This window comes from Cyrtonyx montezumae, unplaced genomic scaffold, assembly GCF_038088225.1.
Source record: "Cyrtonyx montezumae isolate F1298 unplaced genomic scaffold, pur_monq_1.0 scaffold_3, whole genome shotgun sequence".
In the NCBI taxonomy this organism is placed as follows: Eukaryota; Metazoa; Chordata; class Aves; order Galliformes; family Odontophoridae; genus Cyrtonyx; species Cyrtonyx montezumae.
In genome coordinates, this window is record NW_027072034.1 from 119,585,227 (window position 1) to 119,657,315 (window position 72,089).

The 72,089-nt window shown below is 39.5% G+C and overlaps 2 protein-coding genes across 2 annotated transcripts; both read left to right on the plus strand.

The window, feature by feature from the left end:
* Positions 1 to 6,211: 6,211 nt before the first annotated feature.
* On the plus strand, positions 6,212 to 16,219 carry LOC136051458 (uncharacterized protein C12orf50 homolog). Its single transcript, XM_065740897.1, has 9 exons — positions 6,212 to 6,259; positions 7,803 to 7,926; positions 9,636 to 9,809; positions 10,748 to 10,825; positions 10,923 to 11,042; positions 11,324 to 11,419; positions 14,223 to 14,330; positions 15,678 to 15,785; positions 15,987 to 16,219. Exons 1-9 carry the CDS (start codon positions 6,212 to 6,214, stop codon positions 16,217 to 16,219), a joined length of 1,089 nt encoding a protein of 362 aa, XP_065596969.1.
* Positions 16,220 to 26,764: 10,545 nt separating this feature from the next.
* Positions 26,765 to 38,127, plus strand: LOC136051459 (uncharacterized protein C12orf50 homolog). The gene is made up of 9 exons (XM_065740898.1): positions 26,765 to 26,812; positions 28,356 to 28,479; positions 30,189 to 30,353; positions 31,297 to 31,374; positions 31,471 to 31,590; positions 35,564 to 35,659; positions 36,131 to 36,238; positions 37,586 to 37,693; positions 37,895 to 38,127. Exons 1-9 carry the CDS (start codon positions 26,765 to 26,767, stop codon positions 38,125 to 38,127), a joined length of 1,080 nt encoding a protein of 359 aa, XP_065596970.1.
* Positions 38,128 to 72,089: the final 33,962 nt, after the last annotated feature.

Sequence of the window (72,089 nt, forward strand, 5' to 3'; positions counted from 1 at the left end):
TCTTTCCGAGGCTTCTGTTTTTCAGTCCTTTTATCTACTTCAGACAATTTGAAGATCGGGATTCCTGGTCCCCCTGGGTGTGTAACCCAAACAGCCGCATATTCGCTCTCTTCCTGACTAAAGGGAGTCTTAGAGTTAACCCAAAAATTTAACCGTTGTTGTACCCAATCTTCACTAGATCCAAATTTTGGCCAGCAAACAGCAGGGCCAATCTTTTGATCTCCTCACACTTCTACACAATAATGGATCATCTTGGTTTTACTCTTATTTCCTGTCCCGGGATAGTACCTCCACATTTCTAACATGAATGCTAGAGGAGAATCCTTTGGGACTGGAGGACGTTTCATGGCTACAGGGGCCTTGCTTTTTCCCTGTCCCATCTTCCAGAGTGCCTTCACTCAGTGTGTATGCGTTCCACTCACTTCCCCTCGTTCGTGGCTCACACCTTCGCAGGCAATGAGAACCGCACTACTAGAGGGTCCACACTCGCTTGGGTTAGTCCGAGCTACCGGCCCCCTCTCACACACACACCACTCGTCGCACTCCGGGAAACCCGACCCCGACCGAACGGAAAACCCCTGCCAAAACAGCAGTCACTTACGCATCCCGCGTCTTCGTCCGGACTTCTGTGCACAAAATTTAAGGGGTCGACCGGTCCTTTATTGCCTTTTTGCTCTTAAATTTCGGATCGTCGGTAGGAGTGAGGCAGGGAATCAAGAGTGGGGCCACCAGTTCTGGCGGGGCACCTCCTCAACCCTCAGAACACGGCCACTACTCCTATCCGAGTCACGGCACCAATTGTTATAGATAGATTCAACGGACTAGGAATCAAAAATTCAACTATTGAATTTTATTAATCAAATTGAGCAAAGAGCAAAAAGGCAATGCAGCGCTGGGAGACAGGGGACTCTGCGTTCCACCAACTGTCGCAACACTTGAACCGATACTCGATCCTTTTATACAGTCCATCTTTCGTATACGTGTCCTTTTTACTTCCTCATTGTGGTGTACTCTGCGCATGATCCTGGTGGTCGCATGAGTTGAAGTAAGTAGTCTTTCTCCATATCTCCTTCTTGACCCCTTCTGGTGGTTTTTCCTTTCATGGTACGTTGTTCATATGAGCAAATCTCATTAGTTACTTACACAGTCACTAACCCTTAACCACGTTTGAGCGAGTTCCCGGTTTGCACAAGCTTTCAGCAAGGTAGGTTTGCACAAGCTTTTGCATGCTAAGCTTATTCACTCTGGACAAACATTCCTATCTCTTTGACAATGGGCTCTTTAGTTGGTCTCGTCCCCCGGATGTATATAGCCCCAACACCCCTATTCTTTAAATGCATCCATCCTGTTGTGTTTATCTATTCATTTATTTATTTTAAATTTCGATTCAGTGTCCTTTCTTCCCACAATAATAACATTCTATTCCTCGTTCGGATCCCTTTTGCAGAGGCTTTCCAATGCTCTTAGTATTCCTAAGGTTTTCTCTTTTCTTAGGAATTTCCTCCTTTTTTCACCTCTCACAGCCGCGACAAATATTCGGGCCTTTGCTTTTTGTTTCTCCTCATCCCACCTTACATATACTTTCTGTGCTTCTCTCAGTAATTCATCTAGTCCCTGTTTCCTGCCAGTCTTCTAACTTTTCCAATTTCTTTCTAATGTCCGTCCAAGACCTGGCCACAAAATGGGTTATTGCCTGCCCACTGGAGTATCAGGGTCTCCTTAACCCTTTTGCCCACAATCCATACCCTCAATTACACTTTCGTATACCGTTAACAATTGCACTTCTATATGCTACCTTATCCCGTCTCCCTTCTCGCCTAAGAAACAATGTTAGTTGATTGCACTCTACCACTTCCTGAAGGGGGGTTGTGGTGAGGAGGGGGTAGGCTTCTTCTCCCTGATAAGTAATGACAGGACGAGAGGGAATGGCCACAAGTTGCGCCAGGGAAGATTTAGATTAGACCTCAGGAAGCATTTCTTTTCTGAAAGAGTGGTCAGGCACTGGAATGGCCTGCCTACGGAGGTGGTTGAGGCACCATCCCTAGCGCTGTTCAAGAAGCGTTTAGATGAGGTGCTAAAGGACTTAATTTAGTAGTTGGGTAGAGATAGTGATAGGAGGATGGTTGGACTAGATGATCTTATAGGTCCTTTCCAACCTTATGAACTTATGAACTTATGAACTTATGAACTTATGAACTTATGATCTTATAGCTTAAAGTCCCATTTAGGGCTATGGACACCTTTCCTCTATTGGTCTGCCCTCCTCATTTAAAAGACAGAAACTCCCATCCTTTACACCTATGACATACATATAGACAAAAGACAAGTGGTGTACACACAAAGAGAACAATGACAGTTGTTGTCGCTCGCTTCGTCCGTCTCCGGCCGCTTCCCTCTCTGGAGGACGGAACCGCGGATCGGGACTCCGCACTCGCTCCGCAGCGATTCTGCGTCTCACGTATCCAGCACACTCATTCACGACTCACAAACATTGGCCAATGCACCCGATCAGGTCTTCTTTGTTTTCCACCCGACATTTCAACAATTTCAACAGATTCACAATAATGGACCATCAATTTTTGTTTTGTTTTTCCCTTTCTGGGATGGCCCATTTCCCCAGTATTTTACCATTAACCCCAGCGGACTGTCTGGGGGTATTTCAAGCAATTTGCTCCCTTTCTTATCCTTGGGGCCTCTCTGTGGGTCCCTCCTGGGGTCAGCAGATTTCAACTTTCTCTGCCCCATGTCCCCAGTATTTTATCATTAACCCCAGCAGACTGTCTGGGGGCATTTCGAGTAATTTGCTCCCTTCCTTATCCTTGGGGCCTTTCTGTGGGTCCCTCCTGGGGTCAGCAGACTTAGACTTTCTCTGCCCCATATTCTTATTCCGGGGTTTCCTTCTTTAAGCTATTTCCCCTCCTAATTCTAGGTGATCTATTCCCTTCCTCTGGGCCTCTCTGTGGGTCCCTGGGAATTTCTAACCACCCTCTCGAGAGGCTTTCCTCAACTTAATTCTCTCCACCCCGGAACTCGCCCTCCCAACCAAGCGATACTCACAGTCCGATGTTCTCGGTTGGATCTTCGTGCACAAGAATTACCGGATATTTACTGCAGTTTTTCCAAGGGAGCTCTTTTCCTTGCTTATTGCTTTTCCAAGTTCGTGTGATGCGAAAGGTCGGGCAAGGACTTTTCTCCCGAAGAGAGAGAACCTTTCCAACCTTCCCAAGAACCTTTTCTCCCGAGGCTACCAAAAAGGTAGGGCGCCTCCCCGGGAGTCAGGATGTCCCGCTCGAGTCCAGTCGCATCACGTCAGGGTCACCAATTTGTCATAAACTCTCAGAGTCCAATCTGAGTTTTTAGAATATTTTATTATAATCAAAAGGTGAAAAGTAATAAGCAAGCAGCGCTGGGTGTGCCGGGAAGTCTCGCTCCACCAACAAAGACACAACGCAAAGAAAGTAAGAATACCTATTTAAAAGTATAGTTCATACATATTCATCACATTCCAACCTCTGATTTATAGAGAGGATTACACTTAAGGGTTGATTTTGATGTAAATCTTCAAACCTTGAAGGGGAAGAGCCCCTCACTGGTATTTTGTTAGGAGGGGTAGCGATAAGCTTAACACAGCTGTGTTATAAATAGATTCAATGGACTAGGAATCAAAAATTCAACTATTGAATTTTATTAATCAAATTGAGCAAGGAGCAAAGAGGCAATGCAGCGCTGGGCGACAGGGGACTCTGCGTTCCACCAACTGTCGCAACAGTTGAACCGATACTCGATCCTTTTATACAGTCCATCTTTTGTATACGTGTCCTTTTTACTTCCTCATTGTGGTGTACTCTGCGCATGATCCAGTTGTTGCTAGGGGGTCTTCTTCTGCCTCCCGGTGGTCGTATGGGTTGAAGTAAGTAGTCTTCCTCCATATCTTCCTCTTGACCCTTTCTGGTGGTTTTTCCTTTTATGGTATGTTATTCATATGAACAAATCTCATTGGTTAATTGCATAATCACTAGTCCTTGAGTGTGTTTAGGCTAGCTCGCGGTTTTGCGCAAGTTTTGTGTTTTCGCAAGCTAAGCTTTCTTATAGTAGTGTCTATCCTTTGTGGCAAGTGTTTTCGCAAGCTAAGCTTCCTTATATTAGTGTCTATCCTTTGCGGCCTTTTTGATTGCTTAAGCGGAATGTTCATCTACGTTACATGCTAAATCACAAACTACAGTTACTTATTTACAGGTTCCTTCCCTCTTACCGCGAACAAAAAGATTACTTTCTCACAATTCCCTCCTTTTTCTTTTATTACTATTTTTGTTCGTGGTATCCCTGTACCTCTCTTTCATTAAGCTCCAGATAATCCCTTGTCCCTGTTTCATGGAGGGGCTCATATTTGGCCCTCAAGAGCATCAAATGGAAAGCCTCCAATCTCCCTTTCACTATAGAGATTAGTTTATTGAAAATACAAGGCCCAAAGGTTAACACTAGGATCAGTAGTATTAAAGGACCCACTACAGTGGACAAAAGGGTTGTCATCCATGGGGAGCGATTGAACCAAGATTCATACCAACTTTGTTGCTCTTCTCGTTCCCTTCTCCTCTGTTCTAGTTGTTTTCGTAACTCTGTCATGGTGTCAATTACTACCCCAGTATGATCTGCATAAGTGCAACACTCTTCCCTTAGAGCTACACACAGTCCTCCTTGTTGTAAGAACTGAAGATCCAGTCCTCTATGATTTTGGAGTACTACCTCTGATAAGGACCTGACTGATTTCACTAATCCATCTATTGCCTTCTCAATTCGGCTTAGATCATCTACTGTGTGTCTCAAGTCCTTGAATCCCTGTTGTTGGGTTACTAGAGACGCTACCCCAGTTCCCATCCCTGCTTCCCCAACACCTAATAGCACCGCTATTGTCAGTGCGGTGAATGGTTCTCTTTTTATTAGATGGTATTCCGGGGTAATCTGATGCTCATATACATAATCCTTAGGATGATATGATATTCGGGGAAGAATTAAAACTTGTATGCAATATTCTGATGTCTCGTTAAAATTATCAATCGACAGGCATGGAGTAACTCCCAGGTTATTACAAATTCATCTTGTGTTAACTGTAGGAATGAGCCATTTGGCTGGCTTTTTCGGGTCTGAGATGGACACCTTTACTTGGCAGAGGTGTTTTCTTTTTTCGGGTATACTTCCTACACACATTCCTTTGCCTTTCACCTGCGCCATTGATAATCCAGGAGTGTTTTCTTTTCCCTTTCTCCAAACACATTCCCTGGGGTTTGTTCCATTACTTTATCCTGGCTTAGCAGGGGATCCTACGGCTTCATAAAAGGGCGGTCTCGCTATATAGCATAACCAGCATCCCTCAGTTAGATTTAGGTGAGTCTCATTTAGGACTTTAAATGTGGCCTGCATTATTTTCCATAGTGCGTTATATTCTTGAGTGGACTGATCATCTGGCCAATTAGTGGATTCGTTTTCACTCTGGGTCTCTTTTACTCCTGGGGTTATATTATTAGGACTCTTTGTTGTGCTTGTCTGACTTTCAATGTTAGCAACTGGATTGGGTCCTATAGGTACTGGGTCATGTGAGACTGGTTCCTTTTTTATGAGGAAGTATCCTCCCCGGTCTTTTCCAGATTCCCATAACCTGGCGCCCCAAAGTTTTCCCGTTAACCATACTGGATCATTAAGTCGATCCCTGATAACATCGATTTGTATTGCCTGGCAATTACCAATGCTTACTGAAACAATGAAACACAATGAAACACAATGAGTACAAGAACTTTGCTTAAAAATGCAGGCATCAGTTTTGTATCAGAGGTTTGGTTAGAAGACCCTAACTTCTACAGTGAGAAATAGGGACTATGTTCAAGCGTGGAAGGTTAGATGATGTCACCTGATGATGTCACAATGTCTGCAGGAGCAGTGGACCTATAACTGCCAGGTAACATTCTGTTTACCCCAGAAACCAACTTTGGCCCTTAGCAGGCAGGCCACCTCCTCAGCTCAGCTGTACTGAGCTTTAGCTAGGCCATCAGTTGGAGATTTGTTCCAAAACAGATGCAGAGCTGAAGTTCTGAAAACACCTTCTTGTAAAGAAAACTACTGTTTTCGGGACAAATTTAAGATTTGCTTGTACACTGGTGTCTTTTAACGTGTGCTCTGCTGGAATAAAAGGAGTAGAATAAGTACAAAATAAGTGACAATGGATCAAGATGGGAATGACCACAGTTATTCTCCTCCACATGCACAGGTAAATGCTATAGATTCTAGAGTGGTCAGCATCCTTGATGATACGTGCATAGTTAGAGGGAGATTTATTATCGAACGTTAGAAGTTGGTATGCATCTATCATGGCATACATAAATCAATGATTTAATTTTCTGAAGTGAGAGGAGCTAATTGTCCTAATTTCTCCTGGGGCTAAGGCTCAGATACTCAGGGAGCACAGACATTAAAAATCCCTCATAATTCATCTCTCTTATTCTGTCAAAGTTATAGTAAATCTGAATTAATAGACCGTGTTTACAAGTTCTGCTTACACTGACTACCTGAGTTTCTTCAAGACCTGTTCCAGAAAAGGAAGCCATTCAGAACTTCCAAGAAATGTTTCTGTTGTAGTTGGTAAAAATCCAGGGGTGGATTGGTTCTTGGTTATTGCATCTGTTTGAGCATCGGTGGTTTAGGCATTGGTGCTTCAGAGACAGGCTTCGACTCCTAATGCCAGCTGAGTAAGACTCGTCTCTCCAGAACCAATGGGAACATTCCCACTTACTTCAGGGAGAATTCAGACGTTTTTCAAGTGTGACTTTGTTTTCCTTAAAGAAAAATAAGGGAGAGAATTTTGAGTGAAGAAAGGGGCTTTCACTGGAAATGTGCTGGTTGTGCACTTTTGTGGACAGATGTAATCTGGAAAAATCTCGATCAGTATTATCCCAGCACTGGGACTGTATGTAGAAGTGAAGCAGCAATAATTGGATGACCAACTTGTTTTTCCCCATTAAGCTTCTGTGCGTCATGTGAAAAAACAGCTGGCAGGTGGCCTAAGCAGTGTAATGGTAGTAGTTTCTGAACATCAAATCTTGCATAATTTTGGTGATTTGTAAATATTTTTCATCACATTTTTATACTTGGCTGCTGCATGGTCTCTCACATTAATGACAAGGAGTTTTATTGGAGGACATTCACAGTTTAAAGCAGCCACTTGTACGCTGTGTATGGGGATTTAGTCTGTCAACCTCAGAATCATTCTGTGCATTAGTGTTTCAAGTGAAGAGTCTGTCACTGCGAGAAACTTCTGAGCTCTGATATCTTGTGAACGTGATGGAGACAAGGGAAGCGTTCACATAAAGGTAGAAAGGAGTGAGTTCCTTCAAGCACAATTTTAATTCTAACATCAAAAGTGACTTCCTCCTGCCAACGTGGTTTTGAAAGAGGAATGAAACAAATTTCTTTTGTAATCCACGTCTGACAAGTCTGTACAAGTTCCTAAATTTGTATGATTTCAGGGGGTTTTTTAGGCATCTTCAGCAAATTTTGTTTGAGATGGGTCTGGTAAACTTATTCTGTAGAAGAGGAAACCCAGGCACACATAAATTAAATGAATACTGTGTAAAAAAGAAAGATTTTTTTCTTCCCAACATCTGTAAAATGTCTGCAGTGGAGAATGTATCTCCCTTACGTAGGTGTAGTTACCTTTAAACATTCTGACAGAGCACTGTGTGGTCCTGCAAAGTGTTAGTCCTCCGTTCATCACAGTACACTGTAACCATGTCTGAAAATGTTTTGTCTCCCAGCAAAAGTACAGCAACACCTTGTGTTTCTGGGAAACAAAGCCGTTAGGCTGTGTGAGGATCGATTGCAGCTTCCAGCATAGCAAACCTCGTCGTATAAACAGACTGTTTCTGCCGCCTACTGTCAGTAAGTAGAAGTGTTTTCTCAACCATTTGTCCACTAAGTAACTAAACACTGAAACATATCCTTAAACTTCCACTGCTTGCATAGTGCACGTTAACATCAAAAAAGTGCACCGCTGCAAATGAATCAGGAGTGACCAGCTATCACATCAAGTTCAGAGTGAACCAAGGAGTTGTACTGATCAGTGGGTGGGTTGCTATGTTAATTTATACATGTACGTGCAGTGTTACAAGTCTTCATAGTTGCTAGTTATATATAAGATGAATTAGTAGATGCCACTTTAGATTTCTGAGATCCACGGAGCAAAACTTTATATTAGCTTTTCATCTGTGCTATATTATTGGAGTAGGAAGGCATTTATTTATGTAAATATTTTGTCCCGGCTTAGAACATACGAGTCAGATTTAGTCTGAAGATTTTGTTTCATAGGAAATCATTAATCTCTTAGCTTCTGAACTGATAGGGTCTTTTCTGGCCTCACTCGAAAGCATCACTCAGGGACTTTTTTTATTCCCGTTTTCTAAAAAGTATCTGAAATTGTCCATTTTCTCCAAGGAAATGATTAATGTAGTTTATTGCCAGCTACTAACAGACTGGAGAAGTGAGAAACTAAAAGCAAACTAAAACCACCTTCCCCTAATCCACTCCTACCTCCTCCCCTAGGGAGGGAATGGGGGGAATGCATTGAGGGGAATGGGGTGACTGCAGTCAGACCTTAACGATTCATCTCTGCTGTTCCCTTGTGGTCACTCTTTGCCCAGCGTGGTGTCACTCTGGTGAAATGCCATCCTTCCTGAACTGATCCCACGTGGCCTTCCAAGCGCTGCCCCAACACAGCTCGGTACCACAGGGCCCACCCTTCAGGTGGTGCCCCACACTCATACTCTAATGCTCAGCCTCTGACAGCCAGAGCTGCTGTAAACTCAATTACACTTTTGGTTATGGTGTGAACTCGAGAAGATGCCCAACAGACATTCTTTCTAGGAGTAATGCCCGAAACTCAGAACTAGGAAATGGCCCCAAACTGTTTCATTTTACTGGCATACCTGTAACTCCACAGTCTGGGTGCTCACCATAACATTGCACATGCTGTAATTATTTATTTATTTCCAGGCTTAAAACTCGTGTTGAAGTTTGATTTGGCTTAGTGCTTAACAGTGCTAAATTCTTCCAAACTGATGCCCTGTGGAGCAACCCAAGCCTGCCTGCTACTCAGCATGCTTACTCTATTTCCACAAGCAGAGTCCTGGAAGCGATGCACTTCAGCCAAGATGTTATTAATCCCTTATTTCCCTGTGTTGTAAACTACCTACAAAGAGATTGGAAGAAAGAAAGTTACTTAGTTTGTCTGTCTACTAGCAGGAAGAGATATACAGCCTATATATATTATCATATAATAGTATATAATATATTATGTATTGTACAAGTTTTTTGAACAGTATAGAAGCTTCTCTTTTCTGCAGGCTATAGTCAGCAGTGTGTTGTCTTTCCCATCAGAGGGGCTACTACACATGCATTCTATTTCTTCATGTGTTTGGAGTGTGTTCATTTGCCTGCCTCTCTAGAAGATACTTGAAATAAGGCTCAGTTCATCTATTTGCAGACAGTTTATGTATGATAATTACTTTGAAAGTTTACCTGTTGGTCTGAACCTGAACTTCAGATTGCAGTTCCCTCTTGAAAAAAAATCGGTCTCTGGTTCTTTTCTGCAGATACTGTAGTTCAACAGCAAGGCCAAGAAGGGATTCTGATTTCAGCCAATAGTCAAGAACTCTACAAAATTCAGGGGAATATTTTAATACCAATTCACCCTCCAGTGATTGTAGACCTCAGCAATGAAGACGATGAAGACGAGGATGAAGAGGAGGACGAAGACAATAGTAATAGTAAATAAGTTTTCCATTTCCTCTTAGAAGGAACTAGAATAAAGGTTTTTCACCTGATGCAATGTGGTTCACAACTGATGTATTCCCATGACTGTTAACATTTTTAGGAAAGAGCTGTTGTCAAGTTTTTGAAACTGTTTCCCAGCAAAGCTGTTAGACAGCAGACGCATGAGTAAACCATAGTTTCTAACTCCTGCAAAGCATCTAGTTTTGTATTTTGATGCTGGTGTAATTCCCATATTCCATTTTTCATCAAATAGAGTTTAAAATATTCAGATGACTGTCAAATACTATCATATAACAAGCATTTGGCATTTTCTCATGTAGAATGACATTTTTATTATCTTCCTGTTCTCACCAATCTTAATCATCTTAACAATTAATATTTAATACTATGTGTTGACTGAGGACTTGCTAAAGAAAATGCATGCAATATGCTTCACTGGTTTACTAACACATATATATATGAAAAAACATATGTGAAAAAGAAAACAAAAATCAACAACCAGAACACCTGTAGTTAAGCAATGGAACGTGTCTCACTTAGAGATTAGTCTTACTAATCTTAACTGGAACAGATAAGGAGCACTCACAAAAGAGTGTTACTTAAGAGTTGCAGGCACTGCAAGTTAACAACATTGGGAAGAGGCTTTGTGACAAGAAAACATGGATGACATGTTCACTGAGATTTCCTTTTGAGAATATATATAATAATTTACAGATGAATACTGAAAATATTTTTTTAAATCACTCTAAATCAGCAGTTATTTTAAGAGCTGCTGTAGCTGAAATTCCATTGCACTGGGAAAAAACCTAATGTTAACAAATAGTCATGGCAAAAATGAAATTCATCGTGTTATTTGATAGTTAAGAAACATTAATGGTCTTGGTATGGCATGACAAGATATCTAGTAATCTTTATAAAATGTTTCCTACAGCTATTTCTGTTACACGGGAAAAGACTGCTGAAGACATTGAAGAAGAAAGAGCAATAATGGAAGTGTGCTATAAATCTGGTAAGTATGACATGGGTGACCCTTTTATGAACAGCACCATTGCCAGTATAGTAAAGGTGTTTGAGGTTTTTTTTTTCACTTTTTGCTGTATGTTTAGGAGAATATTATAGGATTCAGAACCCTCAGGTTCTCCAGTCAGGAGAAATTGCTCCTCCATCTCCAGGTTTGGGAAGTGAGAAATTAGCAATGGACACCGTTGAGCAAGATTCAGGGACAGGTAGGTATTTTTATTTTTGTAGTCAGTATATACCATGTCTTCTTTAATGTGAGTGTCATGGCACTTCCTTAGAAAATTCAGATGTTATACATGAGTGCTTAAGTTTCACAATGCACAGTTGAAATGACTAATAACAGAGAAAGAAGAATAAAAAGCAAGCAGGTCAAGGAAATTGCTTGGAGCTAATTACTAATTCATAGATGTGGAGGGAAGAGAATGACATTTTCATTCATTGTGGCTATATGCAGGGAGCTAACGTGTTCCTTCTGTTGCCTTTCCAGGTGACAGTAATATGAAAAGAGAGAGAGAGACTTCAGGAATGGAAGTATCAGTGAAGCAATTTAGCAGAACAGATGACAAATCCTGTGAAAATAAAGGTACTTCATATTGGCTTCCTGATACATCTACAAGCTAAACGAGCCCAATTCCCTCATCTCATCTTCATAGGAGAGCTATTCCAGCCTTCCTGTGATCTTAGTGGCCCTCCTCTAGTCTCATTCCAAGAGCTCTGTGTTTGTCATGTACTGGGGTCCCCAAGCCTGGATGCAGTACTGCAGATGGGTCCTCACAAGAGCTGCACACATGGGGACAATCACCTCCCCCTGCCTGCCGAGAAGGAATTCTGTAATTAAATCATACCCCTGCGTATTTAAAGTTTTTAAATGTTTATCTTATTTTTTTTTTTGGGTGGAAGTTGCTTAATGAATTGTCTATTTGGTTTTATTATATTTTTTTCTTTTTTGTTAATTTCACTCAGAATGTAATTATAAAATGGTTCACATTTTATTGTTCAGAATGTTCTTTAAAATTGAGGATTTCCTTCATCTTTTCTTCATTTTCTCTAGGACGTGATTATTTAGCACCACGGAGGAACAAATATTTTAATGAGAAAGAAAGTGAGCCAGTATATTTTGAAAAAACACCAACTGCATCAAAGCATTCAAACGAAAAATGTACTTATTTAAGGTTTGGGGATGACATGCTGGAGAGCTACTCTGTGAATAGGGACTTCTTCTCCCTGATAAATAATGACAGAACGAGAGGGAATGGCCACAAGTTGCGCCGGGGAAGATTTAGATTAGATTTGAGGAAACATTTTTTCTCTGAAAGAGTGGTCAGGCACTGGAATGGCCTGCCTAGGGAGGTGGTTGGGGCACCATCCCTAGCGCTGTTCAAGAAGAGTTTAGATGAGGTGCTAAGGGATTTGATTTAGCAGTTCAGTGGGTAGGGATGGTGTTAGGAGGATGGTTGGACTAGATGATCTTGTAGGTCCTTTCCAACCTAATGTACCTTTGAACATATGAAACTATAAAGGAAATTGGTTTGAGCTAATTACTAATTTACAGATGTGGAAGGAAGAGAATAACATTTTCATTCATTGTGGCTATATTCAGGGAGCTAACGTGTTCCTTCTGTTGCCTTTCCAGGTGAAAATAATATGAAAACGGAGAGAGAGACTTCAGGAATGAAAGTACCATTGAAATGTATTAACAGAGAGGATGATAAATCCTATGAAAATAAAGGTAATTATTATTGGCTTCTCATTGCTGAACACTGTGTTGTAATGAAGTCAATATGCCTGGTACAAACTCCACCCTTTAAATATAAATTAATATCTGAAATACCCAGTTTTTTTGTTACACATTTTGTACACTCCTTTTCATACTACACCATCAATTGTAGGGATTGAAAATATCACTTATTATTCAGCATGTTTGAAGATTTTAGTAAATATAAAAAACCTTTATGGTCATTACATTGGACTTTTTCCTGCTTATTTTGGTCAGAGAAATGGCTTGTGCCGTTAAAAAAAATAAGTAGGGGAATGCCTACAGGAGGCATTACTTTCAGACCAACCTGTGTTTGTTTGCTTATCAGTATTTGCATTTTTTCCTTAAGAAATATAAAATACTGGTAAGAATAATAAGAATTTCAGTATTATTCCTTTTTCTCCCCTTTGTTTGTCAATGCAAAATAATTCATGACCATGTAAGGGATGCTTGGTCTAGCTGTCAGCAAAGTGCTGTGCATCTTCTAGCTTCAGATGGGTATGAAACAGCATACAGGTCTCTTTCATATTATCACAGAACCATAGAGTGGCTTGGGTTGAAAAGGACCTCAAAGATCATCTAGTTGGTCTCTACAGCTCCAAGTATTTTCATTCTGTGAGATTATCTAATGTTATGGGTGACTTATTCTTTGCAAATTTAGGAGTTACTTCTTTGTATGGGAAACAGACTTCTGAACAAGAATTGATGCTTTTCACCATCATTACTGAAGGTTTGTCTACCAAAGACACTTGTGTATCTTCAGCTCAAATGATTTGTTCGACCTGATTAATTAAACTGACTGACATTCAGTTGGCAGTCTCATTTTACAACAAACACAGTTATTCTTAAATCTGGTCAAGAGAGCTTATGCAGTATGCTTCACTGGTTTACACGTATGAATATATTTCAAAACAAAATAATAGAGAAAGAAGAATATAAAGCAAGCAGGTCAAGGAAATTGCTTGGAGCTAATTACTAATTCATAGATGTGGAGGGAAGAGAATGACATTTTCATTCATTGTGGCTATATGCAGGGAGCTAACGTGTTCCTTCTGTTGCCTTTCCAGGTGACAGTAATATGAAAAGAGAGAGAGAGACTTCAGGAATGAAAGTACCATTGAAATGTGTTAACAGAGCGGATGATAAATCCTATGAAAATAAAGGTAATTAATTTTGGCTTCCTGATACATCTACAAGCTAAACGAGCCCAATTCCCTCATCTCATCTTCATAGTAGAGCTGTTCCAGCCTTCCTGTGATCTTAGAGGCCCTCCTCTAGTCTCATTCCAAGAGCTCTGTGTTTGTCATGTACTGGGGTCCCCAGGCCTGGATGCAGTACTGCAGATGGGTCCTCACAAGAGCTGCACACATGGGGACAATCACCTCCCCATGCCTGCCAAGAAGGAATTCTGTAATTAAATCATTCCCCTGCGTATTTAAAGCTTTTAAATATTTATCTTATTATTTTTTTGGGTGGGGGTTGCTTAATGAATTGTCTATTTGGTTTTATTATATTTTTTTCTTTTTTATTAATTTCATTCAGAATGTAAATATAAAATGGTTCACATTTTATTGTTCAGAATGTTCTTTAAAATTGAGGATTTCCTTCATCTTTTCTTCATTTTCTCTAGGACGTGATTATTTTGCACCACGGAGGAACAAATATTTTAATGAGAAACAAAGTGAGCCAGTATATTTTGAAAAGACACCAACTGCATCAAAGCATTCAAATGAAAAAGGTACTTATTTAAGGTTTGGGGATGACATGCTGGAGAGCTACTCTGTGAATAGGGACTTCTTCTCCCTGATAAATAATGACAGGACGAGAGGGAATGGCCACAAGTTGTGCCGGGGAAGATTTACATTAGATTTGAGGAAACATTTTTTCTCTGAAAGAGTGGTCAGGCACTGGAATGGCCTGCCTAGGGAGGTGGTTGAGGCACCATCCCTAGCGCTGTTCAAGAACCGTTGAGATGAGGTGCTAAGGGATTTGATTTAGCAGTTCAGTGGGTAGGGATGGTGTTAGGAGGATGGTTGGACTAGATGATCTTGTAGGTCCTTTCCAACCTATAAAGCTATGAACCTATGAACTTGGGGTTTCCTGATGATGACAGGCTGGCCCTGAGGCAGCAGTGTGCGCTGGTGGCCAAGAAGGCCAATAGGATCCTGGGCTGCATTAAAAAGAGCATGGCCAGCAGGTCAAGGGATCTGATCCTCCCCCTCTACTCTGCCCTGGTGAGGCCTCACCAGGACTCCTGTGTCCAGTTTTGGGCTCTTCGGTACAATATAGACAGGGATCTCCTTGAAAGACTTCAGTGGAGGGCTACAAAGATATTAATGGGCATGGAACACCTCTCTTATGAGGAAAGGCTGAGAGACCAGGGTCTGTTCAGCCTTGAGAAAAGGAGATGCAGAGGGAATTTAATCCATGTCCATAAATACCTAAGGAGTGGGAGGCAAAAGGACGAGGCTGGACTCTGTGCAGTGCGTGGTGATAGAACAAGGGAAAATGGCCACAAACTGAAGCGCAGGAAGTTCAGCACAAATGTGTGTGGGAACTTCTTCCCAGTGCAGTGCCGGAGCAGTGGCACAGCTGCACAGAGAGGTGGTGGAGTCTCCTTCTCTGGAGACGTTGCAGACCCGCCTGGACGCCTACCTGTGCAACCTGGGCTAGGGAGCTGCTTTGGCAGGGGGCATACAGTTCTGTGATTCTTTGCTTTTCAGTGAGATTATATTTCTTACAGTATTATTGAAGTTTTTCTGATTCCTAATGGGAAACGTTCAGAGACAGAATCAAAGTAATTGTTTGTTTCAAACTTGTTCAAAGTACTGTTGGACTGTTATTGTTAAATTTTGAGTTTGTCCTCAAGATTTTGAGACCTTGAGCTGTGCTAATGGAAATGTAGCAACTTTTTTTTCATTTTGTGAGATGATTCTTTCAAAATATTTAAAGAGGAAGATAGTGTTCCTTACCTAAGGAGACCTGTGTATGAAGTGGAAGATGAGTTTTTCAATTCATCATAGCATTTCTTGATAAGAAAATGTGTGCTTTTTGAAAGGTAAATCTGTGCAATTAAATCCTTCAGCAACAGGCAGCGCTGAATGTGTGAGGAAATGCCACTTCAAGGGGGTAAAGAAGAATAACTGTATTTCTGAGGAGCAAAGAAACTCACCTAATGCAGGAACAGGCAAAGGTATTTTTATAAAACAGTTGGCTTACTCATTTCTAAAAACTAAACTATTAGATGATTTAGCACTACCTTGTTCCGTTCTATGTGTCGCATATGGACAATCTCTATTTTGAGTGGACTGTCTGTACAGAACATTCTTTTAAATTTTGTCTTCTTTGAGTGATATCACAACATTACTTTATACATTTGTTTTTCCAATTTTAGGAACTCCCACTTCATACTCAAAAGTTAAACCAAATTACCAACAAAATTATCGTAGAAGGGATGATGGAACTACTTCTTCTATTGGTTCTGTGAGACAAACTGAAAGAAACATTTATTTCAACTCTCCAGAACCTAAAAGATCAGCATATGTGTCCTACCGTGGTGGCAGAGTCATACAGGAACCAATGTACAATGGATATACACTTGAGTTCCTGCTTACATGGAATTCTTAAAATGACTCTTAAAATACCTGACTGTATTCTGCTGCTTTCACGTTTGTCACTGGAAGTGAATATGTAGGTTTTTATATCTAAATATGAATACCTATTTAGGTACTTACACCTAAGTGTGGGCAAGAGGCCATTTAATCCAGCTTGATTTTCATCATTACACTACAGTAATTTCCATAGAGATGTAAACACATTTAAACTTTGTGCTGATTCCCACTTCTGAATCTTCTTGTAGGTAATTTTCTTCTTTTGAAAGATAACGTTTGACCATTTTAATTTATCATTCTACTCTGAATATCAATAGTAATAGCAGTAGAAGTAGTCTTCCAGTATCATTTTAGTTTGCTCTCAAGAAATATTTATTGTTCCACTTTTTTTCTGGAAGGGGATGAAGGAATGACCTTTTTTTTTTTTTTTTTTGGTCTATGTCTTTGCAAATAGTATTTCACTGAAATTCTACTTAGGGTTTTGATTGTTTTCATTATTGATGATTATTTTTTTTTCTTAAGTAAACAAACTCTTGGAATGTATTCAAACTTCAGAACAAGTTTAAATTGGTAACAGAACTTTTGCGACATGCATTATTGTGTTCTCACATTGTCATTGCTGAATGGAGGACAAAATTCATTCTTCCTACCATTCTTTCAGGGTGATGTACCTTCCGTGTCATGAATTCAACAAGAAACTTAGAGTGGGATTTGTAATCTATTTTACTTTTTGTCTCTTTCAGATGTAATTATGTATCTTCTAGTTACATTTAACTTTATAATACAGTTTTGCAATGTTCTACTTACAGAATAGTACCATATTTTGGCTTTTATTTCCAGCCTTAATCAGTATTTTGGACAACTGTGTTTTGACACTTCAGTGACAAATAGAATGACAAATAATTCAAATAATTCTCAAATGATAAATTGCCAGTTTTATTTATCTTTGTTAAGATGGATCTCCATTTTGAGGTGCCTTCTTGTCTTCATTTACAATAAAAGTAGTATGTCTGACGGGTAATTGTTTTTAGATGAGAAAGTGTAAATGAAATCAATCTCAGCATTATTGTTTAGTCCTTGGGACTAACAGTTTTGGTTGTTTTTTTCCTTTAAATATTTGGGTTTTTTTTTTTGAGGTTTGCATAGAAATACCAGAGAGAAGTTCTCAATGCAAAAGATATATTTTACCAAATCTCCAGTCTAAAAATGGGATAGAGCATTTCAAAGAAAATTTGTCCAGAGCGTTTTGTCCTACAAAGAGCTAACATCATTTTCAGCACCTTTTCTTTGAAGAGTACCTGAGCCGCTGGGTGTGAAATTCTTCTGGACACAAATGAAAAACATTGGACCAAAACTAAAAACTGTGTTACTTAGATGCTGCATATAAACTGAAAAACAGAATTATTGTGGAATTACTTGTTGGAATTGATCTGGAATTAAAAGAAAACAGGGATATCAGTATAATAATGCTTTTTGCATTTCTAACCAAATTGTATACAAAACGATTATTTATTAACATCGTATTGCTTTGTATCTGGTGCTTTCACAAACAGGTAAATCTGTTGTAGAAATATTTGTAATTCAGTTTTTTATCAAAACTGTGTCTCCTTGTTGAGAAAATGTATCTCTTGAAACCTCTTAAAACCTCACCAGAGACTGTAAGATCCTAAGCAACGTTGAATAATCTGAAAGAATTGTTAGTAGTTTTACATGTGGACGTGTAATTTTCTCTGTATAATTAACACATTATTTCTGATCGTCTAAAATGTTCTGACATGACAACAAAATATGTCCCTGCTTTTTAAGTGAGGAGATTTCATGAAGTGGGTTTTGGCTTCTAGCACTGGAGAAAGCAAGAGAGAACGTGTATGTGGACAATCTCTCTCTCTCTCTAATTGAGTGCACATTAAGTATCTGTAATAGCTGCCGTGCCTGGTTGCTTCATGCGAGTACTACATTGTTCTTAAACATGTGCACTGAAGGGTTTTGGTGGAAAAAGGATGCAACATTTTCAAAATAGATTAATTTTATTAGTGTGGAATATTTTTATTTCCATTGCCCCTACGATTGTTGAAGGTTTAATTCTTAAAATCTCTCTGAAGGATCATACAGTTTTACTCGAATTGTACACAAAATGTTCACTGTATCTCTTTTGACCACAGAGCCAAGATATGGAGATGAAGAGAAAAGAAAAGGACTTAGAGGCAGCAAAAAGATATGAAGCCAATATTTCAACTTTGAATAAAAATTCCAGTTAAACAACAAAATAAGATATTGCACATCTGGTCATCAAAACCACAAAACAAGATGCAGAAAATACATTCTAACCATTCAAAAACCATAAAAATGTACACTAAAGTATGTTCTGTGTGAGCACCTATAGAGGTTTTCAGTCTGCTCACAAAATTTCATCTGCTGTGAAAATTTGCAGTATACAGACAAAATGATGTTTTACAGGCTTTGTCCGTATACTGCAAAGCTGACAATAAAAGATCCTTGAAAGATCTTCCCCCTTTTTGTCTGACAGATGCTTTAATGCATAATTCTTAATCTGAATAGGTATTATTAGCTGTACTTGGCAGTTTCATAGGATTTTGAACGTAAGCAGCAGTACCGATGCCTTCCAGAAAATGTCTGTGTTGATGTGGAAGCCAGATTCATCCATGATGTAATTGTAATCTTTAGAAGATAAAGAGCTGTTTGAGCTGAGATGCAGAAAAATGTGAAAGACACAAAACATCTTTTTAAAATCAATTACTAAGCATACTGAATGTCTCTCTCTCTCTAATTAAACATTGGATTTTCAAACTGGAGCACAGAGTGCCTTGCAGCAGCATTCTGTATGTTGTCTGCCTTTTAGTTAATTCTTTTATTCTCATTTTGCCATGTTATCTAAATCTTACCTTTAGTGTTTGTTTAGTGTTAGTCTGTACTTTACGGTATTATACTGAGCAGGACAATAAATTGAGCGGAGCTCCATTATCATTATGGTCTGTTCTTACTCCTGCATTTATTTAAAAAGGATTTCAATATTTAACTTTTGCAGCTTTGCATTTTTATTTTCCGTTTGGTTTTGAGAGTTCTAGGAGTATAGTTAATACTGTTTGTTTGTTCAGGTGTTAAGACTATTGATTTTCCTTATTGATGTACCTGCACAAAAAGCTGAATTTTGGGGAGTTATTGCAATTAGCAACAATCTGTTTGCCAGAGACTTACTTAAGGAAATGAGTCTTAGCCCTGTTTTCCTTTTCCCGGGCGTAGAAACAATGAGTGACCAAATGGCAAACAGGTTAGAGTCTAACGGCGAGCCACTTGGAGCAGAGACTGTGCTTGGATGCATAGCATTGTTACTGTAGTATGTCTAAAACACGATGTTTGCATATTCATAAGTGTCAAATAAATGCACCTAATAAAAATGAATTGGGTATGGAATTTCTAATATCTACAATATTTACTTTGCTAATAACAGCGCTGTAATTAATTAGAGTCAAATGAATTGCACTGAGGTTTGACTGCAGTGAGTTGACAAGCACAAAGGTGTGCCTCTATGAACTAGTATTTCACATCTGAAGTTACTAGCAGAAATCTTTGTAGCTGAAATCAATACAGCACCTTCCTCTCTTCAGTTTGTCCCCCCCACTCCATAAGCAGCAGACCCTCGTTCACAGAGAACTGAGTGATTCGCAGTGCAGCAGAGCTGAGTGGGTGCATGCCTTTGCTTTAAGGAAATGGAGGGCATTCAACACTTTGTGCAGCGAGGCCTGAATAGTGAATTTCTGTTTTTTCTCATGTATGTCAAAACTGACTCAAACTGATAGTCCTTGAAAATACGATCTTATATAACATGCTACAGATCGGAGGCATGGGGTACGGAAGGAGAATTGAACTTGCCATGGATCATATCCTTAAACCTAACCTACTGCTGAGTTGAAGGACTCAGGGAAAAGAAATGATCTGTTGTTGTTGCTTTATACATGTAAAAATGTGCTATGCTAAGTTTTTTCCAGATGGTACTTCTAAAAGCACATCAGATAAGTAGTGTAGGTACAGCATATTAGATTGTAAACAGATGAATGGGGATGCCATCTGTATTTTATAAAAAAAACTTTGCAAGGCTTCCAGTGTGAGACTCTGCATTCCTGAACATACTTACACAGATAAATTAAAACCACCAACTCCCAGGATCTTGGCAGCGGTGGTATTTTAAATAAGCTGTTCTTTTATTAATATATCAATGTATGTCTCAAGTCAGCACGCAAATGAGAATAAAAATGGGTTATTGTAAAATAAAAACAGAGTGAAAATTTGCTTCCTGTAGACACTGCTAAAAAGAAGGATTTTAATAATTTCCTCATAATGAATTGGTGTCAAAATAATAGTGATATATTCTGTAAATTATTTAATTAGAATTGCAGTCACTAGGGGTCAGTACAGTCCCAGGAATAGACCACAAACACTCGTGGACCTTCATTGCAGTGAGTTTGATTCCAGCTCTCCACGGCAGCAAGCTCTCTACAGCGTTCTGCAGCAGCTTTAAATTACCACCAAGATGTCCTGTAGGCTTGTTATGCTTCCTAGTGGCCAACTCAGGGAGAGGTAAAACAGCCTCTATTCAAAATCACTAAATAGCTGTATATTTTTTAATCTTAATGTGATCGTGTTACTGTACTTCTGCCTTATCTTACACACTTTCCAAGAGGCGTTTCTGTCACCTCCCAAACTGGACAGCCCTCACCGCCCTTCTCATGGAAACAGTCTTTTGAAGGAACAGTTCTGAAACCAAGAGCCTACTTCAGCCTTTCTAGTCTGAAAACCTTCAGGTATTTTGTGAAGAACATTAATTCCCACTGTAAACAAAATGCAGTCTCAGATGTAGGAAAAGTAGGAGACAGAAAGTTGCATTGTTAACAGCTGCCCCAAATCTGTCCAACACAGTTCTGAACTATACACTCTCGGGGTCCACTTTCAGTCTCCAGCATCTGAAACCCTCTGCTGATTCTTCTCAGGATTCCACCTTCTCCCAGTGCTCCTAGCATTCCTTCCCAACATGATCTCACAGCAGTGCCATCAAACTTTCACAGTGCTACTTCCTTATCTTGACCTGAACACTTGAATTTAATCCACCAAGTTTTGTTGTTGTTACTACAGAGAAGAGAGAAAATCATTGCAAGGAGAAGAATTGTATCTGAGTAGCATTGTCTTTTGTTTCGAGTCAACACTGATATGGACCACACCTCTAGGTCAGCGAAGGAATTGAGGGAAAATGAAGTTTAAACTACAGCATCTCCAAGAAACAGAGGTTGGTAAAAGTGCAGATGACTGGGAAACTGGTAACAAAAATGATTCCTTCCTTCTCTCTTGAACGAATACGAAATTGAGAAACCTCAGATGGCAATGTTAAATGCCTTTGCTTTTCACATTTGGTTTTTCTGGCCAGGTGAAAATAATGATAGAAGCTTATTACTGTGGTACAGAGGTAGTAAAATAAAGCTCTTGTGCTTAAAATACAGAAGGTCTGCTGTGTCTTCCCCTAAGATAAAAAGTAATTAGGCAGAAGTAAACAGCTGAATTTGTAAAACATCGTGAGATGGTTAGGTTCCTGTAAACTTGGCTACTTTCTTTAGTCCTACCTCTTCTCCAGACCGTTATATGGGCAACAATAAAGTAATAATAATAAAAATAAATATATAAAATAGATGTTCAGATAATCTGATGGTAAACATTACTTAAAATAATATAAAAGCATGTTTGTGTGTTCATTTGTATTCCAACGTAAAATTAATTCTACAAGAACAAACAGTTCCAGATCAAGTTTTATCCAAAATGTGGCCAAGACTACAGTTCCTCTTCCTTCCTACTAAAAAAGACAAATTTCTTGTCTCAACTCATACTAAACAAAAATTAGTTCAAGAAATACGTCTAGCCTGAAACTGAAGTGTACTGCTACAGACGGTTTGCAGTGTTAAAGTTCAGCCACTTTTAATTTGGGGGCACAATGGAAATAGGTTTTATCTCACCAGATTATATCATTAATCTCTTGAAGATTTGAGGTTTCTAGAATGTGTGGAAGATAACTTCCTGACGCATGTGGCAAGAGATCCTACCAGGAGAGGTGCCCTGCTAGACCTGATGTTCATGAACAGAGAAGAACTGGTGGAGGCTGGAAGACATCTTGGACAGAGAGACATTAAATTTCAGAAAAATGTGAAAGACACAAAACATTTTTTTAAAATCAATTACTAAGCATACTGAATGTCTCTCTCTCTCTAATTAAACATTGGATTTTCAAACTGGAGCACAGAGTGCCTTGCAGCAGCATTCTGTATCTTGTCTGCCTTTTAGTTAATTCTTTTATTCTCATTTTGCCATGTTATCTAAATCTTACCTTTAGTGTTTGTTTAGTGTTAGTCTGTACTTTACGGTATTATACTGAGCAGGACAATAAATTGAGCGGAGCTCCATTATCATTATGGTCTGTTCTTACTCCTGCATCTATTTAAAAAGAATTTCAATATTTAACTTTTGCAGCTTTGCATTTTTATTTTCCGTTTGGTTTTGAGAGTTCTAGGAGTATAGTTAATACTGTTTGTTTGTTCAGGTGTTAAGACTATTGATTTTCCTTATTGATGTACCTGCACAAAAAGCTGAATTTTGGGGAGTTATTGCGATTAGCAACAATCTGTTTGCCAGAGACTTACTTAAGGAAATGAGTCTTAGCCCTGTTTTCCTTTTCCTGGGCGTAGAAACAATGAGTGACCAAATGGCAAACAGGTTAGAGTCTAACGGCGAGCCACTTGGAGCAGAGACTGTGCTTGGATGCATAGCATTGTTACTGTAGTATGTCTAAAACACGATGTTTGCATATTCATAAGTGTCAAATAAATGCACCTAATAAAAATGAATTGGGTATGGAATTTCTAACATCTACAATATTTACTTTGCTAATAACAGCGCTGTAATTAATTAGAGTCAAATGAATTGCACTGAGGTTTGACTGCAGCGAGTTGACAAGCACAAAGATGTGCCTCTATGTTCCCTTGTGGTCACTCTTTGCCCAGCGTGGTGTCACTCTGGTGAGATGCCATCCTTCCTGAACTGATCCCACGTGGCCTTCCAAGCGCTGCCCCAACACAGCTCGGTACCACAGGGCCCACCCTTCAGGTGGTGCCCCACACTCATACTCTAATGCTCAGCCTCTGCCAGACAGAGCTGCTGTAAACTCAATTACACTTTTGGTTATGGTGTGAACTCGAGAAGATGCCCAACAGACATTCTTTCTAGGAGTAATGCCCGAAACTCAGAACTAGGAAACGGCCCCAAACTGTTTCATTTTACTGGCATACCTGTAACTCCACAGTCTGGGTGCTCACCATAACATTGCACATGCTGTAATTATTTATTTATTTCCAGGCTTAAAACTCGTGTTGAAGTTTGATTTGGCTTAGTGCTTAACAGTGCTAAATTCTTCCAAACTGATGCCCTGTGGAGCAACCCAAGCCTGCCTGCTACTCAGCATGCTTACTCTATTTCCACAAGCAGAGTCCTGGAAGCGATGCACTTCAGCCAAGATGTTATTAATCCCTTATTTCCCTGTGTTGTAAACTACCTACAAAGAGATTGGAAGAAAGAAAGTTACTTAGTTTGTCTGTCTACTAGCAGGAAGAGATATACAGCCTATATATATTATCATATAATAGTATATATTATGTATTGTACAAGTTCTCAATTTGAGGATGATCTGAATAGTTGGCCTTTTCTCATGTAGAAAGACATTTTTATTATCTTCCTGGTCTCACCAATATTCTTAATATTTAATACTATGTGTTCACTGAGGACTTGCTAAAGAAAATTCATGCAATATGCTTCACTGGTTTACAAACACATACATACATCAAAAAACATATCTGAAAAAGAAAACAAAAATCAACAACCAGCACACCTGTAATTAAGCAACTGAACGTGTCTCACTTAGACATTAGTCTTACTAGTCTTAACTGGGACAGATAAGGAGCACTCACTTCACCAGCTGTGCCAGCAGACACAGCAGGTTAACAACATTGGACAGAGGCTTTGTGACAACAAATCCCGGATGACATGTTCACTGAGATTACTTTCTGAGTGTATTTACATTATATACACCAGTCAAAATGAAAAACAGTTATACCTCCCCCATCTACTATGCAATATTGCTCAAAACAGTAATTGCAGTTATAGACATTCTTAAGAAAAAGTCCAAGTTTTCAACTCTGACAAGTCCAGAAACTCTGAAAGCACCTTATGGATGGTGAACTCCCGATCACTGATACTGTAATGTATTGTTGCAGTCGTGCATCTCAACAGCATACAGTGCTGTGCTCGTCTCTGCTCTTACACGTTAGTTATTTGTACCTCAGCTGTAGAAAATTCAAGAAGAAAGAATGGAAAACATACCTGCAGTACACCAGCCAGGCTAGAAGTATTTTTGGAGATAAATGTACAGCTACTAGGTGAAATTTTTCAGTATGTATACTTTATATCAGTGGATGTACACTTTCACAGCACAAATAAAATAAAGCCCACACAAATCACCATCCGTTCTTACTTTAATATTTATACCGTCTTTTTTCCAATACCTAAGATGCTATTGATAAATTCAGATGCAGTCTTACAAAGGCTACTACAAAGCCAAGTCAAATCTCTTTCTACTCACAAAGAATCATCACAAACAGAATATTTCCTATTGCTTCCTCTGACCTTTGCCCAAAAATAGTGGAAGTAGAGGTAGGATGTAGCTTCATTAGTTTTTTCAGGTACTTCAGAGAAAGAAGCCATACTGTGATCTGAAATAATATCCAGCCACGGTTAGTTAACGTTTCTACGAGGCACCATTCGTGGTACTTCTGTAACAGTTTTAGTGAAAGCGTGCTAACGTCGGTGCTTCTCTGGGCAGCCTATGCCAGTGCCTCACAGCCCTCTGAGTAAACATTTTCCACCTTACATCCAAAGGAAGTCTTTCCTCTCTACTTTACAGCGGTTCCCCCACGCCACGAATAAAGCAGCCATACCCCAGTGCCATCCTTGCCCTCACACCTAAGCCCAACTGCTTTTCCTCTATGAAGGAATAGCAACTTAGGGGAGGACCCCAACACGGCAGGGCGCAGGTACGGAAAGGTTAGCCCCGGCCACTGCCAGCAAACTTCAAGGGGAGCAAATCACACAGACGGATCCCAGCTGTTTTCCACTGAGGCAGGACAACAGGAAGCGTTAAAGCCTGCAGCCGCACAGACGGGTGCCATTCTGCTCTTGCCCCATTGCAGCCGCGCCGGGCTCCACTCGAGCGCCGCCGCCGCCGCCGCCGCCGCCTCCCGGCCTCGCCCCGCGCACCTGGCGCTCCCGCTTGGCCGACGGCTCCTCCTTCACCTCGGTCACGAACAAGCACGGCACCTTGCGCTGCACCGCACCCCGGCGGCTCATGGCGCCGCCCGCCCTCTCCCGACGCCGGCCCCGCGAGCAGGCGGAAGTGCGCCCGCACCGCGCTGCGCTATGGGAGACGTAGTCCGGCGGCGCCGCCTCCGCCTCTCGCGTGTGAGGCCCGAGCGGCGGCGCGGGGCTCGCGGTGGGGCTGAGGCGAAGGCCGTTGCTTCTTACTTCAGCCCCCGCCGTCGCTCGGTACTCTTCCGTCCGTCCCTACACGGGCGCGGAAGCGGTGTCCCCAAAGAGTGGGGTCTTCTCAGTGTCAGCTTGTACGTGGGCTGCGACAGCTGCCTCCCCAGCTTCTCTGCGCTCTCCGGGCGCTGCTCGGCCGCGGTTACAGTGCGCGCTGCTGCCCGCATCACACAGTGTAGTACATCTCATCCCACGCTGCAGGGGTAACTGCACATCTGAGCGCTTTCCAGGGTTAAAAAACTCATTTCACCCCTACTTGCTTTTTGCACAGAGGCAACCCGAGGCTTGAGTGTTAATCGGTGACACAAGCATATGCTGTTCCCTGCTTTAGCTGTGGCAGTGAACATCATGGGAGAGAGAGGACACGTGTAGCAGAAACAGCACAGGCCCTCAGCACATCAGAGCTTACTCTCAGTAAGCGGCAAGTGTATCAGCCCAGAGAGAGATACGGTAAGAAACACAATGAGTACAAGAACTTTGCTTAAAAATGCAGGCATCAGTTTTGTATCAGAGGTTTGGTTAGAAGACCCTAACTTCTACAGTGAGAAATAGGGACTATGTTCAAGCGTGGAAGGTTAGATGATGTCATCTGATGATGTCACAATGTCTGCAGGAGCAGTGGACATGTTATGTAACAATGCTATGTAATTGCCAGGTAACACTCCTTTTACCCCAGAAACCAACTTTGGCCCTTAGCAGGCAGGCCACCTCCTCAGCTCAGCTGTACTGAGCTTTAGCTAGGCCATCAGTTGGAGATTTGTTCCAAAACAGATGCAGAGCTGAAGTTCTGAAAACACCTTCTTGTAAAGAAAACTACTGTTTTCGGGACAAATTTAAGATTTGCTTGTACACTGGTGTCTTTTAACGTGTGCTCTGCTGGAATAAAAGGAGTAGAATAAGTACAAAATAAGTGACAATGGATCAAGATGGGAATGACCACAGTTATTCTCCTCCACATGCACAGGTAAATGCTATAGATTCTAGAGTGGTCAGCATCCTTGATGATACGTGCATAGTTAGAGGGAGATTTATTATCGAACGTTAGAAGTTGGTATGCATCTATCATGGCATACATAAATCAATGATTTAATTTTCTGAAGTGAGAGGAGCTAATTGTCCTAATTTCTCCTGGGGCTAAGGCTCAGATACTCAGGGAGCACAGACATTAAAAATCCCTCATAATTCATCTCTCTTATTCTGTCAAAGTTATAGTAAATCTGAATTAATAGACCGTGTTTACAAGTTCTGCTTACACTGACTACCTGAGTTTCTTCAAGACCTGTTCCAGAAAAGGAAGCCATTCAGAACTTCCAAGAAATGTTTCTGTTGTAGTTGGTAAAAATCCAGGGGTGGATTGGTTCTTGGTTATTGCATCTGTTTGAGCATCGGTGGTTTAGGCATTGGTGCTTCAGAGACAGGCTTCGACTCCTAATGCCAGCTGAGTAAGACTCGTCTCTCCAGAACCAATGGGAACATTCCCACTTACTTCAGGGAGAATTCAGACGTTTTTCAAGTGTGACTTTGTTTTCCTTAAAGAAAAATAAGGGAGAGAATTTTGAGTGAAGAAAGGGGCTTTCACTGGAAATGTGCTGGTTGTGCACTTTTGTGGACAGATGTAATCTGGAAAAATCTCGATCAGTATTATCCCAGCACTGGGACTGTATGTAGAAGTGAAGCAGCAATAATTGGATGACCAACTTGTTTTTCCCCATTAAGCTTCTGTGCGTCATGTGAAAAAACAGCTGGCAGGTGGCCTAAGCAGTGTAATGGTAGTAGTTTCTGAACATCAAATCCTGCATAATTTTGGTGATTTGTAAATATTTTTCATCACATTTTTATACTTGGCTGCTGCATGGTCTCTCACATTAATGACAAGGAGTTTTATTGGAGGACATTCACAGTTTAAAGCAGCCACTTGTACGCTGTGTATGGGGATTTAGTCTGTCAACCTCAGAATCATTCTGTGCATTAGTGTTTCAAGTGAAGAGTCTGTCACTGCGAGAAACTTCTGAGCTCTGATATCTTGTGAACGTGATGGAGACAAGGGAAGCGTTCACATAAAGGTAGAAAGGAGTGGGTTTCTTCAAGCACAATTTTAATTCTAACATCAAAAGTGACTTCCTCCTGCCAACGTGGTTTTGAAAGAGAAATGAAACAAATTTCTTTTGTAATCCACGTCTGACAAGTCTGTACAAGTTCCTAAATTTGTATGATTTCAGGGGGTTTTTTAGGCATCTTCAGCAAATTTTGTTTGAGATGGGTCTGGTAAACTTATTCTGTAGAAGAGGAAACCCAGGCACACATAAATTAAATGAATACTGTGTAAAAAAGAAAGATTTTTTTCTTCCCAACATCTGTAAAATGTCTGCAGTGGAGAATGTATCTCCCTTACGTAGGTGTAGTTACCTTTAAACATTCTGACAGAGCACTGTGTGGTCCTGCAAAGTGTTAGTCCTCCGTTCATCACAGTACACTGTAACCATGTCTGAAAATGTTTTGTCTCCCAGCAAAAGTACAGCAACACCTTGTGTTTCTGGGAAACAAAGCCGTTAGGCTGTGTGAGGATCGATTGCAGCTTCCAGCATAGCAAACCTCGTCGTATAAACGGACTGTTTCTGCCGCCTACTGTCAGTAAGTAGAAGTGTTTTCTCAACCATTTGTCCACTAAGTAACTAAACACTGAAACATATCCTTAAACTTCCACTGCTTGCATAGTGCACGTTAACATCAAAAAAGTGCACCGCTGCAAATGAATCAGGAGTGACCAGCTATCACATCAAGTTCAGAGTGAACCAAGGAGTTGTACTGATCAGTGGGTGGGTTGCTATGTTAATTTATACATGTACGTGCAGTGTTACAAGTCTTCATAGTTGCTAGTTATATATAAGATGAATTAGTAGATGCCACTTTAGATTTCTGAGATCCACGGAGCAAAACTTTATATTAGCTTTTCATCTGTGCTATATTATTGGAGTAGGAAGGCATTTATCTATGTAAATATTTTGTCCCGGCTTAGAACATACGAGTCAGATTTAGTCTGAAGATTTTGTTTCATAGGAAATCATTAATCTCTTAGCTTCTGAACTGATAGGGTCTTTTCTGGCCTCACTCGAAAGCATCACTCAGGGACTTTTTTTATTCCCGTTTTCTAAAAAGTATCTGAAATTGTCCATTTTCTCCAAGGAAATGATTAATGTAGTTTATTGCCAGCTACTAACAGACTGGAGAAGTGAGAAACTAAAAGCAAACTAAAACCACCTTCCCCTAATCCACTCCTACCTCCTCCCCTAGGGAGGGAATGGGGGGAATGCATTGAGGGGAATGGGGTGACTGCAGTCAGACCTTAACGATTCATCTCTGCTGTTCCCTTGTGGTCACTCTTTGCCCAGCGTGGTGTCACTCTGGTGAGATGCCATCCTTCCTGAACTGATCCCACGTGGCCTTCCAAGCGCTGCCCCAACACAGCTCGGTACCACAGGGCCCACCCTTCAGGTGGTGCCCCACACTCATACTCTAATGCTCAGCCTCTGACAGCCAGAGCTGCTGTAAACTCAATTACACTTTTGGTTATGGTGTGAACTAGGGAAGATGCCCAACAGACATTCTTTCTAGGAGTAATGCCCGAAACTCAGAACTAGGAAATGGCCCCAAACTGTTTCATTTTACTGGCATACCTGTAACTCCACAGTCTGGGTGCTCACCATAACATTGCACATGCTGTAATTATTTATTTATTTCCAGGCTTAAAACTCGTGTTGAAGTTTGATTTGGCTTAGTGCTTAACAGTGCTAAATTCTTCCAAACTGATGCCCTGTGGAGCAACCCAGGCCTGCCTGCTACTCAGCATGCTTACTCTATTTCCACAAGCAGAGTCCTGGAAGCAATGCACTTCAGCCAAGATGTTATTAATCCTTTATTTCCCTGTGTTGTAAACTACCTACAAAGAGATTGGAAGAAAGAAAGTTACTTAGTTTGTCTGTCTACTAGCAGGAAGAGATATACAGCCTATATATATTATCATACAATAGTATATAATATATTATGTATTGTACAAGTTTTTTGAACAGTATAGAAGCTTCTCTTTTCTGCAGGCTATAGTCAGCAGTGTGTTGTCTTTCCCATCAGAGGGGCTACTACACATGCATTCTATTTCTTCATGTGTTTGGAGTGTGTTCATTTGCCTGCCTCTCTAGAAGATACTTGAAATAAGGCTCAGTTCATCTATTTGCAGACAGTTTATGTATGATAATTACTTTGAAAGTTTACCTGTTGGTCTGAACCTGAACTTCAGATTGCAGTTCCCTCTTGAAAAAAAATCGGTCTCTGGTTCTTTTCTGCAGATACTGTAGTTCAACAGCAAGGCCAAGAAGGGATTCTGATTTCAGCCAATAGTCAAGAACTCTACAAAATTCAGGGGAATATTTTAATACCAATTCACCCTCCAGTGATTGTAGACCTCAGCAATGAAGACGAGGATGAAGAGGAGGACGAAGACAATAGTAATAGTAAATAAGTTTTCCATTTCCTCTTAGAAGGAACTAGAATAAAGGTTTTTCACCTGATGCAATGTGGTTCACAACTGATGTATTCCCATGACTGTTAACATTTTTAGGAAAGAGCTGTTGTCAAGTTTTTGAAACTGTTTCCCAGCAAAGCTGTTAGACAGCAGACGCATGAGTAAACCATAGTTTCTAACTCCTGCAAAGCATCTAGTTTTGTATTTTGATGCTGGTGTAATTCCCATATTCCATTTTTCATCAAATAGAATTTAAAATATTCAGATGACTGTCAAATACTATCATATAACAAGCATTTGGCATTTTCTCATGTAGAATGACATTTTTATTATCTTCCTGGAGGTCTTCTCAGTGTAAATATTAATATTAACAATTAATATTTAATACTATGTGTTGACTGAGGACTTGCTAATGAAAATTCATGCAATATGCTTCACTGGTTTACAAACACATATATATATGAAAAAACATATATGAAAAAGAAAACAAAAATCAACAACCAGCACACCTGTAGTTAAGCAATGGAACGTGTCTCACTTAGAGATTAGTCTTACTAGTCTTAACTGAGACAGATAAGGAGCACTCACTAAAGAGTGTTACTTAAGAGTTGCAGGCACTGCAAGTTAACAACATTGGGAAGAGGCTTTGTGACAAGAAAACATGGATGACATGTTCACTGAGATTTCCTTTTGAGAATATATATAATATTTTACAGATGAATACTGAAAATATTTTTTTAAATCACTCTAAATCAGCAGTTACTTTAAGAGCTGCTGTAGCTGAAATTCCATTGCACTGGGAAAAACCTAGTGTTAACAAATAATCATGGCAAAAATGAAATTCATCGTGTTATTTGATAGTTAAGAAACATTAATGGTCTTGGTATGGCATGACAAGATATCTAGTAATCTTTATAAAATGTTTCCTACAGCTATTTCTGTTACACGGGAAAAGACTGCTGAAGACATTGAAGAAGAAAGAGCAATAAAGGAAGTGTGCTATAAATCTGGTGAGTATGACATGGGTGACCCTTTTATGAACAGCACCATTGCCAGTACAGTAAAGGTGTTTGAGGTTTTTTTTTTACTTTTTGCTGTTTGTTTAGGAGAATATTATAGGGTTCAGTACCCTCAGGTTCTCCAGTCAAGAGAAATTGCTCCTCCATCTCCAGGTTTGGGAAGTGAGAAATTAGCAATGGACACCGTTGAGCAAGATTCAGGGACAGGTAGGTATTTTTATTTTTGTAGTCAGTATATACCATGTCTTCTTTAATGTGAGTGTCATGGCACTTCCTTAGAAAATTCAGATGTTATACATGAGTGCTTAAGTTTCACAATGCACAGTTGAAATGACTAATAACAGAGAAAGAAGAATATAAAGCAAGCAGGTCAAGGAAATTGCTTGGAGCTAATTACTAATTCATAGATGTGGAAGGAAGAGAATGACATTTTCATTCATTGTGGCTATATGCAGGGAGCTAACGTGTTCCTTCTGTTGCTTTTTCAGGTGACAATAATATGAAAAGAGAGAGAGAGACTTTAGGAATGAAAGTATCAGTGAAGCAATTTAGGAGATCAGGTGATAAATCCTATGAAAATAAAGGTAATTAATATTGGCTTCCTGATACATCTACAAGCTAAACAAGCCCAATTCCCTCATCTCATCTTCATAGTAGAGCTGTTCCAGCCTTCCTGTGATCTTAGAGGCCCTCCTCTAGTCTCATTCCAAGAGCTCTGTGTTTGTCATGTACTGGGGTCCCCAGGCCTGGATGCAGTACTGCAGATGGGTCCTCACAAGAGCTGCACACATGGGGACAATCACCTCCCCCTGCCTGCCGAGAAGGAATTCTGTAATTAAATCATTCCCCTGTTTATTTAAAGCTTTTAAATATTTATCTTAATTTATTTTTTTTGTGGGTGTGCTTAATGAATTGTCTATTTGGTTTTATTATATTTTTTTCTTTTTTATTAATTTCATTCAGAATGTAATTATAAAATGGTTCACATTTTATTGTTCAGAATGTTCTTTAAAATTGAGGATTTCCTTCATCTTTTCTTCATTTTCTCTAGGACGTGATTATTTTGCACCACAGAGAAACAAATATTTTAATGGGAAACAAAGTGAGCCAGTATATTTTGAAAAAACACCAACTGCATCAAAGCATTCAAACGAAAAAGGTACTTATTTAAGGTTTGGGGATGACCTGCTGGAGAGGTGCTCTGTGAATAGGGACTTCTTATAGGGAATAGGGAATCGGGACGGGGTGCATAATGCACCCCCTGTGATCCAAGCAGAGATGGTCAGAGATCTACTCCTCCATCTGAACTGCCACAAGTCCATGGGGCCAGATGGGATCCACCCAAGGGTGCTGAGGGAGCTAGCAGAGGTGATTGCCGAGCCACTTTCTGCCATCTATCAGCATTCCTGGTTATCTGGAGAGGTCCCACAAGATTGGAGGCTTGCCGATGTGACTCCCATCTACAAGAAAGGCCGTAAGGAAGACCCGGGGAACTACAGGCCTGTCAGCCTGACCTCAGTATCAGGGAAAGTTATGGAACAGATGATCTTGAGGGAAATCACATGACACGTTCATGGCAATAAAGGGATCAGACCCAGCCAGCACGGGTTCACCAGGGGCAGGTCGTGCTTGTCCAACCTCATCTCCTTCTATGACTGGGCGACCAGACAGGTAGATGAGGGAAAGGCTGTTGATGTAGTCTACCTGGACTTCAGCAAGGCCTTTGACACGGTCTCCCACAGTATTCTCCTAAGGAAACTGGCAGCCCGTGGTGTGGACCGGTTCACTCTTCTCTGGGTGGAGAACTGGCTGGAGGGCCGTGCCCAGAGGGTAGTGGTTAATGGAGTTAAGTCCAGCTGGCGTCCTGTTACGAGTGGTGTCCCCCAAGGGTCAGTTTTGGGGCCCATCTTGTTTAATATCTTTATTGATGACCTAGACGAGGGAATTGAGTGTACCCTCAGTAAGTTTGCAGATGACACCAAGTTGGGAGGATGTGTCAAACTGCCTGAGGGTAGGGAGGCCCTTCAGAGGGATTTGGATAGGCTGAACAGCTGGGCTGAGCTCAATGGGATGAGGTTCAATAAGACCAAGTGCCGGGTCCTGCACTTTGGCCACAATAACCTCATGCAATGCTATAGGCTTGGGGCAGAATGGCTTGAAGAATGTAGAGAGGAAAAGGACCTGGGGGTGTTGGTTGATGCTCGGCTCAACATGAGCCGGCAGTGTGCCCAGGTGGCCAAGAAGGCCAACAGCATCCTGGCCTGTATTAGAAATAGTGTAGCCAGCAGGAGCAGGGAGGTGATCATCCCCCTGTACTCAGCTCTGGTACGGCCGCACCTCGAGTACTGTGTTCAGTTTTGGGCCCCTCACTACAAGAAGGACATTGAGGCCCTGGAGCGTGTTCAGAGAAGGGCAACAAAACTGGTGAGGGGTCTGGAGCACAAGTCTTACGAGGAGCGGCTGAGGGAGCTGGGATTGTTTAGTCTGGAGAAGAGGAGGCTCAGAGGAGACCTTGTTGCACTCTACCACTTCCTGAAGGGGGGTTGTGGTGAGGAGGGGATGGGCCTCTTCTCCCTGATAAATAACGACAGGACGAGAGGGAATGGCCACAAGTTGCGCCGGGGAAGATTTAGATTAGACCTGAGGAAGCATTTCTTTTCTGAAACAGTGGTCAGGCACTGGAATGGCCTGCCTAGGGAGGTGGTTGAGGCACCATCCCTAGCGCTGTTCAAGAAGCGTTTAGATGAGGTGCTAAAGGATTTGATTTAGCAGTTCAGTGGGTAGGGATGGTGTTAGGAGGATGGTTGGACTAGATGATCTTGTAGGTCCTTTCCAACCTAATGTACCTATGAACATATGAAACTATAAAGGAAATTGCTTTGAGCTAATTGCTAATTCATAGATGTGGAAGGAAGAGAATGACATTTTCATTCACTGTGGCTATATGCAGGGAGCTAACGTGTTCCTTCTGTTGCTTTTTCAGGTGACAATAATATGAAAGGAGAGAGAGAGACTTCAGGAATGAAAGTATCAGTGAAGCAATTTAGGAGATCAGGTGATAAATCCTATGAAAATAAAGGTAATTAATATTGGCTTCTCAATGCTGAACATTGTGTTGTAAACTGCCTAAAGTCAATATGCCTGGTACAAACTCCACCCTTTAAATATAAATTAATATCTGAAATACCTAGGTTTTTTTGTTACACATTTTGTACACTCCTTTTCATACTACACCATCAATTGTAGAGATTGAAAATATCACTTATTATTCAGCATGTTTGAAGATTTTAGTAAATATAAAAAACCTTTATGGTCATTACATTGGACTTTTTCCTGCTTATTTTGATCAGAGAAATGGCTTGTGAAGTTAAAAAAAATTAGTGGAGGAATGCCTACAGGAGGCATTACTTTCAGACCAACCTGTGTTTGTTTGCTTATCAGTATTTGCATTTTTTCCTTCAGAAATATAAAATACTGGTAAGAATAATAAGAATTTCAGTATTATTCCTTTTTCTCCCCTTTGTTTGTCAATGCAAAATAATTCATGACCATGCTAGGGATGCTTGGTCTAGCTGTCAGCAAAGTGCTGTGCATCTTCTAGCTTCAGATGGGTATGAAACAGCATACAGGTCTCTTTCATATTATCACAGAACCATAGAGTGGCTTGGGTTGAAAAGGACCTCAAAGATCATCTAGTTGGTCTCTACAGCTCCAAGTATTTTCATTCTGTGAGATTATCTAATGTTATGGGTGACTTATTCTTTGCAAATTTAGGAGTTACTTCTTTGTATGGGAAACAGACTTCTGAACAAGAATTGATGCTTTTCACCATCATTACTGAAGGTTTGTCTACCAAAGACACTTGTGTATCTTCAGCTCAAATGATTTGTTCGACCTGATTAATTAAACTGACTGACATTCAGTTGGCAGTCTCATTTTATAACAAACACAGTTATTCTTAAATCTGGTCAAGAGAGCTTATGCAGTATGCTTCACTGGTTTACACGTATGGATATATTTCAAAACAAAATAATAGAGAAAGAAGAATATAAAGCAAGCAGGTCAAGAGAATTGCTTGGAGCTAATTACTAATTCATAGATGTGGAAGGAAGAGAATGACATTTTCATTCATTGTGGCTATATGCAGGGAGCTAACGTGTTCCTTCTGTTGCCTTTCCAGGTGACAATAATATGAAAAGAGAGAGAGAGACTTCAGGAATGAAAGTACCATTGAAATGTATTAATAGAGCGGATGATAAATCCTATGAAAATAAAGGTAATTAATTTTGGCTTCCTGATACATCTACAAGCTAAACGAGCCCAATTCCCTCATCTCATCTTCATAGTAGAGCTGTTCCAGCCTTCCTGTGATCTTAGTGGCCCTCCTCTAGTCTCATTCCAAGAGCTCTGTGTTTGTCATGTACTGGGGTCCCCAGGCCTGGATGCAGTACTGCAGATGGGTCCTCACAAGAGCTGCACACATGGGGACAATCACCTCTCCCTGCCTGCCGAGAAGGAATTCTGTAATTAAATCATACCCATGTGTACTTAAAGCTTTTAAATGTTTACCTTAAAAAAAATTTTTTTTGGTGTGAGATGCATAATGAATTGTCTATTTGGTTTTATTATATTTTTTTCTTTTTTGTTAATTTCACTCAGAATGTAATTATAAAATGTTTCACATTTTATTGTTCAGAATGTTCTTTAAAATTGAGGATTTCCTTCATCTTTTCTTCATTTTCTCTAGGACGTGATTATTTTGCACCACGGAGGAACAAATATTTTAATGGGAAACAAAGTGAGCCAGTATATTTTGAAAAAACACCAACTGCATCAAAGCATTCAAACGAAAAAGGTACTTATTTAAAATTTGGGGATGACCTGCTGGAGAGGTGCTCTGTGAATAGGGACTTCTTCTCCCTGATAAATTATGACAGGACAAGAGGGAATGGCCACAAGTTGTGCCGGGGAAGATTTACATTAGATTTGAGGAAACAATTTTTCTCTGAAAGAGTGGTCAGGCACTGGAATGGCCTGCCTAGGGAGGTGGTTGAGGCACCATCCCTAGCGCTGTTCAAGAAGCGTTTTGTTGAGGTGCTAAGGGATTTGATTTAGCAGTTCAGTGGGTAGGGATGGTGTTAGGAGGATGGTTGGACTAGATGATCTTGTAGGTCCTTTCCAACCTATAAAGCTATGAACCTATGAACTTGGGGTTCCTGATGATGATAGGCTGGCCCTGAGCCAGCAGTGTGCGCTGGTGGCCAAGAAGGCCAATGGGATCCTGGGCTGCATTAAAAAGAGCATGGCCAGCAGGTCAAGGGACCTGATCCTCCCCCTCTACTCTGCCTTGGTGAGGCCTCACCTGGACTCCTGTGTCCAGTTCTGGGCTCTTCGGTACAAAATAGACAGGGATCTCCTTGAAAGGCTTCAGTGGAGGGCTACAAAGATATTAATGGGCATGGAACACCTCTCTTATGAGGAAAGGCTGAGAGACCAGGGTCTGTTCAGCCTTGAGAAAAGGAGATGCAGAGGGAATTTAATCCATGTCCATAAATACCTAAGGAGTGGGAGGCAAAAGGACGAGGCTGGACTCTGTGCGGTGCGTGGTGATAGAAAAAGGGAAAATGGCCACAAATTGAAGCGCAGGAAGTTCAGCACAAATGTGTGTGGGAACTTCTTCCCAGTGCAGTGCCGGAGCAGTGGCACATCTGCACAGAGAGGTGGTGGATTCTCCTTCTCTGGAGACGTTGCAGACCCGCCTGGACGCCTACCTGTGCAACCTGGGCTAGGGAGCTGCTTTGGCAGGGGGCATACAGTTCTGTGATTCTTCGCTTTTCAGTGAGATTCTATTTCTTACAGTATTATTGAAGTTTTTCTGATTCCTAATGGGAAACGTTCAGAGACAGAATCAAAGTAATTGTTTGTTTCAAACTTGTTCAAAGTACTGTTGGACTGTTATTGTTAAATTTTGAGTTTGTCCTCAAGATTTTGAGACCTTGAGCTGTGCTAATGGAAATGTAGCAACTTTTTTTTTCATTTTGTGAGATGATTCTTTCAAAATATTTAAAGAGGAAGATAGTGTTCCTTACCTAAGGAGACCTGTGTATGAAGTGGAAGATGAGTTTTTCAATTCATCATAGCATTTCTTGATAAGAAAATGTGTGCTTTTTGAAAGGTAAATCTGTGCAATTAAATCCTTCAGCAACAGGCAGCGCTGAATGTGTGAGGAAATGCCACTTCAAGGGGGTAAAGAAGAATAACTGTATTTCTGAGGAGCAAAGAAACTCACCTAATGCAGGAACAGGCAAAGGTATTTTTATAAAACAGTTGGCTTACTCATTCCTAAAAACTAAACTATTAGATGATTTAGCACTACCTTGTTCCGTTCTATGTGTCGCATATGGACAATCTCTATTTTGAGTGGACTGTCTGTACAGAACATTCTTTTAAATTTTGTCTTCTTTGAGTAATATCACAACATTACTTTATACATTTGTTTTTCCAATTTTAGGAACTCCCACTTCATACTCAAAAGTTAAACCAAATTACCAACAAAATTATCGTAGAAGGGATGATGGAACTACTTCTTCTATTGGTTCTGTGAGACAAACTGAAAGAAACATTTATTTCAACTCTCCAGAACCTAAAAGATCAGCATATGTGTCCTACCGTGGTGGCAGAGTCATACAGGAACCAATATACAATGGATATACACTTGAGTTCCTGCTTACATGGAATTCTTAAAATGACTCTTAAAATACCTGACTGTATTCTGCTGCTTTCACGTTTGTCACTGGAAGTGAATATGTAGGTTTTTATATCTAAATATGAATACCTATTTAGGTACTTACACCTAAGTGTGGGCAAGAGGCCATTTAATCCAGCTTGATTTTCATCATTACACTACAGTAATTTCCATAGAGATGTAAACACATTTAAACTTTGTGCTGATTCCCACTTCTGAATCTTCTTGTAGGTAATTTTCTTCTTTTGAAAGATAACGTTTGACCATTTTAATTTATCATTCTACTCTGAATATCAATAGTAATAGCAGTAGAAGTAGTCTTCCAGTATCATTTTAGTTTGCTCTCAAGAAATATTTATTGTTCCACTTTTTTTCTGGAAGGGGATGAAGGAATGACCTTTTTTTTTTTTTTTTTGGTCTATGTCTTTGCAAATAGTATTTCACTGAAATTCTACTTAGGGTTTTGATTGTTTTCATTATTGATGATTATTTTTTTTTCTTAAGTAAACAAACTCTTGGAATGTATTCAAACTTCAGAACAAGTTTAAATTGGTAACAGAACTTTTGCGACATGCATTATTGTGTTCTCACATTGTCATTGCTGAATGGAGGACAAAATTCATTCTTCCTACCATTCTTTCAGGGTGATGTACCTTCCGTGTCGTGAATTCAACAAGAAACTTAGAGTGGGATTTGTAATCTATTTTACTTTTTGTCTCTTTCAGATGTAATTATGTATCTTCTAGTTACATTTAACTTTATAATACAGTTTTGCAATGTTCTACTTACAGAATAGTACCATATTTTGGCTTTTATTTCCAGCCTTAATCAGTATTTTGGACAACTGTGTTTTGACACTTCAGTGACAAATAGAATGACAAATAATTCAAATAATTCTCAAATGATAAATTGCCAGTTTTATTTATCTTTGTTAAGATGGATCTCCATTTTGAGGTGCCTTCTTGTCTTCATTTACAATAAAAGTAGTATGTCTGACGGGTAATTGTTTTTAGATGAGAAAGTGTAAATGAAATCAATCTCAGCATTATTGTTTAGTCCTTGGGACTAACAGTTTTGGTTGTTTTTTTCCTTTAAATATTTGGGTTTTTTTTTTGAGGTTTGCATAGAAATACCAGAGAGAAGTTCTCAATGCAAAAGATATATTTTACCAAATCTCCAGTCTAAAAATGGGATAGAGCATTTCAAAGAAAATTTGTCCAGAGCGTTTTGTCCTACAAAGAGCTAACATCATTTTCAGCACCTTTTCTTTGAAGAGTACCTGAGCCGCTGGGTGTGAAATTCTTCTGGACACAAATGAAAAACATTGGACCAAAACTAAAAACTGTGTTACTTAGATGCTGCATATAAACTGAAAAACAGAATTATTGTGGAATTACTTGTTGGAATTGATCTGGAATTAAAAGAAAACAGGGATATCAGTATAATAATGCTTTTTGCATTTCTAACCAAATTGTATACAAAACGATTATTTATTAACATCGTATTGCTTTGTATCTGGTGCTTTCACAAACAGGTAAATCTGTTGTAGAAATATTTGTAATTCAGTTTTTTATCAAAACTGTGTCTCCTTGTTGAGAAAATGTATCTCTTGAAACCTCTTAAAACCTCACCAGAGACTGTAAGATCCTAAGCAACGTTGAATAATCTGAAAGAATTGTTAGTAGTTTTACATGTGGACGTGTAATTTTCTCTGTATAATTAACACATTATTTCTGATCGTCTAAAATGTTCTGACATGACAACAAAATATGTCCCTGCTTTTTAAGTGAGGAGATTTCATGAAGTGGGTTTTGGCTTCTAGCACTGGAGAAAGCAAGAGAGAACGTGTATGTGGACAATCTCTCTCTCTCTCTAATTGAGTGCACATTAAGTATCTGTAATAGCTGCCGTGCCTGGTTGCTTCATGCGAGTACTACATTGTTCTTAAACATGTGCACTGAAGGGTTTTGGTGGAAAAAGGATGCAACATTTTCAAAATAGATTAATTTTATTAGTGTGGAATATTTTTATTTCCATTGCCCCTACGATTGTTGAAGGTTTAATTCTTAAAATCTCTCTGAAGGATCATACAGTTTTACTCGAATTGTACACAAAATGTTCACTGTATCTCTTTTGACCACAGAGCCAAGATATGGAGATGAAGAGAAAAGAAAAGGACTTAGAGGCAGCAAAAAGATATGAAGCCAATATTTCAACTTTGAATAAAAATTCCAGTTAAACAACAAAATAAGATATTGCACATCTGGTCATCAAAACCACAAAACAAGATGCAGAAAATACATTCTAACCATTCAAAAACCATAAAAATGTACACTAAAGTATGTTCTGTGTGAGCACCTATAGAGGTTTTCAGTCTGCTCACAAAATTTCATCTGCTGTGAAAATTTGCAGTATACAGACAAAATGATGTTTTACAGGCTTTGTCCGTATACTGCAAAGCTGACAATAAAAGATCCTTGAAAGATCTTCCCCCTTTTTGTCTGACAGATGCTTTAATGCATAATTCTTAATCTGAATAGGTATTATTAGCTGTACTTGGCAGTTTCATAGGATTTTGAACGTAAGCAGCAGTACCGATGCCTTCCAGAAAATGTCTGTGTTGATGTGGAAGCCAGATTCATCCATGATGTAATTGTAATCTTTAGAAGATAAAGAGCTGTTTGAGCTGAGATGCAGAAAAATGTGAAAGACACAAAACATCTTTTTAAAATCAATTACTAAGCATACTGAATGTCTCTCTCTCTCTAATTAAACATTGGATTTTCAAACTGGAGCACAGAGTGCCTTGCAGCAGCATTCTGTATGTTGTCTGCCTTTTAGTTAATTCTTTTATTCTCATTTTGCCATGTTATCTAAATCTTACCTTTAGTGTTTGTTTAGTGTTAGTCTGTACTTTACGGTATTATACTGAGCAGGACAATAAATTGAGCGGAGCTCCATTATCATTATGGTCTGTTCTTACTCCTGCATTTATTTAAAAAGGATTTCAATATTTAACTTTTGCAGCTTTGCATTTTTATTTTCCATTTGGTTTTGAGAGTTCTAGGAGTATAGTTAATACTGTTTGTTTGTTCAGGTGTTAAGACTATTGATTTTCCTTATTGATGTACCTGCACAAAAAGCTGAATTTTGGGGAGTTATTGCAATTAGCAACAATCTGTTTGCCAGAGACTTACTTAAGGAAATGAGTCTTAGCCCTGTTTTCCTTTTCCCGGGCGTAGAAACAATGAGTGACCAAATGGCAAACAGGTTAGAGTCTAACGGCGAGCCACTTGGAGCAGAGACTGTGCTTGGATGCATAGCATTGTTACTGTAGTATGTCTAAAACACGATGTTTGCATATTCATAAGTGTCAAATAAATGCACCTAATAAAAATGAATTGGGTATGGAATTTCTAATATCTACAATATTTACTTTGCTAATAACAGCGCTGTAATTAATTAGAGTCAAATGAATTGCACTGAGGTTTGACTGCAGTGAGTTGACAAGCACAAAGGTGTGCCTCTATGAACTAGTATTTCACATCTGAAGTTACTAGCAGAAATCTTTGTAGCTGAAATCAATAAAGCACCTTCCTCTCTTCAGTTTGTCCCCCCCACTCCATAAGCAGCAGACCCTCGTTCACAGAGAACTGAGTGATTCGCAGTGCAGCAGAGCTGAGTGGGTGCATGCCTTTGCTTTAAGGAAATGGAGGGCATTCAACACTTTGTGCAGCGAGGCCTGAATAGTGAATTTCTGTTTTTTCTCATGTATGTCAAAACTGACTCAAACTGATAGTCCTTGAAAATACGATCTTATATAACATGCTACAGATCGGAGGCATGGGGTACGGAAGGAGAATTGAACTTGCCATGGATCATATCCTTAAACCTAACCTACTGCTGAGTTGAAGGACTCAGGGAAAAGAAATGATCTGTTGTTGTTGCTTTATACATGTAAAAATGTGCTATGCTAAGTTTTTTCCAGATGGTACTTCTAAAAGCACATCAGATAAGTAGTGTAGGTACAGCATATTAGATTGTAAACAGATGAATGGGGATGCCATCTGTATTTTATAAAAAAAACTTTGCAAGGCTTCCAGTGTGAGACTCTGCATTCCTGAACATACTTACACAGATAAATTAAAACCACCAACTCCCAGGATCTTGGCAGCGGTGGTATTTTAAATAAGCTGTTCTTTTATTAATATATCAATGTATGTCTCAAGTCAGCACGCAAATGAGAATAAAAATGGGTTATTGTAAAATAAAAACAGAGTGAAAATTTGCTTCCTGTAGACACTGCTAAAAAGGATTTTAATAATTTCCTCATAATGAAGACACCTTTTGATGAAAGCTTCTTGGTACAGCAGTACTTGGTGTCAAAATAATAGTGATATATTCTGTAAATTATTTAATTAGAATTGCAGTCACTAGGGGTCAGTACAGTCCCAGGAATAGACCACAAACACTCGTGGACCTTCATTGCAGTGAGTTTGATTCCAGCTCTCCACGGCAGCAAGCTCTCTACAGCGTTCTGCAGCAGCTTTAAATTACCACCAAGATGTCCTGTAGGCTTGTTATGCTTCCTAGTGGCCAACTCAGGGAGAGGTAAAACAGCCTCTATTCAAAATCACTAAATAGCTGTATATTTTTTAATCTTAATGTGATCGTGTTACTGTACTTCTGCCTTATCTTACACACTTTCCAAGAGGCGTTTCTGTCACCTCCCAAACTGGACAGCCCTCACCGCCCTTCTCATGGAAACAGTCTTTTGAAGGAACAGTTCTGAAACCAAGAGCCTACTTCAGCCTTTCTAGTCTGAAAACCTTCAGGTATTTTGTGAAGAACATTAATTCCCACTGTAAACAAAATGCAGTCTCAGATGTAGGAAAAGTAGGAGACAGAAAGTTGCATTGTTAACAGCTGCCCCAAATCTGTCCAACACAGTTCTGAACTATACACTCTCGGGGTCCACTTTCAGTCTCCAGCATCTGAAACCCTCTGCTGATTCTTCTCAGGATTCCACCTTCTCCCAGTGCTCCTAGCATTCCTTCCCAACATGATCTCACAGCAGTGCCATCAAACTTTCACAGTGCTACTTCCTTATCTTGACCTGAACACTTGAATTTAATCCACCAAGTTTTGTTGTTGTTACTACAGAGAAGAGAGAAAATCATTGCAAGGAGAAGAATTGTATCTGAGTAGCATTGTCTTTTGTTTCGAGTCAACACTGATATGGACCACACCTCTAGGTCAGCGAAGGAATTGAGGGAAAATGAAGTTTAAACTACAGCATCTCCAAGAAACAGAGGTTGGTAAAAGTGCAGATGACTGGGAAACTGGTAACAAAAATGATTCCTTCCTTCTCTCTTGAACGAATACGAAATTGAGAAACCTCAGATGGCAATGTTAAATGCCTTTGCTTTTCACATTTGGTTTTTCTGGCCAGGTGAAAATAATGATAGAAGCTTATTACTGTGGTACAGAGGTAGTAAAATAAAGCTCTTGTGCTTAAAATACAGAAGGTCTGCTGTGTCTTCCCCTATATGGGCAACAATAAAGTAATAATAATAAAAATAAATATATAAAATAGATGTTCAGATAATCTGATGGTAAACATTACTTAAAATAATATAAAAGCATGTTTGTGTGTTCATTTGTATTCCAACGTAAAATTAATTCTACAAGAACAAACAGTTCCAGATCAAGTTTTATCCAAAATGTGGCCAAGACTACAGTTCCTCTTCCTTCCTACTAAAAAAGACAAATTTCTTGTCTCAACTCATACTAAACAAAAATTAGTTCAAGAAATACGTCTAGCCTGAAACTGAAGTGTACTGCTACAGACGGTTTGCAGTGGATCAAGACCCGGGATCTCATAGCCAGTATAGATGCAGTCAGCAAGTAACATACATGCAGGTAAGACTAATAGAGTTATTCCACTCCTGTACTTGCTGGTGGGCAGGTTTTCTGAGTATCAGAATATTAATTTCGTTAATTCCAAATAATTTTGACTCTTCTTTTAAGAACACTTACATACTTCTATAGGTTTTCTTTTTGTTTCTTTGTTCATTTGTGTGGGGTTTGTTTGTTTGTTTGTTTGTTTGTTTGTTTGTTTTTTAGTGACACATTTTGCTTCCCCTGGACAAAAGCAGTGTCTTCAAAGGTCGGTACTCTTACTACTGCTGTTTTGCATTGTAAAGGTATTTTGATGAATTTTCACTGTGAGGAGAGAATGTGCTTCTTTCATCTTCACAGCTCCTCCTTCACTGCAGGAAAAACCTGAAGAGCAGATTTTGAAGATGATAATACTGTAGAGGAGTATGTGCCAGGCAAAGTATACTCTGACATGACCCACTGTAATTCTATTGAGTTCAGGAAAATTATTCATATTTTAAAATTCAAGTGTCTTTTGACTAAGCACAGCAGAGAACTCAGTGACTTCCAAGGTTTTCATTACAGTATCCGCTGTGACCTTCCGATCTTTTTTTTACTCCTGGAGGTGAATGAGGATGTAAAATCCAGCAAGACTTCTCTGAAGGCAAATTTGCAAACTGGACAAATAAGATGCAGAACTGAAAGAACAACAACAATAACAGAAATGTGACAATCATGTATAAATAGATGAAAGTGGTAAATAGAAGAAAGTGGTAAATAAAAGTGCCTTGTGCCAGCTATTTCAGTTGACTACTTTTGATCAAAAACTTTGTTCTCTTGGCACAGGAAGCACCCAGCTAACAATATAAGACAGGAGCACTGAATAACTTGTGCTCCAAAGTACCAGCCCGTGGACATTTAGAAATGAAATGTCTTATGGGGCTTGTCATTCATTCTATTCCCACTTATATTTGCATCCATAGTTCTTTCTCATTGGCCAAAGGGCATGCAGGCAGATACAGCCTGAACAGGTGGCCTGATGAAGTAGACAGTGATACAATTTCTCATGTCATGGGCAGATGTCAAGAGTGGTTTTTAGAGTGTTAAAAAAATGGAACAGTTTATGGATGCAGTTTTGTGGAATTTTAAAATATTATAAATATCATATTTTGCAAATAACTTAAAATTTTATCTTAGGAATTGTTGGGTGTTTTGTGAAGAGGAAATCTTGCGTTCCTTAGTGAAAATGGCACATGACAACAGTACTGCTGAGATTTCTGGTGCACAGAAAGCAAAATTTCCTTTCAGGTAGGGTAGCTGCAATGTTTCATGTCTGGAAACTGACAGATGTTGAACATTTCTTACCTCGAGGCCACAGACACTGACTGTTTGATTTAAAGCATTAGAAGACTATCACCATGGCTGGGTCTGAAGTTGCTGCAGAATAAATAGCCACAGTAGTTGAAGTCCTCTGATTTCCCATTGTTTTATTTGCCCTTGAGTGTACTGCACCGCTTTGAACAGACACACCTCAGGGACTCACAGCAGACTCTCATCCCCTTATTAATGACTGCTCCATCATTTGGTGTGTTGGAAAAAGCTGTGTAAAGGCCATTATTTTATAATCCTGAGGACGGTACACACTAGAACTGTTTAAAACCAAGAAATAGCAGTGCATAAGGTGTTCCACTAGTACAAGCAGACACTTTTAATTTGGGGGCACAATGGAAATAGGTTTTATCTCACCAGATTATATCATTAATCTCTTGAAGATTTGAGGTTTCTAGAATGTGTGGAAGATAACTTCCTGATGCATGTGGCAAGAGATCCTACCAGGAGAGGTGCCCTGCTAGACCTGATGTTCATGAACAGAGAAGAACTGGTGGAGGCTGGAAGACATCTTGGACAGAGAGACATTAAATTTCAGGGGTAGAACCATGTATAGTTTTCTATTTTTGGTGAAGTCAGGAGGATCAGCAAAACTGATACCTTGGTCTGCCAGAGGGCAGACTTTGAAATGTTTAGGACAGTGGTATGGTCAATCTTGGGATTCAGTCCTGAAGGGTAAAGGGGTCCAAGAAGGGTGGTAACTCCTCAAGAAGGAAATCTTAAATATACAGGAGCAGGCCGTAACCATGTGCCATAAGATGAGCTGGAGGGGAAGGAAACTGGTGTGGATGAACAGACAATTTTTGCTGAGACTCCAGGAGAAAAAGAGAATCTACTCTATGGAAGAAGGGACAGGCAACTCAGGGAGAGTACAAAGAAGTTGTTGGAATATGCAGGAAGACAACAAGAAAGCAAAACCTTATCTTGAACTCAGCTTGGCCACTGCAGAAAAAAAGAACAAAAAACATTTTACAAATATATTAACAATAAGAGGATGGCTAAGGAGAATTTCCGTCCTTACTGGATGAACCAGAGAACGTAACCACTGAGAATAAGGAAAAGGCAAAGGATCTCAATGTAGAATAAGCCCCCACAATTAAGGTGATAACAGTTAAAGACTTACTATTCCATCTGGACTGTCACAAGTCCATGAGGCCAGTTTAGGATCCATTTGAGGGTGCTGAGGGATCTGGTGGAGGTGATTGCCAAGCCACTTTCTACCATCTTCAGCTTTCCTAGTCAACCAGAGAGGTCCCAGATGATTGGAGACTAACCAGTGTGAATCCCAAACACGAGAAGGGTTGTAAAACAGATCTTAGGAACTATAGGCCTGTCAGCCTGCCCTCAGTTCTAGGGAAAGTTGTGGAATAGATCATCTTGAGTGAGATATATATATAATTTAAATGTAAATTGCTTTGCTGTTGCTAAAGGAACTTTTTTCCCACATGGCTGGATTCATTGAGCTGTTTGTACTCTAAATTTGTAAACTGTACCTCCCTTTCCTTGGAAGTGACAATGCCTACAATTTGCAGTCCCTAAATGCATAAGGTAAGATGGCTGAAGCTATCCTTTCTTCAGGAAAATTATCAATCCAGATATCCCCATAACCAGTATTCAAGAGTGGTAAGAACAGGTAGCTTTAGAGGAACTGTAGGTATTTTCAAAGCAAAGATATAAAGAGTAATTACACTGGAAAGTTTCTTCATTTAGTGGTGACCTCATGGCTTGAAGTGATTGATTTCTGTGTTCTTTCTAAATATATCTTACTCTAGCCTAGTATAATCAAAGCAATGAGCTCTATAGCTTTTTTTCTTTTTTCTTTTATTTGGTGTACTAAATTTTTTTTTCAAAACCGGGTTTCAACTTCCTTTCTATAACCAAGTAACTACACTGATGACAGATAATTTGTATTTTTACTCTTTTAAAAATTATGACATTTCCAAAAGGTTATGTTTCAGTATTTCATTTTGTGAAAATGTGATGTTGTCCCCTCTCTTTCTCTCGTCATGTATGTGACATTATTACTCTTAACACAATTCCTTTGAATCTTATGATGCCACTATTCCTGTTTCCTCGAATTCTAGGATTTTCCACAGATTGTTTTCAGAGAAATGGAAAATTTGCTTTGATTTAAGGTTAAAATAGAGAGTTCTTAAATTTAAAGGGGTAGAAAGCTATAATTGTGCTGTCATAATTGTGCATAGCAGAGCACACTGAGGAAGACATATTCCCAAGTATTCCCAAAGGAAATCTGTCCCACAGACCTTTGCCATCAGGGCAGTAGACCACATGAGCATAGGCTACTGTGTCCTTTCACCTGCCCCACATGTGGGGGACACATAATTGTCCTTATGACTATCACTCAGTAAAGTGTAAATTCCAGTTCTGCTCACTTTTCCAGCTGTATAGCACAGCGCTATTGGATCCAAAGCTCCCAGAGCTCTGGAAAATTCTTGGTGATCCCCAGTATGTCTTTGACCTGGGATTTTGAAATAAATTTTTGCTTTCTGATATGAAATGGTCCATGACATAGATCTGAAAATCTCGATCCTAGTTAGTGTGCTTGGAGAAAGTCAGAAATGTTTTTTATGGGGGAAAAGTCCTTGACAGGAAGAAGCTTTTGGCTGTGACTCCTTTGAAGTCAATTTTGGAAAAGATACATACCCACAGACTATTTCTGTTTTGACAAATTCACTTTCTCTACTAAACCAAATGATTATAAAATTCCCTGCTAACCCAAGTTCAATTTACTGAATGTATTATTCATGGAACCTTAAATAGTACTTCTTGAAGCTGACCTGTCCCAATGATTCCATTCCTCACACAATCAATGTTTTCCCAAACCTTTCTTCTTTTTTTCTGTCTCTCTGTTAACCCTGTGACACATCCGTTTTTGGTGAAGTGATCAGCACAGAACAGTGGTTCAGAGGAAGCTTTCTGATTTATATGACGGAGTTTGCTTTCAATATCATTTTCAACATAGCTCCATTTGCATCCTAGCATTCTGTTTGCTCTTTTGATCAATGCTGTGCATTGAGCAGAGACTGTTATTGACTTTTTCTTCAGAAAAGCATCCAGGTCCTTTTTCCCTCTGTGGTGGCAGGTAATTTGGAGACCTACTCCCATTAGTAGGTCATATTATTCTTGCCAATGCCCATCATTATCTCTCTTTTCTGATCCCTGCGAGGCAGGCAGGCAGTGGTACTGCAATCAGCCTTCCCCCACAGGAGCACAGCTTGATATTTGGTCTGGGACTGTGTAAGCACACCTCAGCCATCCAGGAGAGGTGTGGAGATAATGCCTTCCCCACAGAGCCCTGTCCTTCTTAGCAGCAGAGCAACCCTCTGTGGCTCTTGCAATTACACTGTCTGGTTGCCAAAGGAGCAGAAAGGAAGTAGAAGAGGGGGCATCATTTACTTCTCGAAGATCTGTGTCTCCAAAGCTGATGTTTTATTGCAGATTGTACGAGGTATGAAGAAATTCTTTCTGGTATGCAATTAGTCAGCCATACAGCTAAGGATGAGACATGGCAAGGTATCTTCCTTCATTTAAGTTGCTAATTACAGTTTATAAACCTGTCCGTGAGTTTCACTTAAATCTTCAGTTTCTAAAGGCTGTCCCTGAACACAAGTAGAAAGCCCACACACCCACAGGGTAAGAAAAAAAGTACACTGTAGCATGCAATAATAATTTTAAAAGTTTTTTTACTATAGAAGAAAAAATAAAAAAATAAAAATAAAGCAGATTAAAATGATGTGTCAGGTACCTAAAGGTTCTGACCAAAAAATGATCTTGCACTGGAACAACGGATTCTGGGACAGAACGTAACTGGATGGCTACATGTCTAGAACCATGGGCTGCATGACAGTTTTAAGGAAAGGAGTATTTGTAGTTAGAGCTGTTAATCTTGTTTTGGTAGGGAATTGACCTTGCAAGTTATCTTGTTTTGAGGATGGTTGAGCTTGCTTGCAGGCAGGTGTTCCAGCTGGGCTCTGCATCACATATTGGCCATGGGAATGCAGTGTGCAAGTGGAAAAACCCCTGCGGATCCTGGAGGGAATAAAAGCAGGAGGGAGGCTGTAGTGGGTTTGAAAGGAAAATACACTTTGAAGCAGGGGTTGTCCTGCTGACACTACCTACTGAATCTGACACTGCTAGCATGCTCCTTCTCCTACTCAGTGTTTTGTCTGTCTCTCAAGGGATTGTAAGTAACATTGTGCTTGCTCTAGGGAGCTTCTGGTTTAGCTTACTAGGGTTCATACTGCACTTGCTTAGGGAGTTTCTGCTTGCCACTTATTGGGGTTATCTAAGCATATGCCTGTGTGTGTGTGTTGAATAAAATGTATAAACCTCCATGCTGCCCCGAGTGTGTAGTTGTTCAAGAAACAAGTAAATGTGGCATTGAGGGACATAGTTTAATTGGCATCATTGGTGGTAGGTGGATAGTTGGACTCAATGGCCTTAGAGATCTTTTCCTACCTTGATTCCGTGGTCCAATTTAATGGATGAAGATTTTCTACAGTAGACAACTGCTGAGAGATCAGTTGAGGCCCTCAGGTTCTGCAGCATCACTGTTTACTGCTTGTAGAACATGCAACATGGATTAAACCAGATTCACTTTTCCGGCAGATTAAGCAGCTGTCTTCTGTCAAGTTCCTTACTCGATCTGACTTGCCAGCATTTGCTCATAAAAAAATTGTCAGCTACTAGAGCATTAAAGTAGGACTGATTATTTTGCATACATTTTTAGCTTGATAGCAACAAGAGTTGTATTTCCCATTTACCTTTCAGCTGCTTCCTGGACAAGTACCATCCAGGAGAGAGCCTGCCTGTCACCGCCTGCTCAGCCATGCCTTGGCAGTGTGATTAAAGGTGGTATCAGAGGCCTCCTGAGGGAGAAACACTATGCACTGCTGAATGCTGCTCTGAAAGGGATACTAATATCATACAGCTGAGAGCTATCTCTGAATAATCCCCTAATATTAGTGGTCAACTGTTATGGTTTTATCAAATTTCTGGTTTTATTTTTCTTTTCCAAGAAATGGTCAATATTGAAAATGAGGAGGAATCAAATTAACTTCTCTAACTCCTGTGCAAACTCCACTCTTCTGATTAATTTATTAACAACACCTTAACAAACATAGGGCTTGCAATCAAGGTTGCTGAGGTGTAGCTTAGCAAATTACCCTGTTAATGAAGTATAAGAAGTGACGTAATCTCATTCGGCCTCTCTGCTGTCTGGAATTGCATGGGGGATGATATAACATATGCGCTGTTAAAATACCGTGATTTCTTTCCTTTATCCAGCTAAAGAGAGTTCCAGTATGGAAATTTGAGAGTGATTTGGTAAATCTCCCTTGCAAAGCCACAGTTCTGTTATAGATAGTGTAGGGGAACTGGTATGTCCTGGTCTGAACTGATGATTGAGTACCTGGTGGGTGAAGGGGGTGGTTAGCCAGGAAGCACAGGTCCAAACAATTTACATGTGCTTCCCACCTGATCCTGGGGCTACCCTTCTGTGGGCTCATTTAAGGGCCAGCCTCCAGAAGGCAGAACGTTTTCTGGACAAATGCTGTTTCATGACAAGTGGTGTTTTACAGTTAGACAGCCTTATTACCAGTGGGGTGTGTCAATTTTTTCCTGATTTTTTTTTTTTCTTGATGTATGGTTATTGGTATTATAGAGAACTTGCAAGAATGGTTATATTGCTTCCTAGGACTAACACATAAGTAAGATGGTGTTTTCTGCTTCTTAGACTGTCTCTTCTGAAGATTTTCACTTCTGAGCAGATGTAGCCCTAAACCAGGAATGGAATGACCAGAACTTTCTCTGGACTGTGCACTGTTGTGAAACAAAGAAGCTCTGGGCAGGATGTTTTGCTGCTTACTGCACCTCTCCCAGGCATAAGGCAGGGAGGAGTGCAGGGATGCTGTGTAACATTCATCCTGGCTGAAAGAAGTGGTGTGTTAGTGTAGCCTCTTGCACAGTGGGACAACAGAGGTGATCAAGTGTGCACAGAGTGTCTCCCCTGCAAGGAAGAACTAGTAGATCTGGGACTGTTTAGCCTGAGGAAGAGAAGATTGAGGTGATCTCATCAACGCATCCTCGCTTCAGACTGCTACTGCTTACCCAATGGATGTCCTGGTGTCACGCTCCAATATAAAGGAGGGCGACGAAGGTCCTTAGATTATGTATATGCCCAGCGTGAGATTAAGAAACAACGGTTCAGATGTTTGTCCGACCAGTTTATTACCACTATAAACCAGGAGATGGGGAACGCGGATACTGTTAGGGTGATGGGGAAGGGAAGGCGAGCGATAGGAAAGAGAGGAAGGAAGCAAGGGCTTGTACAAAGCAGGGATAGTCACCAGCCAGGATCCTAGGGGCGGTCCGGTTGCAAGTGGCTCCGACGGTCCGAGGCAGAAGAGCAGGGGCGGCAGAAGCGGGGAGAACAGCAGCAGCGACGGGCAGCCCTGAGCAGCAAGCAGCTGTCCTGGAGAAGCGGCACCGGGTCAGCACGGGAGGAGGGGTGCGGGGTCAGCACAGGAGAAGCGGCGAGGGGTCAACCCCAGGAGGGGCAGCAGCGAACAGTGGTCAGCTCGTGAGGTCTCTCCAAAGAGAAGGCCTCTCCAGGAAGCAGCAGGCAGTGATCAGCTCGGGAGGTCTCTCCTGAGAGAAAGCTTCTCCAAGAGGAAGCCACTCCAGAGAAAACCCTCCAACTTCGTGGCTGCAGGACCCCTCTATTTATCTCCCAGATTTCTCCAGTCTACGTGACAAACCCCTTGAACCCCTCCTGCTTGGGCATCAGGCGGGTATCGCCTGAGATGGTTATCTCCCCCTGGAGGTGAGTTCCCCAAAAGAGTGTTCAGTGGCCACTGAGCTGCAGCTTAGGCCGCCCCAGGACATGCCCATCTGCTTGTCCCTTAGACAAAGGATTTCACAACCCTTGCCCAGGACTAGCTTGGACATGTTCGGACATGTTCATCAGCAACCTTTGAGGCAATGGTATAAGATATTAGTCTCTTACACCTGGTTGCCTCAAGGGATTTCTCAGTCCATTTAGGTTGTATTTCTCCTGTTGGAAGGATTATTTCATGCTTGCCTCTCTCTCAGATAAAGGGAACTGTGAAGTTTATAGAGGAAGGAAAAGCATAAAGAGATCTATATATTAATAAATTAGGTGTGTGGAATAATTACCAACAGTGAAAGAATTGTAGGAGAGCAAGATGGGAAAAAGAAAAATAGTGTTGAGGAATTAATATAATCAAGTTATTTTGTACCCTCTTAGCATTTGAACTAGAAGCTTATGGTGACTTCTTCTAGCCTAGAAGTAGCTCTTTATATGTGGAAAAGTGAAAAGGAGGAGTGAGAACAGTAGGAAAAACTTGATGTTAAAAACAAAAATAAATTCTGGGAATGCATCCTGGGATTAAGGATAATAAGTAAAAAAATAACACCCCCCCACGCCCCCCAAAAAAAAAAAGTAGAAAAGCACAATCAAAAATTATAGTCAGCAACCAAATTTTTTTTTCATAGCGTTTATGGGAACTTTGATATTTGTTCTACTCTCATTCTACTTCTGTTCAAGTTTATTGGTAGACAAAACACTATTTTGCACACAGAAGTAAAAAAAACAAGGCTTGTATGGGGTTTCTTTTGGAAGCTGGTTTCTTCCTGAAAGAAGATTATAAACTAGAGCAAATCATAGAATATAGCTGTAAAATAGAACATAAGGTAGCTTTATTTACAGTTCTGGGTCTTAAATTAAATTCTGCTATTATCATCACTTCACTTGAGTTACAAAGTAGTGATCAAAGTCTTATTCTTTTTCATGCTATCCTTAGTAGTCTGTGCAGAAGCAAACAGTACTGTTGTGCTTCACCTAACCTTTCATAATAGCTGCTGTCACTGTTGTTTCAGTACTTTTAATAAACAGCAAAACAAATCCTTATTTCTTTGGTGAAATGAAATTGCTCAACAGCAGTCAACCTGCCCTGGTTTTGACTGTGTTTTTATTTTTTTGTCCAGTGAGTCTCTGCTATATCTTTTATGAGGTTAAACTCTCAGGCCTTGAAAGGTTCTACTTCTTGGAGTCTCAAAGGCAGTCTTTATAATTATATTAGTTTCGTATCCATTTTTTTTTTCTCTTAGAATGAATCACTCATGAGCTGAATGCCATTATTAAACTTCAGAGTTCAAGAAGATTATGACTTTAATTTTCATTGCATAATATACACTGTGGGCAAAAAGAAGCACTGGGAATTGTTAGCAATGGTGAATTATAGGGAAAGAAGAAAAACTAAAAATGGTTCATCTTTGAGCTGCCTTTGTGAAATGCAGATTGGTTTTAAAAAAAGTCTATATCTGTTGGAATGGAGTAAACAGGCACTAGTTAGTGAAGAGGCAATTAAAACAGTGCAGCTGCGTTGTACAATACAGAGAGGTACAGTCTAGTAATTATGTCACATTGCACCTAGCGGGTGCTGTCCACATATTCCTGCAGAACAGGAAGCAATTACAACAGGGTGAGGATTTTCTTCAGAATGAAGCTCAGGGGGGAGATGAGGAAGTCTGCTGGCAAATGCTGCTTGTTAAATGCATTGCTGCCATGAACCTCCTTGTTTCTGCTTTGGTAGTGTAAATATGTACTAGAATGGGCCGTGGACTCTAATTCGCCTTAAGTATCAAAGTTGGAGCTGCTTGCAGCTATGCCCAAGATTGTGGGGTTTTTTTTGTTTGTTTTTGTTTTTTTCCAACCAGCTGCTTTTGCCTAGCTCTCTATTCTTCTAAAGAAACAGACTTAAACAATGCCAGATACTATGTAGGTCGCTCTGAAAGTAATGTCCTCTCTTTATTTCCATGGAAACTACAACAGCTGTTTAACAACTGCTATATTGTTGCCAGGGAAATGTTATCCAAATGTAGTCCATCTTTCATTAGTCCAAACAGATGGAAGTCATAAGGTGCCATATCTGAACTATAAGCGGACATTTGTGGGGCTGTGGCAGTGTGTTCCATGATCTTCAAAATAGTATAGTGCCTGGCATTATCATGCTACAAGGAAAAGGTTATCTTCCCTGTTCTGACTCTTAGCCAGTGTTACAATGCATTAGCCAGAGTTGGTGGCTTGTCTGGGTTTCAGGAAATCCTGAAGGATCACCCCTTTCCTATCTCAAAAGACAGTGCATATCCGGTTACTATGAATCTTGTTGATATGAAATATACAAGGATAAAATTAAATGGATGTTAATAAAGGGTGAAGGCAAATACTGAACATCCTATTAACAGTGTAGATATGATCACTGTCAATCAGTGAATAAACTATTTATTTCTAGGGGATTAGTATATTTTAGAGATGAGCAGAACAAATGCTTCCTTAAATAGTTATCAGTCAAATAGTTATAAGAATGTCAAGAACAATGCAGGATTTGCTATAGGTGAGATAGCACAGATATGGTGAAATAGGTAAGCTGTTTATCCAGGAAGGCAAAAACTTTTTTTTTTTCTCACCCAAGTATTCTTCAGAACTCCCCACTCTCCACTTTTTAAGCAGTCTTAGCTGCCAGCCTTAGTCTGCCAGCACTGCTAAAACTTCTATACTTAAACTACTAGTTGTAACTATTTTAGATGCTAATTACGTCTATTGCCTGTGAAACTCAGCAAGTATTTTCAGTGGAATTTCTTATTTCCTATTAAAATAGATTTCCTAAAACAAGGTTTTTCTTTCATTGACAACCATATAAATGTTAAGTGCTTTTTTCAGTTCAAGTCCAGGTTCATCCTGGCTGACATTATAGACCTCTTTACTCATGTTCTGGGCCAAGCATCATTAACATTTGTTTGGAAATGAACTGTATTCATGTTATTGACAAATAAAACATAAAATGAGAAGAGGTGGAGATTTCAGGAATATCAAGATACTAGAAATATGACTTTGAGATGTCTATCAGCTTAAGTATTTTAGGATTACTTAACTGTCATTAAATATGAATTGACAATCACCTAGTTAAAACAAAAGCCAGCACAAAGATTTAATTAAATTATGCTAACTGTATGTGTAGAATAAAGTAGATTTGCCACTAGTATACTCAAGGAATTCTTCACACTCTGAGTAGCTCATTCCCCATTTTTTCTCCTTCCATTTGCCCTCTGTTGGTGTAATCATTGTGTATTATAAATTTCTGCCTTTACAGCCTCTCAGGATTTTTTTTTAGTTGCTGGAGTGTTTAAGAATTAGCATTCTTGACAATACCTTAGTTATCTGCAATTTGCTCATTCTTCTACCTGTGGGAGAATAATGGGACTTATGCTTGATTATCTGTAATAAAAGAATTGAAGCTTGCATAAAGATTTCTACTCTGATGTTTTTTGTTGAATTTCTTTATGGAAATACCTGTTTCATAAACTGTAACAGAAGGTTTTGCAACATTTGTAGAGTAACCTAATGAATTAGGAGCAGAAATGCTTTTTGCATAGGATGATTTTTTTTAAAAGGTTGTTCTTGTCTGTCCTTGCAGACAACAATTAGATTTAGGATTTAATTAATACAATCTAATTTAAATTCCTTATAAATAGGCAGCATTGACATTCTCATTGAAACAATTTGATTTTCTCATGAATACATGATGAGAACTATATAGTGAGGTATTTTTTCGGGACTTTGTGTGGGAAGAAAGGGGTTTTCTTGAATATCTGTCCTTGGTTCTTTATTTTATTAATTTACTTGTATAAAACAGTACTTCAGAAACCTGTGTTTTATATATGATAACCAGTTTACTTTCCAATGTCATCTGCTAGCTCACTGGCTTTGAATTACAATTAATACCTAAAGTGTATACTGCTGATAGTGTAACCATCCTGTGGGCCTGGTTATAGCTAATTAAAGCTGTGGAAAGTTTCCCTGTCAACTGCAGACCACACCAGATAATTGATAGTACATCACATTTATGGTATTACTCTCCTTCTCATCAAGCAATATTAGATCAAAATGCTTTTGATTCAATTGTTATAAATTCTATAGGTCTTAACTTCTTGGCTTGTTTTCACCTCCCATAATGTTTAAAGCCTTCATGACTTGTACTGATCTGGATTTGTAAAGTAATTATTAAAAGCCTTTGATATTCAAAAGAGATCATGCATTTCTGCTAATTAATTAATGACTTCCCAAGTGACTCAGCCCTACCAATTTGTAATAAATATTTAAGATTTCCATGGAATAAAGAATTTGACTTATTTTAATTTTGCTTTCATGGTTTTGAAGTTTGAAGCAAGAGGATTTTTAATAAGGCTCAACACGTTTTAAATCTACATGGATTTTAAAGTATACTATGTACATTACTCCTGGAATTGATGTCTTGTCCTTGAAATTAGCAATACAAATCAGTTGTTCTACCTTAGAAGATATCTTAGGTTCAATTCTGCATGTGTCCATAATTTTACTCACTACAGATCCTAATCTGTAGGGGAATTATCTCCAGAGTTTGTGAAGGTTGATTAAGTTCTTTGTGGTATACTGGGAGAACAAGAGCTTGAGAGAATGAATCAAACTCATCTGGAAGCTACCTTGAGCTAGTGAAAAATAGGAGGTACAGCATCTAATCTGTTTCCTTCCATGAAGCTTTGGGACTGAAGTTAGACTGATCTTTGACAAAAGGTATGTCTCTCCTTCTGCTTAAAATTCAGGGAGCTGAATCTTATCTTGATAGTAGTTGCCTAACTCTTTCTAGTAATCTTGGAAAAGACAGAGATGAGCTAGTAACTGGAAGTACCTCCAAAGGAGAAAGCGGTGCCAGTATGTTGCTGCCTTCATCTTAGCTCATTTCCTTGCAGTTAAAATAATACAGAATAGAAAATACAGCTTAATTTCCTTTTCTTCTAAAATAATTTAAGGTCATCTCACATGGAGAGAAAATAAGTTATAGCCAGGAGAGTAGGGCACTCTGATAGTTCTCTTTCTGTCCATCTTGGTTTTTTTCACCTTTTGCAGAGTCTCTCAGTGCAGGAAATGGGCAATTAGTAGTACACATAAATTATTTATTGGTGACTGTGCACAGCAGATATCTAAGATTAATGAGCTGAAGGGTAAGCATTAATATAACCACCAGGTTCAATGAGGAGAGGCTCTCACTCTCAGCAGCTTGTCCATCAAGTGAGGAGGTATCAGGTTCAGACTAATACTTCTCAATGTTATCGTAGTCTGATTTTTTTTCATATTAATGTTTTGACTCTTAAATCACTGTTCACCTTACACTCCAGTCTTAACATTGTCAGTCTGTGAATGCTTTCACATGCAAGTTTATCTAGCCTATTTTTAAGACCCTTTTTGGATTCAAACGAGTTCAGGATTTGTACACGGTTTATTTGTACTTACAAACTTCTTTCTCGAAATTAAATACCTTGATGAGGAAGTTGGTTGTTTTTTTTTCTGGGAATATTAAGTATTTTGACCTCGTTAGTTTACCAAATGGAGGCCTCGTAAGCCTTGTCTTGTCTGTATTTTTTTTTTTTTTTTGAGCTAAATTTTCTAACACTATTTTTGCTTTTGTAAAATAATATACTAGAACATTATAGGCATGATTTTAAATCCCTCTTTATCTCACACAGGGTACTCTGCAGTGTAGTGTTCTTTCATACCTCTGTGAAGCATGGTCCTGTACTGATATGCCAGCTATTCATAAAACTATTCCAGGCCCTCTGTTTACAAGATCCTTGCCAGACTGTGCAAGATGCAGCTGTTCACATCAAGGCATTCTAATGATAATACTGCCTCTCTTGAAAAATTAGAGCCATCCTTTCCTTGAGAGAGCCCTACATTCACGAAGCTAAGCTCAAAAGGGGGATCTAAATCATGTAGTCCTACCTCCTCACTATGACAGGCTATCAAATTTTACGCTGCTGGCTTATATCAAATCCAAAGACTTATTGAGCCTTGAAGTCCAGCATTGAATGCAGTAGGATGCTGTCTATAACCCAGCTTCCTAGGTCAGTTTTGTTTGAGGTCTTTTACCATGCACAATGAAAAGAGGATATACACAGCTTAAGAGCCTTATGCCTTTTGATGTCAGTATTTTTCCTCCTGAATCCTTGAGCCACTTGCTATCTCAAAAAAGTGGGTTTTTTTTTTCTTTCATTATCTGGAGTGGTTTTAGTTTACAGACTTTCTTTCAGCTTAACTGCAATGGTTGTGCTGTATCAGCTGAGCTGTTGTGCAGAGTTGCAATATCAGTGCCTACATACGAGGAACTGATTATGTTAGACATGATAGACAATCCAAACACTTGCACAGTGAAACAGTGCAGAAACACATCACAATTTCTCACATAAACTCAGTATTCACTTTTAAAGATCCTTTAGGACTCCATTCTAGAAGGTGCTTTGGAGAACATTGTGAAACAATTACTTATGAGACTGTCAAAACATTTTTTTTTCCTTTTTAAACAGACATATCCTAAGGATGTAACCCGTATTTCTTGTACAAAGTTATTTGGTATTTGACTATATTGCAACAAATATTTTGCACCATGACCATTTATTCAATGATTCATGTTACTCTGTAAGAGTGACCTTCTGATTATTTACTACTTTTTTTTTTTGAGGTTGTAATGCAATTTTCATCAGTTTCTGGGACAGTGCTGAATACATTTGCTGTATAATTATTTGTATATAAACCCTTTTGATCCATACTTTCTATAAAGACACATACATAATTAATGTCGCAGGTCTGTATTTATTTCCAGAGATAAAGAAAATATTAATTCCCATAGCTCATTTGGAGCTGCAGGGGAATAGTGATTTTTTTTAGACCTAAATATGCTACTCAGTATTCCCCTTTGGTATTAAATCTTTACTTTATTTTTTTTTCCCCTGAGCAACTACTTGAATATGTACCAATAGAACATATTTAGCACTAAAATTAACTACATTCACATAATTTATCTGTTTAGAAAAAAATGGAAAAACATATGCACATTTATTCAGAGTTGCAAATATCTAAGCAGAAACAAGCAAAATACAATCACTGAATATAATATTGTAATAAAACTTCAAAACACATAGTAAACCTCAGTCACCAAGGTACTGGCTTCATATGGACTCATAATTAATTCATAGTTTGCTTTGGTGAGAGGAAAGGACATAAAGAATGTGGAGTTCTGTTGTTTTCCCCTCTGTGACTTCTCTTCTGCCAGATTCCAAATGAAATGAAACCAAAGCTGGCACTATATAAAATTTGATTCAGACAAAACTTCAGGTGCTAAGGCCATTAAGTGTACATTTTCTAAATAAAAAATGAGTTGTCTGTAGTCTTTTTGGACGTGGTCTGGGTAGGCCAGTGCATCAAAAATAGCTCACTGAATTGTCAGATGCTGCTGAAATAAGAAAACCTCTCCCTGCTCTCTCCTTCTTTTCCCTTTAAAATTTGTTATGACTGAATGTGCAAACAGAACGATTTTTTTTGTCCCCAAGTATTATTCCAATATATTTTGAAAAATAACATCAGTAATCATTGACTATATTGAAAAGCATTTATGCCATTTCTTCTTCACATTTAACAAATGAAGAGCCTGGACTCTTGCCTATTCCCTTTAGATGTTATTGGTGTAATTACAGCTATAGAGTTTCAACCTCTTCAGCGTATCCTAGCTATACTAGCTGAGTATGGTAGTGAGAAATAATCTGAGTTTTCCAAATGGCTTTTTGTTCATGTACCATGAGTACTTACTAAATGATATCATGGACTAGGTTCAAAGTGTATCACAGGCAACATATAAAGGAAGGTAACTGTTGGTTTCAATTTTCTGTCCTGGTGCTTGAGTACCCACTGAAAAATATTTGACACCTGTAAATCAAAGCTCTTGAACTTCTGGTAAGTCTGTAAGCACTGTTATCGTGACTCTGTTGTAATGGAGTCAGAACAATGAATTTCATCTGTTCTCAGTCAGCTGCACTTTCCTGCTCAGCCGCCATGGTGTGTATGCGAGTCAGCTCAGCTGACTTGTGCCTGCAAATTCCTGGACAATATTGCTTAACTGATGCTGTCATGAGATCCATTGCAGTGGCTGCTAATATTTGCAATAAGGTCTGTTTTTCTTCCTGGTAACTTCCTGTGCTGTAAATAATTCATGAGGATCTTTAATACATTTCTAGTGATCAGACCTTCTCTTCTGAAAAAGCTTTCACTAACACAAGTGTCTTTACCGAAGAATAAGACAAATACAAATATTTCTGTGGCTCTCTAGGAAGCGCCATTATTGTTACTGACAAGCTGGTAACTTGATCAGCAAAGGGTACAAGTTGTACCCTTTTTTCTCAATTATTCTCAATTATTTGTGCTTTTGTATTGAACAATTAAAAACAAATTTTTCAAAGGACATACTTATCAATACTGATGTAGTAAAAGTTCTTTAAATGGAACGTTACTAGGGAAGAGTCTTAGACTGTTAATGTTATTTAGGCAACTTCTGTCCTCATTTGCAACCCAGTAACTAGCCATCTAGGAAAGATAGTTTCAGACAGAAAGAGATTATAAGAAAAAAAGTAAAAGAAATCGGAAGCATCTTCTGTTCTTCTGTCAAGCGCATATATCTACTTTTAATGACTGACTCTAGATTCAGCTAAATGTGACTGTCTTTTGCACAACCTGGAGTTTTCAATTTTCTTTCAATAAAGCTGGCTTGTGCCAGTTTTGTGATCCTTCATTGGTCTTCCTTCACTGAAAACTTACTTGTGATAGCATTTTTTATTACTTTTCATTTTCCACACATGTTCTATATGGTATTCTGTGATGTTTCTCAGGCTTAAATCGAAGGCATCTTAGTTCATATTTCCTGTTTCTTCTCTGAAATAATAATTTTCTATCTTTGCATAATTGCTCTCTGTATTTTAAATCCAAGAATTTTTTCATGCGTGCACAGTACCAGAAAGAAAAGCTGCAGTGAGAAGACAGGCAGACAGATTTATAAGCTGAAGGACTTTGCATAATTGCTAAATATAAAAGGTACATGCTGATGGGAGAAAGGAAACAAAAGAGAATCTTGAAGCTGACCCCTGAATTCTGGGCAAACAGTTAACATTTGAGATCACGTAGACAACTCCTAGTCTGAAATATGTTTTGTTATGGAGTAGGCTGTTTGTGAGCAGTGTTTGTCTTCCCAGAAGGGGAAGTATGGAATCTAAAACGTCAATTCTTCTATGTATTAGTTTGCTTGTGCTGCTGTTAATTATACAACAGTTAAATTACAATTAATTTAAATGGCAAGAGCGTGATTTTTTTTTTTTTGTCAGAAGTTTTGGTAAGATGAGTGATAGCTGGAACTAGGCTCTTCCGCCTCTGAGTTAGTCAGCCCTCAAAGAGGAAATACAAAGCTTGCTCTGGCAATGATAAAAAGCAATAGCTGAATGATGGTGAGAATGTAGCTACTAGAGCAGTCTGCACAGCTATTCTGCTCATAAACAGTAGAAGGAAAAGCTCCTTATTTTTGAGCACATGAAAGCGCAGGGAGTTTTTTGATCCTGGGAACAGAAGTTGCTTCTTTGTAGCAGTCCTGCACTTCCAAGAGTGGTTGGGAAGCTTGATAAAGGCAAACAGCTAAAGGCTTGCTTTGTCCCTTCCTCTTGAGTCTCTGTGAAAGAGATGTGAATAGGCCTAGCAATACCCTTGTAAGTGGATGAAACCTCACCATGACCAGGTAAGGTTAAAGGCACTAATTTAATGATTAGCAGGCAATCAAAACGAGAGATTGCACTGTAAATATGAGTGAATGTAAATATGAATATAAAGTGAATGTGTAAATATGGGTAAATATTGGTGAATGTGCGCAGCACCTCAGCCTATTGCTGTTTTTTTAGATATTTCTCTCATATTGATAGAAAGTCTAATAGGAGTAGATCTGGGCAAGAGAAAGGCAATCATAAGCACTTCTTCAAAACTCTAAAAAAATATATCTGCAGGTAGAAGTCCACCAGCAGAATTAAGACAACCATATGTGTTGCAAAAAGTGCAATTAAACTAAAAAAGAAAAGTTAATTAGGTTGTCTAGAGCCAGTTGGCTAGTTAGCTTGATACTAAGTGAAGGAGCAAACACAAAACTTGTGATTTTACTCAACTGGACCAGAACTAGAAGCATAAAAAATAAGGTGGAAGAGGTTGGATCCCTGACCTTTCACGACAGCCCCGATACGTTAGACATTTCATAAACTTGCCATAAGGATGGTAAGCAAAAGTCCCAGGCTGCTACCTTTCACTTAGGTATCCTGTATGGTGGAAGAGGGATTAGCAGTGTGAAATTTGTCAAATTGTTAAGGAAACCAGTTTAAAAATACGATGAGAAGATGTGCAACAGAACCTTCATGTGCATGTCTTCTGCTGTAGTAATATAAATGCTATAATAGGATGGTACAAATAGGATGTATGGGATGATGATTGTGATGTGGGAATGTTAAATAAGATGAAGAATAGTGGCAATTGAATAGTCAGCATTTAATAAAATCAGAATGGCTTAGTATGGAAGGAGACTTTAAAGATCACCTAGCTCCAGCCCACTGCCATAGGTAGGGTTGCCACCCATTAGAGCAGTCTGTCCAGGGCCCCATCCAACCTAAACCTTGAATGCCTCCAGAAATGGGGCATCCACAACTTTCTTGAGTAACCTGTTCCAGTGTGAGTTGGTATGGGCTTGCCGAGGGAATGTCCTGCTGTAGCAATTCTATCTTCCTCTATGATAGAGGCATTTGCTACGTGAGTGAAGGGAAGGTGATGGACATAATATTTCTAGGCTTTAACAAGACTTTTGTTACTGTCCCTCACAGTATATTTCTGGACAAATTGCCCAGTTGTTAAATGAAAATGTTCATAAATTTGCATCATTGTAGACAGGAAATAATCTTTCCCTTTTCTGTGAGGGAGAGGACACCACCTTTGATACAGATAATCCATGAAAGAGGAAAATTCTAATGCTTAAGTTGTACAGTAAATACTTTTCAAGTCACTTTTGACAAACAAATATTATCTCTTCACTAGTACAATACTGGTACAATAAAAAGTATCAAATTCCCACAATAAAGGCTATGTCTTTCGATATAGAAAGAGAGCAAAACATAATTATTTATACTAGTACTTTTATAGGTATTTCTTTCTGACAGAGTATATCTTAGTATTTTCCATGTGTAGATGAAGTAACTATCTTACAGCTGTATGAGCAAAGAAAATCAGGTCATCCAAATGACCAATATTTTCCTTTTTTTTTTTTTTTTTTTTTTTTTACATAAATATATTCAGTTTAGTGATCCTAACGCGGACTTTGATTGTAAGCATTCTTGAACATAGCTGGCTTTTCCAGGAAGATCCTAGGTGAAGCTGCAGTTCTACATGAGAGATTCAAAGGGCAGTTTAGTTTTTCTTGCTTTATAGCCACTGCATAAAGCTTCATTAAGATGGTGAGAGACAATATTGATAGAATAATTTGAACAAAAGCATAAATTATTCCCATACAGAGATAAAAGGTACTAGCTCTCTGGTGCAAATATCTGTTTGAAAAAGCAGGCGTAAGTAAGACCTGTGACAACATGCAATTTCACATGGAGAGAAATTTATGAAGGAACAACATAGTTGCACAGAATTTCTCATGCAGAAGAGCCAGTGATTCCTGTCTGCTTTTTGCAGTGAGTTCAGGGAACTTTCTGTATAGCATCAGATGAGATCCAACTGATAAGAGTTGTAAGGCAAAATAAAGTTGGTGCTAAGCTACATGAAGTAATTGAGATAGTACAATTAATCTGCTCAAATGACTGTTCCTGCTGGGTTTTTCTTCCTGTCTGTAAGGAGCAGGTTGACCTTCCAGAGCTCTGTGGCTGCTGGGAGGGAATTATTGAACTCTGGCTTTTACAGGTGGACCCTGGTGGTCTCAGTGCAGCATCAAATAATTGGGATTTATCAGGATTTAAATGTTGAGCTTGATCTTGACTTTAATGGTCATAAACACTATAAAAGTGTGTGGTATTGCTATAGAAAAATCTACAGTTCTTCTGTTTCTCTGGAATCTTAGAGAACAATTGAAGTGCATCTTACTAGCCTTCTAATCTGCATTTGGGATCTGCATGGTTCAGTGGAGCTGGAATAGGCATATTGCTACTGCTTGCTGCTGGTTATATCCAGGTAAATTTTATATATATATATATATATATATATATATATATATATATATATAATAACAACAAAAAGCAACCTGAAAAAAACACAAAAAAACCCAACCAAACAGGAAAAATAAACCAACAACCAAACACAAGCTCATAAAAATTAGTCAATCTGGCATTGATTAATTAGTGCTCTGATGGTGTGAGTGCATCATGAAGTGTCTACCAGCAGCTCTATAGGCGGTCAGAAAATGAATAATTGAAGTGTGAGTATCTTTTGAGACATAGAACGTGCCACCTAGTAATCTGCAGGCCAGAAATTAGCATTAGGGACTATGGGAAGAGCAAGTAAAGAATTCATATGTGCCACCCCTCTGGAATTTTACTCAGTAGAATGGATACCTAGCCAGACTGCTTGTTGAAAAAGATCTGGATATGTTTCTTCATAAGAGCCCCAGGCAGAAATAAGGAAAGTGAAAATTAGCAGAAAGATACAGGCAGTAATATCAGTGAGTAAGCAGAGATTCAACAGAAGAAAACCATAAAACCTGTGGTAGTCTCATTTGACAAGAGAAGTCTAAATTTTAAAGTAAGTGACTAGTTTCTAAGGTCTAAATATAGAATGTTTTTAGTTGTATCTTGCTGAGAGTATTTGGCTCTCATAGGGCAAACAGGATACAAATTTTTATTATCAGAGTCTGTTTTTCAGCTCCTATAAATAAATGTGAAGTGTGAGTGAGAGTGATTCTGTGGCACTGGAATTGCTAGTGTATTATGTTCAATTATTATATTAAATTACTATTTTTTATGCTTTTTAGTATAAACTTTTGTTTTGCAGAGTTGAATGTTTGTTATGGGATCAATAGAATAGAGTTATCTGTTAAAGAATATAAACCTCTGGTGACTAACAATTAGTTAGTTTATACAATGAAGTGCAGGTTGCCACTAGGTGCCCTCGCAGCCACAGGAATTTTAATTTTAACAGGCTTATACAATCAACTAATTTGAAAAAGTATAGGCAGTCAGAAATCTTTCCAAGAAGCATCATTTATGCTATAACCCATATTGGATACCAAGTTATAAAACAGTTGACTTTTGCAAGTTATAGCTAGAAAGGGAATGACAAAGTTCTGCTGAACTGAAATATGGGATGAGAAATTTGAGAGGAAGAAATGGGGTAAACAACACTAAGTCTTCAGCTGTAATTGCTAGTACCCATAGACACTGTAAACCAACCAGATTTCTAGAGGCAGAACAGACTGCTAATTCATGTGGTCCACCAATCGTGAGCACAATTGAAGAGAACAGGTATTGAAGTGTTCCTTAGTTTGACAATGAGAATAGTTAAGACAGTGGCTGAATCTTGAGTTGTAATGGAAGTGTGGAGAGGGAGGAAAGTGTTTCCTCACCTGGTAGTCTGTACTAAGGGTGTATATCAATAATAGTGCTAGTCTGCCAATGTCCCAAAGAGATACGTGGATTAATTCCTTTTCTAGTACTTTCTTATGTGATTAGTGTGTCTCTCTCCAGAGAGATTTTCTGATGCAATTACTATTTTGTTCTCCATTCACTGGAGCAGGATCTCTAATTCTGCTGGGCAGCTACAACCTTCTCTTTCTCCTATCATAAGATCCTTGAGACTGTTATAGTTTTATTTTCTATATTCCATCCCTCTGAAGTGAATGGAAGGATGGTGATGGGCTGGAGAAACAGGAGGATGAAGGGAAGGAGGGGGACTGGAGAAGACAATACTGGAGTAGTGGTTGACTGTCAACAAATGTCAGTTATGTGGGGTTTGCAAGTTTAGTAATACAGCATTAAGCAAACTTGATGAACTACTGTCTTCTGCCTCCAGCAGCCCCTATTGTTACTGTCTGCCAGGAATAGAAAACAGCCATGGGTTGGGAGGTGTGGGAGATGGAACCTGACTGGGTTGTATGGGACATATGGAGTGGGTCTTGGCATGCCATGATTCTGCTTTCTTCGTGCGCCCGTAGGGCACTCACTGTTTCCCCACTTCTCCTACTAGTAGGAGGAGAAGTGGGGAAACAGTGAGTGGACCTGCTGGGGCTGAGCTGCACCTCCTTACTAGAGTAGCAACTTGTGTTTGAAACTTAACGTACTTCACTGACTTTGTTGACTTGGATGCTTTTTTCTTACTTTGAAAATACGGCCTAACAATTTTTCTCAAAGGTTAATGTCTTATCTCCTTCCTTTTTTTTTTTTAGCTTGAATGTTGTTCTTGTAGAATATGAATTTATTTGGGACTATATGTGAAAGTTAATGTAATTTCCCCAAACCTGCCTGTGTAATTTTTTTTTAAGATGATAATTTTATTCAAAGAAAATAATACTTGCTTTTGTGCTAGGCCTGTGACAGATAGCGTAGGGATTATCTTTCAGGAAATTGTTTCTTTCTGAAAAGATTCAGTAATGCACGATATCTTGATATATCAATTTAGTGACTTCTCTAACTGTGTGTGTGAGAGAAATGAAAACATTGAGTGGGTGAAATGAAAAGCATGCCCTGTCACATGTGTATGTAGCCTTGATGCATGTGGAATGAAGAGGCAGAACATATCTATTTTTTACTTAGCACTTCCTTCTATATGGAAATTTCACAAGTAAAATATTTAACAGCTGAATAGTTGGTTCGCAGAATTATAGTGAGCAGTAGAAATTATTACTTAAGTTTCTGCCATCTATCTGCCATCTATCAGCATTCCTGGTTATCTGGAGAGGTCCCACAAGATTGGAGGCTTGCCGATGTGACTCCCATCTTCAAGAAAGGCCGTAAGGAAGACCCGGGGAACTACAGGCCTGTCAGCCTGACCTCGGTATCAGGGAAAGTTATGGAACAGATGATATTGAGGGAGATCACACGACACGTGCATGGCAATAAAGGGATCAGACCCAGCCAGCACGGGTTCACCAGGGGCAGGTCGTGCTTGTCCAACCTCATCTCCTTCTATGACTGGGTGACCAGACAGGTAGATGAGGGAAAGGCTGTTGATGTAGTCTACCTGGACTTCAGCAAGGCCTTTGACATGGTCTCCCACAGTATTCTCCTAAGGAAACTGGCAGCCCGTGGTGTGGACAGGTTCACTCTTCTCTGGGTGGAGAACTGGCTGGAGGGCCGTGCCCAGAGGGTAGTGGTTAATGGAGTTAAGTCCAGCTGGCATCCTGTAACGAGTGGTGTCCCCCAAGGGTCAGTTTTGGGGCCCATCTTGTTTAATATCTTTATTGATGACCTAGACGAGGGAATTGAGTGTACCCTCAGTAAGTTTGCAGATGACACAAAGCTGGGAGGATGTGTCAAACTGCCTGAGGGTAGGGAGGCCCTTCAGAGGGATTTGGATAGGCTGAACAGCTGGGCTGAGCTCAATGGGATGAGGTTCAATAAGACCAAGTGCCGGGTCCTGCACTTTGGCCACAATAACCCCATGCAATGCTATAGGCTTGGGGCAGAATGGCTTGAAGAATGTAGAGAGGAAAAGGACCTGGGGGTGTTGGTTGATGCTCGGCTCAACATGAGCCGGCAGTGTGCCCAGGTGGCTAAGAAGGCCAACAGCATCCTGGCCTGTATTAGAAATAGTGTAGCCAGCAGGAGCAGGGAGGTGATCATCCCCCTGTACTCAGCTCTGGTACGGCCGCACCTCGAGTACTGTGTTCAGTTTTGGGCCCCTCACTACAAGAAGGACATTGAGGCCCTGGAGCGTGTTCAGAGAAGGGCAACAAAACTGGTGAGGGGCCTGGAGCACAAGTCTTATGAGGAGCGGCTGAGGGAGCTGGGATTGTTCAGTCTGGAGAAGAGGAGGCTCAGAGGAGACCTTATTGCACTCTACCACTTCCTGAAGGGGGGTTGTGGTGAGGAGGGGATGGGCCTCTTCTCCCTGATAAATAACAACAGGACGAGAGGGAATGGCCACAAGTTGCGCCGGGGAAGATTTAGATTAGACCTGAGGAAGCATTTCTTTTCTGAAACAGTGGTCAGGCACTGGAATGGCCTGCCTAGGGAGGTGGTTGAGGCACCATCCCTAGCGCTGTTCAAGAAGCGTTTAGATGAGGTGCTAAAGGACTTAATTTAGTAGTTGGGTAGAGATAGTGATAGGAGGATGGTTGGACTAGATGATCTTATAGGTCCTTTCCAACCTTATGAACTTATGAACTTATGAACTTATGAAGTTTCAATCATTAATCCACACTAACTGATATTAGCCATTCATAGAGAAAAACAAAGTAACCAGACAATTGCATGAAAAAACAGATTATTAGAGTGAATGCTGCAAGTAATATTTCTTGTAAAGGGGAATGAGACTAAACTTATGGAGGGAAGGTTTAGATTGGTTGCCGGGGGAAGTTCTTTACAGAGAGTGATGACAATCTGGAAGAGGCTGTGGTTGCTCTGTCCCTGAAGGAGTTCAAGATCAGGTGGGATGGGGCCCTGTGCAGCCTGATCTAGTACCAGATCCAGTACTAGATCCTGCCCGGGGCCATCAAATCACTGAAATAATGCAACGTACCTTGCTAAATGCTTGCAGTAAAAACTTAATAAAGGAATATGTTCTTTAAAACTATTCTGCAATGTTCTAGTATCTGCCTGTGGCCAGGAGAGAGGAAGTAAAGTTGGAATAATCATGAAAGCAAATAATAACAGTTCAACAACTCTGTTGTTTAATGGTGTGTTTTACATTTCTTCTAAAATATTCTGTATCTTACCCAAAATATTACTTGGTCACTTCAGTAGGGGTAATAAACTGATGACAACAAATTCATACATAGTTGCAAATATGCAAAAAAAAAAAAAAAAGATTATTTTTTTGGAAATTTTGAAACATATTTTCGAATTCCTGCATCAAAACATAAAGCATGGCTGCATATTTTTCACTGTTCACAGGCCTGTTTTCAGGCAATGTATCAAAATGCATGAAATTGTTTGCTATAACTTGAGCTTGTCGTCATTTAAGTTTCATTTTGATTGCTGTTATTGTTCGAAACAAAGCGCAGGTAAGGTGATTTTCCCCTTGAATACACATGTAGTACATTTAAATGAGCAGTCAAATTTACCAAAAATGCTAAATCTGTGAGCTATTATTAATGTTCACACCCTGGCACAAATTTTCCATTTAATTCTATAAAGGACTTGATATAACTTTGCAAATTGTAAAATTTTTCTAGCATTTTGTCCTGACTCGGCCACCTTCCTTCAGAAAAGTAAATGATGACCCCATAATTCGAGTGTATTCTTTTAAGGAACTCCTAGAATTGGTGATGATTCTGTCGCTTGCACATCATGAAATTCATAGTTTTTGATGACAGGTTGTGTGATGTTATCAGTTTTTAAAGCTTTTGCAGGTACTCTTAGAATCATAGGATCAGTAAGGTTGGAAAGCACCTCCAAGATCATCCAGACCAACTATCCACCTATCACTAATATCTCCTACTAAATCATGACCCTCAGTATATCTAAACATTTTCTCAAATGCCTCCAGGATCAGCAACTCTGCCACCTCCCTGGACAGCCCATTCCAGTGTCTGAATGTTCTCGGAGAAGTCTTTCTGAATGTTCAACCTGAATCTCTCCTGGGACAACTTGAAGCTGTTCCCTCTAGTTCTAATGCTAGTTACATGGGGAAAGAAACAGACTCCCACCTCAGCACAACCCATCTTCCGGTAGTTGTTGAGAGTATCAAGGAATAGTTGAGCCTCTTCTTCTCCAGACAGAATAATCCCAATATCCTCGGCTTCTCCTCATGGTGCCCTAGATTCCCACCAGCTTTGCTGCCCTTCTCTGAACATGCTCTAGGGCCTCACTGTCCTTCTTGTAGTGAGGAGCCCAAAACTAAACACAATATTTGAGATGTGGCCTCACCAGAACTGAATACAGAGAGCTGATTGTTTCCCTCTTCTTGCTGGAAGCACTATTTCTGATGCAAGCAGTTTCCTCAGTGACAATGTATTATCAGTACCTGTAATGAAAATGGCAAGTTGAGCCATATCTGTAGCACTGATACCTTCATTTGTTACCAAAGCATAAAATTTGAAATTATCAGCTTTAATTTCCATTTTTAATTTTTTTTTAAATTTGTTTTTGGTAGCTTTTGCTATTTCTTCAAATCACCTGGCTGTATTCTGGTGTGACAAACCAGTTTTGGAAGGATCTTTTTCTTAATCACAACACATTATATCTGCCCTGCTTTACATACACTGCTTAACAAACTCAACATCAGGGATTTTTTATTTTTAATCAGATTTGCTATCATAAATAATATTTTTTAAAAGATAAAACTCAAACTTTGTTATAAGAACTTTCTTGAGATGCCTGACTTTTTTCAGTTCTGCCATTTTGTCTTTCTGAAGAATTCCTTGAAATGCATTGAATTTTGCAGCATGTTTTTCAAACTCTAATATTTGAAAACTGTTGTGATTTCCTTGCAAATTCACACAGTGCCATATTATTTATTAGCACTGTCCCTATGTCCTCCTCCATGATTTGGCAGCAGAAGGCACAGGATGCAGTCCAAGCCCAAGCTGGGCTACATGTGGCCCACAGGTTTCATATGCTTGTACTGTGGAAATGTCAGCATGTGTTCTATTTTGTTTTATTTTAGTATTAGCAACTAGTTCAAAATATCTATTTATTTGAAATATGTTCTGTTTATCCATGTTAAGACAGAAAATTTTGAGAGAAAAATTTCTCTTCCTACATGAATTCTTTTTAGACAAGTATCCTTTCCTGAAGAGTTTTTGTTGCATTTCAGGCTGTAACCCATCTCTCTGAATATTTTTTATATTCGATTACTTTAGAACTAGAAACCTTCATTGCATTTATTTCATTTTTTGTAGACTTTGTTCTTTGGGTGACCACTGACCTGTGTATTAAGGCTTTACAGGAATCTGCATCTTACTTTGGGAATACGAGCGAGCTAATTACGCTCCTAATGCCTAAAGTAAGACTTTTACTTTATTATTACTTCACTATGTTACATTTTACTCAGTATTCCCTGTTGCTCTGATTTTCTTGAAGCATAACGGGAAATTCATGAATGTGATTCCTTGCATAATGGATCTGACTGTTACACTTAGTAAAGCTAAAAGATGAGATAAAATAGGAGTCAGATTGCATCAAAACACATTGTGCTAGATATTGCTTTAGACTTTATATATGTTGAGAGCTTGTCTGCAGTCTCCAATAAGCTGTTCTTCATTCTCTGCGCTGTCTATAATCTGTATGTGAAGAGCTAACTGTAACTTTCCTTATGGAGTTTTTGCTTGTTGTACAAAATCACAAATTAACTACAAAGGGAATCTTCTGTATTCTCATCCAGCTAGTACAGGACTGTTCTGCTATAGGATCTTGCATGTTTAAGAATAAGAAAGGAAAGGAGGAGCAACACATCATAGTGTTACTGCAGCTCTTATGGCTTAATTGTAACCTGGAGAGAAGGGAGCTCAGGGGAGTGATACTCATGCAGGCCTTCCAATACAACTTTTCAGGCTATCCTGGGACCTTGTAAAAAGGCGCTTTTCCTGACTCTGCCTTTTTGCTGGCTCATCTTCCTTCA

Bases quoted from the DNA above. Each gene is read 5' to 3' on its own strand.
- LOC136051458 (XM_065740897.1), top strand. From the start codon at position 6,212: ATGGATCAAGATGGGAATGACCACAGTTATTCTCCTCCACATGCACAG. The intron at 7,927-9,635 runs GTAAGTAGAAGT...TCTTTTCTGCAG, and splicing joins GTTTCTGCCGCCTACTGTCA to ATACTGTAGTTCAACAGCAA. The intron at 14,331-15,677 runs GTACTTATTTAA...TAAATCCTTCAG, and splicing joins AAAGCATTCAAATGAAAAAG to CAACAGGCAGCGCTGAATGT.
- LOC136051459 (XM_065740898.1), top strand. From the start codon at position 26,765: ATGGATCAAGATGGGAATGACCACAGTTATTCTCCTCCACATGCACAG. The intron at 31,591-35,563 runs GTAGGTATTTTT...TTGCCTTTCCAG, and splicing joins TGAGCAAGATTCAGGGACAG to GTGACAATAATATGAAAAGA. The intron at 36,239-37,585 runs GTACTTATTTAA...TAAATCCTTCAG, and splicing joins AAAGCATTCAAACGAAAAAG to CAACAGGCAGCGCTGAATGT.